Source organism: Dama dama, chromosome 11 (genome assembly GCF_033118175.1).
Source record: "Dama dama isolate Ldn47 chromosome 11, ASM3311817v1, whole genome shotgun sequence".
Classification (NCBI taxonomy): Eukaryota; Metazoa; Chordata; class Mammalia; order Artiodactyla; family Cervidae; genus Dama; species Dama dama.
This window is the reverse complement of record NC_083691.1, coordinates 59087435-59158991: the sequence shown is the minus strand read 5'-3', so window position 1 is coordinate 59158991 and position 71557 is coordinate 59087435. Positions and strand designations below refer to the sequence as shown.

The following is a 71557-nucleotide window of genomic DNA, read 5'->3' as shown; positions in this document are numbered from 1 at the left end:
ATCCCACATGCAGCAGAGCAACTAAGATGGTGCACCACAACTGAGTCTGCACTCCAGAGCCCACATACTGCAACTACTGAAGCCAGCAAACCCTAGAGCCCATGCTCCCCAACAAAAGAAGTCATCGCAATGAGAAGCCCAAGCACTGCAACTAGAGAGTAGCGCCTGCTCACCGCAACTACAGAAAAGCCTGATGGAGCCCATCATACAGAGTGAAGTAAGCCAGAAAGAAAAACACCAATACGGTATACTAACACATATATATGGAATTTAAAAAGACGGTAACGATAACCCAATATGCAAAACAGAAAAAGAGACACAGATGTATAGAACAGACTTTGGGACTCTGTGGGAGAAGGCGAGGGTGGGATGTTCTGAGAGAACAGCATTGTAACAAGTATACTATCAAGGGTGAAACAGATCACCAGCCCAGGCTGGATGCATGAGACAAGAGCTCAGGGCTGGTGCACGGGGAAGACCCAGAGGGATGGGATGGGGAGGGAGGTGGGAGGGGGGATCAGGATGGGGAACACATGTAAATCCATGGCTGATTCATGTCAATGTATGGCAAAAATCACTACAATATTGTAAAGTAATTAGCCTCCAACTAATAAAAATAAATGAAAAATATATATATATAAAGAAAGGTGTTAACCCTCCTCTGAAAAAAAAAAGCCTGAGCAGAAACAAAGACACATGCAACCAAAAGTAAATAAATTAATTAATTAAATAAGAAGAATTTGTTAAAAAATAAAAAAGAACACCAGGTCCAGGTGTGAATTTACTCATCCGCATGGCTCCTTCTTCAAGTCAAATCTTCTCCCTTGGTAAGTTAGGAGACCAGTTCAAGAACAGTCATAGCAGGAGACTCCTCTGTGATGACTAGAGACCCCGACCCTGCCCGGCAGTGGCTCCAGTGCCTGGCATCACCCTCAGACACTGGCTCCATCGCCTCTCAACCTGGAGTGCTAACACCCCATCGTGGCTTTGTCTCAAGGTGCCTTGGAGAGAGGAGACCTGGGTCACTCGAGAGCATGGGGGCCTGTCCTTGAAGAAGATGGGAACAAGGTGCATTCTCACCAAGGGCAGTGGAGGGGCTGAAAGGAGACCCAAGGGAGATAAGAACCCTCCTGAACCTTGTTCCTGCAACAAATACAGGATCACGGAGGGAGGGCTCCAGCTAAAAGGGGCAGTTTTCTCATTGGGTATTTCAGATTGTGCCTAAATGTGCCCGGGCGCTTTTCTGTGCCTGCTGGGCTGGTGGTGCTGATGCTATCATGATGGTGCTCTGCCCATCCCCCATCAGGCCTGGCCAAGCAGCGGGCCAGGCTGACCTCCAGCTGCTGCCACTCCATCCCTGTGCCTGGGGGCTTCCTCTGGCAGCTGGAGTCCCTCTGGGCAGAATCAAGGATCTAACACTGCCCCACACCCACACCCACCCCCCAGTGCAGTCCTTGAAGAGAGAGTGGCACATCTAACACCCCAGCTCCATCACGCTCTGACCTCAATGTGCTCTGCTGTTGCCAGGGACCCCCGCAAGATGGAGCGTGGGGACCCACTCTGGTTATCTGCTTCACGATGCTTTTTATCGGCTGTCTCTGCGTACGGGCCTTCGTTCCCCAGGCTCCCTCTGCACTGATGTTTCCTAGGGTCGCCTCTAAAAACACTTGCCCTTGTCTCAAAGTCTGCTTCTGGGGAAACCAAACTACAATAGCTGGTAGAGTTCTCTGCAAGCAGAACCTCTCCTCTGTCTAATGGCTGCTGGCTCTGCATCCACAAAGCCTGTCTCTGTTCATAGCACTATCTTATTCTATCTTATTCTTGCAGGAAAGAATCAGCCAGAATAGTTGTTTGGTCTAAATACATCATTCCCACCCACCCACCCACAACTTGTGAGTTTATTGCGGACAGAGAAATACTTTTAGATCTATTATTTTTAATACACTAAGAAAGAACAGTATATCAGGTGCCAAGGTGGTACCAGTGGACTGCCAGATAGTTACCTAAATCTCCACTTCTACCTAGAAATCCAAGGAGTCCCACAATGCCCCCAAGGAGGTCACGTGGAGACTCTAGACTCTAGACCACCACCTGACAGTCACAAGGTGACATCCCCTTTCTTCCACTGGAGTGGGGTCAGAGGAGCCCTACCAAGACATTTAAATAAGACCCTGAATTATATACTACCCCAAATATCCAGGTTTTAATTTTAAAAATCACTTGTCATACAAAACATCAGGACTATCTCCAATTAAATGAGAAAAGATAGCCAGTATACATCAACCAATACCAAGAGGACTTTCAGATGTTAGAATTCTCTGACACAAGTTTGAAGCATCATAGACATGCTTCATTGACCAAATATGGAAAATAAATTTTAAAAATAGAAAATCTCAGAGAAGATGGAGAGGATACAAAGAAGAACCAAGCAAAAAGTTTAAAAGTGAAAAGTAGACTAGCCAAAACAAAATGTTCATCAGTGATGAGACCAACAAGAGAACGGAAAGGAAATAAGAAAGAGTCAGTGAATGTGAAGACAGAAGAACAAAAATGACCAAATCTAAATGATACAGAAAATAGATGGAAAAATAATTGAATAGAGTCCTAGGGACAAGTGGGGTTATACCAAAATGTTTAACTTTCATGTCGTCAGAATCTCAGGAGGTCAAAAAAGAGGATGGAACTTAAAGATACTTAAAAAAAGACCGGGGACTTCCCTGCTGGCCCAGTGTTTAAGACCTGGTGCTCCTGACTCAAGGGGCATGGGTTCCATCCCTGGTCAGGGAAGCGTGTCCCAAAGCATGACCAAAAATAAACAAATAATATTTAAAAATTAGGACTGAACACTTCTTAAACTTGCCAAAAACTGTAAACCTACAGAGCAAGCAATGAACAATCTTCAAACAGAATAAAAAACAAAGAAACACATGCTAAGACATATTACGGGCAAACTACAAACACATGTGTGAGACACTGTTTCCTTCAGGCATGTCCCGATGCACTCGGTTGTGATTCAGTGTTACTTGGTCGACAGTATGTATTAAACCAGATGTCTTTAAAGAGAAACACATTTAAAAGGTTATCAATCGATCAGCTCATGAAAAAGCTATAATCAAGAGCCTATAGGAACCAATCCTGTACTTCACCTGGAGCTGTGGTTCAGCATTGCTAATCCACGGTTCCTGAGAATACTCCAAGATTTTACGACTGCAAATAATAAGAACTGACTGTAGCTATAAAACAATACTTATGAATCGGAGAGAAAAACTCTTTTACTTTGTTCCTGGATGTCCATAAAGCTATGACAAAACTAGACAGTGTATTAAAAAACAGAGATGTCACTTTGCTGATAAAGGTCCATATAGTCAAAGGTATGGTTTTGCCTGTAGTCATGTGTGGATGTGAATGCTGGACCAAAGAGAAGGCTGACCCCTGAAAAATTGATGCTTTCAAATTGTGGTGCTGGAGAAGACTCTTGAGAGTTCCTTGGATAGCAAGGAGAACAAACCTTCAAACCTAAAAGGAAATCAGTCCTTAATATTCATTGGAAGGACTGATGCTGAAGCTCCAATATTTTGGACACCTGATTCCAAGAGCTGACTCATTACAAAAGACCCAGATGCTGAGAAATATTGAGGGCAGGAGGAGAGGGGAGTGGCAGAGGATGAGATGGTTGTATGACATCACTGACTCAATGGACATGAATTTGAGCAAACTCTGGGAAGAGAAAGAAGCCTGGTGTGCTGCAGTCCATGGGGTGGCAAAGAGTCAGACACCACTTAGTGAGAGTACAACAACAACATAATTGGACTATAGTTAGTGGACTTACAAAGTTGTGTTAATTTCTGCTGTAAAGCAAAGTGATTCAGTCCTAACCTATACATTCTTTTTCATATTCTTTTCCACACCCCCAAAGACATTCTATGAAGCCAACATCATTCTGATACTAAAACCAAAGACACCACCGAAAAAGAAAATTACAGACCAATATCAGTGACGAATATAAATGTTAAGTATTGATCTTAAACTGTGTTAAAGGAGACCTAGAAATATGTTGGAAAGAATAGCTTGAATTGAACAAGAGAAGTATCAGACAACTTAGTACTTCTTTAAAAAAACTAATAAGGTTGGATTGAAAAAAAAAAAGGTCCAAAGTTTCTACTTTATGTTCATGCTTCTGCTATCTCCTGAAAACCTGAAAGTAAGTTGCTCAGTCATGTCTGGCTCTTTGTGACCCCATGGACTGTAGCCCACCAGGCTCCTCTGTCCATGGGATTCTCCACGAAAGAATAGTAGAGTGGGTTGCCATGCCCTCCTCCAGGGGATCTTCCCCACCCAGGGATCAAACCCAGGTCTCCAGCATTGCAGGCAGATTCTTAACCGTCTGAGCCACATTTTTCAGCATCTGCTGTCTCCTAAATTCGTGCAATTATTGCCCATTAGTTTCTATAACTAAAGCTATTTTGTACCATTTCTATCACTGACTGAAAAAATGTTAAATTGATGTAGGATTTTGACTTCTGAAATAGAACGCTGTTTTTAACTCCATGGTAATTGTGTTCAGTGCAGCCTGCTTCAACCTAAAATGATGAGTGTTTTGTGAAAGACAGATAACAAATTGCAGAGCTAATCAATGGGAAAATTAGCCAGCAGCAGAGGTAGGTTTTAATTAATGATATTGCTCGCTTGTTAGGAAAGGTCTCTGAAAAGGTAATCAAAGAAACATCACATATGGGCCGTTTGTTCTCTGAGGACTATTTTTAAAAAGGAAATTTCTTGGCTAGTTTTCAGTCCTTTCTCAAATCCTCTAAGTATCGGGAATGGAATTGCATGTCCTTGGCAACTTTCTGATGGGTCTCCTCTCTCCCTGTGTAGAAACAGATGAAGACCGCCCAAATGAGGACCAGCTAAGGCTATTTATTCAGAGCTGGTGATAGCAAGGGAGTCAGCCACTATCAGGCTGCCCTGATGGCTCAGCAGTAAAGAAACTGCCTGCCAACCCAGGAGACACAAGAGACATGGGATGGATCCATGGGTTGGGACAATTCCCCAGAGAAGGAAATGGCAAACCCCTCCAATATTCTTGCCTAGGAAATCTCATGGACAGAGGAGCCTGGCAGGCTACAGTCCATAGGGTCGCAAAGAGTTGGACACTACTGATCGACTGAGCCCATTTATCTCGCAGCCCTGGGCTAACTAATAATCAGGTATCCTACGTGGCTGATCAGGGCTTCCTGATCAGTATTTGGCTTCCTAAGGACAGCGTGTGTCAGAAGTGGGGCAAACACTTGAGAAGCTGGCGGTTATGAACCTTGACTGTGGGGCCTGAGTGTCCACAGGCTGTGGTTTGGCTTCGTGGCCCAGCTGCTGCGAATGATGGGGCGGAGTGTTACTGTCTGATGTGGTCTGATGTCGTGGATCTGTACATTCAGTCTCCATGGAAATACAGAAGCACCTGTTCTGTCATTGGCGTCTGTGTCTGCAGGACCCTGGGAGAGTGCTGGCACTCACCAGTGGCTGAAGGAGAGGGCGCGTGGTCAGAAGGCTCCCTGTAACATGCATCCTCCTTACTCCCTGTACCTGTGCTTTCATATCTACAAGCCAGCACACTTCCACCCTCTAAGAGCAGCCGTTTATTGAACAATTGCTGGATGTGCAGTCAGGGTAGGCACTTGGAAGTCACACAGAGCAGCCCTCTGACTTGGCTGACTGGTCTCATTTCACAGATGAGGAAATGGTTTCCAAGTTATCGTCTTGCCCAAGTTGCTGCTGATCACTGGCCGTGTGACCCAGGACAGTCTGCTCTCTCTGTCTGTGACCTTTCAGTTTCCTCTTTTGAAACAGGGAGACAAAAACACTGGCATAGGAAGCTTGTTATGAAATCAAGAAATGGAGGGAAAGAGACAAAGCTCTCCCGTGTGGCAAAATGCCAACCACACCGTATAAAGGACGGATGGGATTAGGAAAGCGTCATCTTTGCAGCGGAGAATGGAGATCAGAGGCCTAAACCAGCGAGGAAAAGTTTGAAGAGAAACAGAATATTTACATATCCTCAAGGCATCTCGACACAAATTACTTTTAATGATAAAGGAAGGAATAGCAACTTCACTGTGGAGAAAACTGGCACACTCCACCATAAGCAAGTAACAACAGTTAAGCTCATTGTTACTGAAACAAATGAGCACAGTATGTAGTTTCCAAACAGATGCTCTGTCACACTGGGGTGTTTCTGGCCGAAAAGAAAAAAAGCATAATCTGAAGCTAATCTGAATTTGATTGTGAGGAAGCATCAGACAAGCTCACCTGGAGGGCACTTAACACAAGAAATGATCTAAACTCTGCAAAAAATGGGAAGGTTAAGGAAACTCTGTTTCATATTAAAGAAACCAAAGAGAGGAAACAATGAAATACAGCGGATGCTTTGTGATGGGCTCCTGGGCCCTGTTGTTTATTATTATTATAAAAGACATTATTATTATTTTGTTTATTATGATAAAATATATATTATATAATAATATATTATTATATTACTTATTATTATTATAAAGGACTTCCCCAGGACAATTAGTGAAATGTGAATAGAGTCCGAGATGAGATCATAGTATAATAATATCATTTCCCTAATTATGTAAGACAATGTCTCTGTTGTTAGGAAAATAAAATATAGATTTGCCCCAACTATGTGAAAGTAGCTCATCCCTGGAGATGCTTTCACAAGTGGAAACAACATAAAACGTGGAAGTCACTTACAATGGGTCTTGCTAGCGGTCTCAAAATAAATGGAGAAGAAGCACACAGATGTTCCCAAACAGGATTCACAGCCCTGGGGGCCAGATGCTGAGATGCTCAGCATGGTTCCAGGAAGGAGCCTTGGGAGGCCGCTCGTGCAAAACACGTGCCAGACACAACTTTCACTTTTTGCCCTTTTTCATAAAAGTGAAAAATCCTCCTAGGATTTCTTTCCGTTTGCAAAGACAGGTACTTGTGTTTTTTTCTAAGAGCAAAGTGGCTTAAAGCCACTTTAGAGTACCTGCATTTCCGAGGGTGGGAAGAACACGGTGGATGCAACTTGCTCTCGGGATAAAACATTTCAGGACAAAACAGATAGAAGTAACGGGGGAAGTGACAACCCCAGTCAAGCGCCAGAGTCTGGGGAATCTGGGGGAAGGTATTAGTTCTCTAATTTTTCTTTAAGTTTGAAATTATTCCAAAATCCTTGTTATTAATATTAAATGAGTCAATATTTATAAAGGGCTTAGTATGTAGGCCTTAAAACATCAGTGTTAGCAATGATTACGGTCCCCCAGTTTAGAAGTAACAGGGCCATCTCTAGATGGCCTTATTAATCCCCCACTTCTTCACCTCCTACTTCAGAGTTGAGGGGAGAGAAGCCTTTACATAAACTTTGAAGTGCAGTGCACTTGTGGATGTCTGTGAGCTTGTGCAGTGAGCTCCCCCTCCTGCAGGTATTTGTGAAGTGGATTTAGTTTGCATCACTGACCAGGTTATGGAGGCTCAGAAGGTTCAAACAGCTTCACGAAGGTGACAGGGTTGGTAGAAAACCCAGATCTCCCTGATGAGTCTTGTCCTTTTTTTAAAAAAAATTTTTTTTAATTTATTTTTAATTGAAGAATAATTGCTTTACAATGTTGTGTTGGTTTCTGCCATACATCAGCATGAATAAACCATAGGTACACATATGTCCCCTCCCTCCTGAACCTCCCTCCCACCTCCCTCCCCATCCCACTCTAAGTTGTCACATCTGAGTTAGTTCTAATAAGGTGAATGAACCTACAGCCTGTTACACACAGTGAAGTAAGGCAGAAAGAGAAAAGCAAATATCATATATTAACACAAATATATGGAATCTAGAAAGATAGTACTGACGAACCCATCTGCAAGGAGAGGCAGACATAGAGAACAGACTTGTGGACACGGGGTTGTGGGTGAAGGGAAGGAGAGGGTGGGATGAATAGAAAGAATAGCCTAGAAACACATACATTACCATGTGTAAAATAGATGGCCAGTGGGAATTTGCTGTACAATGCAGGGGGCTCAAACCCTGGGCTCTGAGTCCTGTCCTTTTAAACTTATGTCGTGGATTATAAGGAAAAGTTTCCAAAAGGGAAACTTCTTTCACCGCCTGACTTGTTTTCACCTAGGTCAGCTCTGCAGGTGTAGTTGTGACCCCCTGATCCTCCCCGAGGCTGCTCCATTTCCTGTTGGAGCTCCAGGATACTGAGATGCAAGCTGAATTGTGGCAAGAGACAGTTATGTCTCAGGGTCTTCCGGTACAGGCTTCTTATCTACTGAAGTGAAGTGTTAGTCACTCAGTTGTGTCCAGCTCTTTATGACCCCATAGGCTGTAGTCTGTCAGGCTCCTCTGCCCATGGGATTTTCTAGGCGAGAATACTGGAATGGGTTGCCATTCCCTTCTCCAAGGGATCTTTCCAAGCCAGGGATTGAACCCAGGTCTCCTGCATTGCAGGTGGATTCTTTACCATACGAGCCACTAGGGAAGCCCACATCTGATGAAAATAAAGATCTTGTTCTCCCCTTCTGAAAATATGGAAGGGTCACTGATGTTAGCTTCTGCATGTCCGGGATTCTAACCACTATATCCATCCAAAATCCTGAGCCTGCTCCTTCTTAATAGTGGTCATCTTCCTATTAATATTTCTAAGACTAAATGACAATTAGAAGAAAAAAAAAAATAGGTTGGCTAGGAAAAGAATGTTTGTTCCTGATCCTCGCATGGTTTGCATGCTTGCTAAGTGTTTGTGTAGTCGCTAAGTGTTTGTGTAGTCACTAATTCGTTGACTCTGTGACCCCATAGACTATAGCCTGTCAGGCTCCTCTGTCCAAGGGATTCTCCAGGCAAGAATACTGGAGTGGGAAGCCATTTTCTTCTCCAGGGGATCTTCCCAATCCAGGGATCGAACCCACGTCTTCTGCATTGTCAGGAGAGTTCTTTATCATTGAGCCATCTGGGAAGACCTAGCACTACTTAATGGACTCCAAACAAGTGAGTATCCAAAGCTCATTTTTGCATGGCCCACATACACATTTGTCTCACTGATTAAGTATGAAGAACACGTCTGTAAGTTATTTTCCTCCCTGAGGTACTAATTTCATTTACAGAGTGACAATCTCAGAACTGAAGACATAATGCTTAAAGAAAATGATCCTAGGAAAAAAAATCTGTCAGCCTCAGTTTCCACATCTGTCAAATAATCTGTGGGTTTATTGTGAGAATGAATGGCATAATAATAGGAGAGCAATTTTTTCTACGAACAGTAGTTAAGTGGAAACAAGTCCCCCAGATTCAACAATGATACAGTTAGAAAATATTTACCCATTTCCTACCCAAACCCAGATACTCCTCAGATGGGAGTTCATGGAACTTCTGGATTTGCCTGCTAATCAAGGACAAATTTCAAAAGAGGGAAGGACTGTTTCCTGTGAACACATCCGTCATCTGACAACACTGGATAAGAAAAAGAATAGTGAGTTTAAAAACAGAAAAGGGCATTCATCTTATTAGGAGGAAATGCGTAATGCCAAATGGGTTTCTGATGCTTAAGAATAAATTTATTCTGGTTTATTTTTTTAAGGAATAGAATATTAGAATGCCAGAAGAGCCAGTGAATTTTTCACAAATCTGTAGACTAATAAAAAACTAAATAATCTGTTTCTACTTGAGATGCCTCTTAGCAATTAAAGGATGTCAAAATATTTTATTTACCATACACTTGGACAGAAATGATCATCAGTTGATAGCTTTATGTCTATCAACTAGCTTTCTGATTTCCTTAGGAAGCAATAATTAAGTCAATTTAGCCCCACTTCATTGATTAACCCAACCATAAATAATAAATTCACTTAAAATTTTACAATGATTTGCATATTTGCCTGCAGGTGGTAATTTTTCTACAAGCATAAAGTTAATTGTTATTTGGCTACTCTTATTTAACTTCTCATTAAAATTTCCTTAAGGTAATCAAGGCACTAACTTCTGCAGCATTTAAATATGTATACACTATAGGAAAAGTATATAAATTATTTTCTATTTCATGGTTAAGGGATTTTAATAATAGCTACTATTATATATTAATTACTACAATTATTAGATATACCATTTCAAGCACTAGGGAGACATTTCAATACCTGATCTCTACTCTTTTATTTATTTATTTTGGCTGCACTGTGTCTTGGTGGCTGCATGTGGGCTTTCTCTAGTTGGGGGAGCTGGGGCTACTCTCTAGTTGGGGTGTGCAGGCTTCTCACTGCAGTGGCTTTTCTTGTTGCAGAGCACAGGCTCGAGGGCAGGTGGACTTCAGTAACTGAAACTTCCTGGCTCTAGGACTCACAGGCTTCAGTAGTTTTAGTTTCACACATGGGCTGGTAGTTTCTGCTCACTTAGTTGCCCTGTGGCAAGTGGGGTCTTCCCCGACCAGGGATCAGACCCGTGTCCCCTGCACTGGCAGGCAGACTGTTATCCACTGCGCCACCAGGGAAGTCCCTGACTCTGCTCTTCACGATAAACCTGGAAGGTAGGTACCCTTCAGTGCATTATGCAGAAGAGAAAATCAAGGCCCACAGAGTCTGTGACCTGCCAGGGTCTCTCAGGGCAGTGGTCCCCCATTTTTCTGGCACTAGGAACTAGTTTCCTGGTTTCCTGAAAGGCAATTTTCCCACGGATTGGAGAGGGGGATGGCTCATGATGATTCAAGCATGTTTCATTTATTGTGCACTTTATTTCTACTGCTTTACACCAACTCCACCTCAGATACTCCGGCATGAGACCCCAGAGGTTGGGGACCCCTCTGTCAGGGAACAAGGGTGGATTTTTCTGCATTACTCCAATCCCCACCAGGCCCAGGACCCTATCACGTCACTTTCTTGTAGCCATACTGTAGGTGTTTCACATTTATCAAACACTCTTCTCTAAACCCATGTAACACACGATCCCTTCATTGCAAGTCCTCCCAACTCCAGGTGTCAGAAACCATCACCACAACTGGGGAAACACAGGGAGAGCGTTTTTGGCCCCCACTGTTGATGGAGGGCAGCACGTCTTGCCCAGTCAGTTTTAGTTGACACCTGGTGATGGTTTAAATTTCCGCAAACTCCCTGAAGGCAGGAAAGAAGTGCTACTCAGCGTCTCTTGTCTACTGCCCCTTCTCCAGCCCGGAATTCCGGAACACAGCAGTCACTCAGTAAATACTGAATGGATTGGATATCCAGTTCATTGTTTTCTTCTAAAAACCCTGAATTAGGTCAATGAATGTACATACGAATTTTAAAGTAGTGTATTTAGTGAAGGATTTGTGTCTCCAAACTGTCAGCTCCTGCTGGGACCCGGGATGGAGGGCGGCGGGGGTGGGGGGCAGGTAACCTGTCCCTCTGAGACGGCCACTACCTGGTGGATCCCCCAACTCCACCCCAACAGCCCTCTGGGGCCGCCGGAGGACTACAGGGTGGGGAGCTGCCTACCGCCTCCGTCGCGCACGCGGGGAGCGCGTTGAAGTTCAAAGGCGCCTGTTTACCAGCAAACAAAGCGCGTAGTGGTCTTGGTCGCAGGGACCAGCTGCGGTCCCCTCAGAAGGGACGAGGGCCGCGGCGACAAATGGACATTCCGCAGGCTGGCAGAGGGACATCCGATCTGCCGCCCCACCCCAGGCTCCGGCGCCGGTTTTCCGCGCACCGGGCCAGCAGCCTGGGGGCCGCGGTCCGGAGAACTTTGCCGGCCCGGCGAGGATGGCCGGGCAGACTGTGCATTAGGGAATTCCCAGGGGCAGGTGGCTACTCCCGCTGCAATTCCGACCCCTGCCGCCTCCGAGGAGCTCCCGGGAGCGAGGGCCGAGCGGCGGTGCGGAGCCGCCGAGGGGGCGGAACAAAGGGAGCCGCTGGCCGGGAGGATGCTGCGCTTGTTCCCCTGCGCCCCACCTGGCCCGCTCCGGGGCGCTGCCTCGCGTGCAGGTAGCCCGGCCTTCAGCGCCGCGGGAGGGTGTGTCGGAGCGGGGCGCACAAAGACTCACTTCCGCGGAGCCAGGCGCCCAGACCTTCGCCCCGCAGCTCACAGCAGGTACTAGTCCGTGCATCCCCGCCGTCGGCCAGGCCCGAGTGCCCGCGGCTGCGGCGCGCGGTGCCGGGCGGAGCCCGTGCAGGTGACCCTCGGAGGACCGGGGCTGGCTGGCAGCGGCGGCGGGGACAGGCGTGCCTTTACAGGCCGCCGAGACGCCCCAGTCTACGATCACTCTGTGCCACCAGCGGGGCACGGCTCGCAGCCGGGGAGCGCCCACCTTGTACCCCTTGCGCCACCGCCTCTAGGCAGCGGGGCCAGGCAGTGGGGAGTGGTCGCGGAACTTGCCGAGGCCAGTTGCCGCCCGCTAGGTGAGCCCGGCAGCAAGGGGAGGCCGGAGGAAGCCGCCGAGGCGGAGGGGAGGGGGGCAAGGGGTGGGCGCTGGGGAGCGCGGGGCGGGGCGCGGCGCAGGCTCTGCGCGGGGGCTGGGAGCAGGGAGCCGCCGCCTGGAACAATGAGGCGCGCGGCGCGGGCTGAGCGCAACACCGCGCCGGCCGGGAGGCCGAGCCCCCCGCGCTCGCTTTCGCCGCCCAGCACCGAGCGATCAGGACCGGAGGAGACCCAGCTGGTCGCCCGGGAGGCGAGCGCAGGCCGCCGGGTCTCTGGGGCTGAGCCGGGAGACTGCTCGGCGGAGGCGGGCGGCCGCTGCGGGAGCCGCTGAGCCGCGCGCGCGTCTGGCGCCTGGGCCCCGGCTCTCGGCTCCAGTCGGTGCGATTGTTGGAGCGCGTGGCGCGCGCCCGAGCGGCCGCGGGAGAAGATGTGACACGCTCGTCCCCGACTCCACGCCGCGGGGTCGGGCGCCGGGAGGCGCAGAGTACAGAGAAGGTGGGCGACCGAGGGCTCGGGGTCGGGCGGTGTCAGGCGGCTGCCGCTGAGTCGCCGGAGCCCGGGTGCACGTCGGCACTGAGTTAGACTCGGCGACCCGCTCCCAGACCTGTGGTGGGGTGTGGGGGAACGCTAAAGACAGTTTTGGGGGGAGAAGCAGGAAATTCCTCGAGAGGTGAGCCCGCCGGAAGGCTTGCGCTCTGGAGATGGGAGGACACAGTGTGCCCCGGTGACTCTGACCCTGATCTTTAATTTTGACTCTGGAAGGGGCTCGAGGTCTTTAATTGTCTTCTCGACCCCACCCGCAGGCACAACTGCGTTTCTTAAAGCCTGATCTCTAGTTTGCTGTAGCTGAAACGTTTGGGGCAGAAGGATCTTGTGAATCCTGAGCAGTGGGCTGTTCGTTCTTGCGCACTGGCGCGAGGAGGGCGGCTTCGAAGTTGTCCCACTTTCCACCGTGTACCGAAAGGAGATCTGTTGCACTCGTGGGTACGGAATGCATCGTCCATCTCATTCGGATTTCGCGATGCAGGGGGGTGGAGCGGAGTGAAACTCCTGGCTGGAGCGAAGCGGCTGCTGCCTCCTTCCAGAGCGATCCGAATAGCTGTTTGAGAAGCCGTGCTTTCCAGGAATTTAAATGAGACTTTTTTCGAACGCCTTCCAGGTCTCTCCCCCTGGTACCGTGTTTGTTTTGTCAGGCTGAACTTTCAAAGCTGTTTTATAATCCGAGAAGCACTTTGGGAGAAGAGTAATGCTTGGCTGGATTGGTTGTGAACGTATTTTTAGTGATCAGGCTGAAAAATTGAGGAGAGGCAAACCATATTTGGTCGGAATCTTTGCTTTGTGTGCGGTTGGCGTTCTGATCGGGAAGGGGCCAGCTGATGCCCAGCTCGGTCGGCTGTCTGCTTGGTGAGGACATTGCTGGGGGACTCGAAAAGCATTTTAAGTACTTTCTGCACATTTTAAAGCCTAGGGCGGGTTACTCGATAGTTACTTTTTTTCTTTTTTGAAATTTTGGTCGACATACTTTGCCATATTGAAATAAAATTCATGACCCGTGGGTTTCATAAATGAAATGCTGATGTTGCAAACTTGGGGTTGACGTTTTCTTTTAAAAGGAGAAATGATGTGTGGCCTTGAGCTTATTTTTACCCGCTATTTTTCTGAAACTGGCAACCAAAATTTTTCCAACCCTTGAAGGCTCGCATTTCCCACTAATGCATCAGGAAAACTGTTGGCAGTAGGGAGTGGGGAGTGCTGGAAACTAGGGGAAGAATTGCCTTGAATTTTACAGCTGAGTTTAAGAAAAGTCACTCAAACATGTTGGAATTCTTGATAAAATTTTTGTTGTGAGTGAGGTAAACTGGGGTATTCCTTTCTGCTTGGTGCAGGTGAAGCTTCTGGAGCTTTTTACTAAATCTCTGTAGAAACTGTGTGATAAGCCTCAGCTCTTAGTGGGGTTCTGAGCCCCACAGTTCAGACAAGAAGGGCAGAAGGTGGGAGAGAGCTCAAAGCAGAAAGCAGCATTTGGTGAGTGTAGTAAGTGGTACCTGCGATCTGGGAAGTAAAGATAAAGAATTGAGGGCATTTAGACTGGAGGATTCAAAGCTGAGATAACTTCACATCTGAAAATATGTGAATGGATTTATTATGTAGAGAAGAGCAGGCAGCGGTGCTCAGTCTCTGATGAGGATAATTAAGAGGGAAAGGTTTACTCATGGGTGAACACGTCAGTTGGGTCTGGGGAAGGATTTGTGGCCAGCCTGTGAGATCAAACAGTGAAGTGGTTGCTGAGAAATTCCTGTAGATGTTGTTTCCGGAGCTCTTTTTTTCTGAGATTCTCCTTTTCCTGAGATGATGCAGTGTGTGAATGCTTATACTAACTGGAGTTTTATCCTCTGTGTCTACAGTTTATCCAAGTGTTTCTCAGTGCTTAAGTTTTTCTACAAAAATACCAACTTATTTCTATACTTTTGTACCTATTGCTTAGGTAAGCCAATGACAAGTTCCTTTCCAGAAACTTGGAGATATTTGCCGTTTGAGAAACTTCTAATTAATGTCTGGATTTGGTGTCTCATTCTTGATGCTTTTGCATAAAAAATGTCTTATGCATTAATAATTGGAACAGCCTTTGTTTTAATATTCACCTAAGTATACAGTGTTTTGTCTCCCTCCTGGATCTTCTATTGTATCATCTTAATTTTTAATTGCTTAAATTAAGTGAACTACTTTACTCTTCTTGCTTGAATGTCTTAGCAAAGATAGTGCCTTCAAGGTAGGTGTATGTCAAGCTTTGCAATTTTAATCATTGAACACTCCTTTAAAAAGAACTAGGGGAAAATAAAAAAAAGAACTAGGGGATTAAACTGACAACTGACAGTAAGAGAAATAATTACATAGAATCAGATACTAGTTTTGGAATCAGGACTGTGCAGCTGTAATTTACACAGCAGTTTTCAATGTTCTTAACAGGTTGGTGTCAAAGTCCAAACCCTGACTGTGCTGGAAGAGGTGACCAGCTACTCTTATGTATAAACATCAGTCTGTGGATTACTACATCTGCCATTTTTCTACTTTTGAGTGATTTATGTGTAAACATGGGGCTTGGGCAGAAGCATGGGTTTTTTTATGACTCTTACAAAATTCCATCCTGATCTTAAATTCTAAGCCGCATCCCGTCCCCCTAAATTGATGGGGAAGAAATGCAATTCAAAATGCATGGAACACACCTGGCCTGTGGGTGAAGTGGTGGCCCTAATGTAAAGGGTGTGGGACTGGCCTGAGCAGTCCTGAGCCAGTAGTTTGGTCCAGCTTTCACGTCCATCCTAGACCTGCCACTTGTTAAAAGCTGGGTTTCCCGCAGTGGTCTGCCTACTGTCTTCCCTTGGCCTTAGGCAGGTTCCGGTCTGCCTCTCAGCACCAAGTCCCTCCTGCTTTGGCATGGCATTGCCCTGTGGATGGAATGACATCAGAGCACCACCACACACTCTCGGGGACTTGTCTGAACATACCTGTCCATACCCCTCCTGCTTTCCGCTGCCCACTGTGGTCTTCTCCAGGAAAGAATCCCCAGTTCCAGGCTGATGTTTTTTCTAACAAGTGTGAGGGTTGGGGTAGCAGTTTTGCCCTGGACTTTCTCAAAGAATGAAGCAGCAAGGAGACCTCTCGGTCCCGAGTCCTGTAGGGACCTGCGTGGTTTTCAGGGCTGCCAGATGAAGACTCAGGTTAAACTCTCTCCAAGGTGTCCTCTGGCATGGGGATTGCGTGGAATGGATAATTGTGTTTTCTGGCGTATCAAAAAGCTGATTCCCCTGCTCAGAAGAGAAGGAAACTTTAGTTATCCATACTGGACATCCCTTCCAACAGCCCATAGTCCTGGGGAGAGCAGTGATGCCAAGAATAATCAGAGCCTCTGCTTTGAGATATTTCATGCCCCACCCTGCTGTTATGCCTGCACAGGGCATCAGGGACACCTTGGCCACAACCTGGGCCATGCTATGAGACTGAGCTCAGAAGGAGGAGGTGGCTGCCTCAAGAGTGAGAACAGAGCTGGGATCTGAACTTGGCCTTGGGTGTCTCCAAATGCAGATGACACCACCTTGAGGAAAGAAAGGAACTGAGGAACCTCTTGATGAAAGTGAAAGAGGAAAGTGAAAAAGTTGGCTTAAAACTCAACATTCAAAAAACTAAGATCATGGCATCCGGTCCCATCACTTCATGGCAAATAGAAGGGGAAACAGTGGAAACAGTGACACACTTTATTCTCTTGGGCTCCGAAATCACTGCAGATGGTGATTGCAGCCATGAAATTAAAAGACACTTGCTCCTTGGGAAAAAAGCTATGATCAACCTTGACAGCATATTACAAAGCAGAGACATTACTTTGCCAACAAAGGTTCATCTAGTCAAAGCTGTGGTTTTTCCAGTAGTCATGTATGGATGTGAGAGTTGGACCATAAAGAAAGCTGAGCACCAAAGAAGTAATGCTTTAGAACTGTGGTGAAGAAGACTCTTGAGAAGGGACTGCAAGGAGATCAAACCAGTCAATCATAAAAGAAATCGGTCCTGAAGATTCACTGGAAGGACTGATGCTGAAGCTGAAGCACCAATACTTTGGCCACCTGATGCGAGGAACTGACTCATTGGAAAACACCCTGATGCTGGGCAAGATTGAAGGCAGGAGGAAAAGGGGGTGACAGGATGAGATGGCTGGATGGCATCACTGACTTGATGGACATGGATTTGAGCAGGTTTTGGGAGTTGGTCAAGGACAGGGAAGCCTGGTGTGCTGCAGTCCATGGGGTAGCAAAGAGTCAGATATGACTGAGTGACGACTGAACTGAACTTGAGTGTCTATAAAGGCCATGCAGCAACATGAGATACCACTCTGAAGAGGAAGGGCACTGACTGGGAGCTCCCAGCCCCCCTGGGTGTGCTGGCTCCAGAAGGTAGTCCAGGCTGCAAGTGCAGAGCCTGGAGCCCTTGTCTTTTGGAACCTGGAGGCAGACGGAAGCTTGAGTTGCAGCTGAAAGGTGGCCCAGGCCATTTGGGATATCCAGTCATGAAGTAGTAGGATGAAATTCAGGCTCACGGGGTATGACAGCAGTGACATTTCCAAAGAAAAATATAAGCTAAGATTTAAGAGAATTACCCCTGTGCTTTGAGGCTTCCCCAGTGGCTCAGACAGTAAAGAATTTGTCTGCAATGCAGGAGACCTGGGTTCAATCCCTGAGTTGGAAAGATCCCCTTGAGAAGGGAATGGCAATACCAGCTCCAGTATTCTTGCTTGGAAAATCCCATGGGCAGAGGAACCTGCCAGGCTACAGTCTATGGGGTCGCAAAGAGTCAGAAACGCTTGAGTAACTAACACACTTTTGAGTTATTGGGTCGTTGAAGAGTACAAGCCTAGAAAGTAGCCTCTTGGGATGTTTAGAACTATATTGGCTAAGGCATTAGAGAATACATCGTAAAGAAAAATCCTGCAGTGTCTTGATGAGACGCTTCTGTTTTCAGAAATTTAAAATTCACATACTTAGTGCTATGCTAGGCTGCTTCTAGGATTTGAGCCTGAGAGGAGAATGCTATGTTAACTTCAGAACCATTGGTTTTCTGCGTTCAAATTATACAAATTTTTCAAGTACAAGTTCTTGCATGTTGCTAATTATTGTGGCTTCTAGAATGACTTTCTGGAGTAGAAAATAGCAAACGGTATTCTTGCCTGGGAAATCCTATGGACAGAGGAGCCTGAAAGTCTACAGTCCATGGCATCACAAAAGAGTTGGCCATGACTGAGTGACTAAGCATAGAATGACTTGGCTTTAAATTACATTTGGGAAAAGGTAAATCTTGTAGATACCCCAATAGTTTTCATGAATCAGAAATTAATGTGAAAAGTAACTTCCTTGAAAGTCTATTGATGGCTTTCTTGCAGTGTGTTAAAACCTGTATTTGTACCTCTGGCCACAGATGGGTAAGAAAAAGTGCAATTAATATGGAATTTGTTTTCTAAATGATACAGTTAATCCAATGACAATGTCAGACTCTAGGTGCATGATTAAATGAATGAATTTGCTTTTCCTATTAGAAGAAGGGTCTTACTGTATAAATTATATTTTACAATTGGGAAAATTATACCCCTGAGAAGACCCAGTACCAAAAAAAAAAAAAAAGGAGGACTACCTTTTAAAAGACGACACAAGCACACACACATCCTAACACACACTCACACTTAAATATGGGAGGAACACATCCTGGGACTGATGTGACTTTATGTCAGATATGAGGAGAGAAAATGTGAATCATGACAAGTAAACATTCCTGGCTGGGATTCACAGCTGCTGAGAAACAAACTTAGGATCAGAACCCTGGCTTTCTGACCTGGAGAACACTCTTCTTCCTGTATCAGTGATCTCTGGAGAATTCCACAGTATCAGTGGGGTAGGAAGATCTCAAAAACATTTAACGTTTAAACTGCACTCTTAGTTTATTATAAGTAGACCATGTGTTAGAGAAAGAAATGGCAATCCACTCCAGTATTCTTGCCTGGAGAATTCCATGGACAGAGGAGCCTGGCGGGCTACAGTCCGGGGGGTCACAAAAGAGTCGGACATGACCGAGCGACTGCACAACAGCAAAGACTGCATGTGGGAACCCGCACTTTTTTCTCTGTGTGTGCAGTGTGAGGGTTCTTATAGCATCAGCGTCTTCAGGTACCCAGGTAGGTGCAGGATGTGTTTCATCCTTGGGCCCAGATCCTGCAGTGGCAGCTCCAGCAGGGTGTCTAGGGTGCATCTAGGGTGTTGGGCTGGGCCAGGTGACTGGACTCCTGGCATCAAAGCTCAAGTTCCCTGTGGGGGGAGGTAGTTTCAGAACAGGATTAGAGGAGGAAAGTCAGGTGTGTGCGTGTGTGTGCTTGCTTTATACTGTGTTTTTACATGGTGGATGAAAGCAGGACTGAGGGTTGCAGTAAGATATTTCAACATTCCCCTTGTTTATCCTGTGTGCTTGCCAAGGACATTTTTGCTTAAAGTCAAGTACCTTGGGATGTCCAGTCACCTGTGTACCTCAAAACCAAGTGTCCTTCCTTTGGTGTCTGGCAGTTTGTAGGGTGAACAGAACGCACCCTTGCTTGTGTGGGGAGAACAGGGGACAGATGGCAAAGTTCACACCAAGATACACAAAAGTGAAAGTGTCAGTCGCTTATTTGTGTCTGACTCTTTGCGACCCCATGGACTGCAGCCTGCCAGGCTCCTCTGTCCACGGGATTCTCCAGGCCAGAATACTGGAGTGGGTTGCCATTCCCTTCTCCAGGGGATCTTACCCACCCAGGGATTGAATCTGGGTCTCCCGTATTACAGACAATTCTTTACCAACTGAGAAAAACCTCAAGCATCTGATGATATCCAGGTGCCAGGACAGTGACATCATGGAACACATCAGGTCTGGAGCAGGCCTTCCTTTTCTCACATTTTGCTAGCTACTTTAGGAAATCAGACTTAAACCATTCAACCCTATTATTTGTATGCCTCCCTGAATCTCACAGAGAACGCCTGAAAAGCGCCTCTCTTTTCATAATGATCCCAGATGTGGTTGGGCATCTTTGTTCCTTTCTTTAACAGAGCGTTCGGAAGTGAGGGACATGTGTAGTTGGCTGGTAATTAGTAAATAAATTGGGTAGGACCTTCCCAGGGAGAGTTTACAAAAGCACTCATCTCGGCTTCATAAACGTATCAAATCCTAACAATCAGAGCCACACACATTAGCAGCCCCTGGTGGGATAATAAGGCTGGTCCCCAGGGACGGGCTGGTGGTGGTTGTGGTTGGGCTGCGTTTTTTTTTTTCTGCTTGCCCATGAACAGATATTAAAATTTGGGGAAGGTCCCTAGGCGAGAAAGTATAAAATCTCAGCTGGCCACAAAGAATTGTAAGTGCAGTGCTTTGACTCTGAGTTCTGGCCCACCCGGTGCAGGTGAAGGTAACAGACACCTTTGGTGAGAAGCCAGAGATGTTCTGTGCTGTGTCCCCACCAGGGTGTCACACCTGGCCTGAGTGTCACACATGGCCATTACGCGTTCTGACAGCACTCCCTGCAGGAGACAACCACCCAGACTGAGGACAACTTCCCGGGACAGAGGGTCAGCTGCATTTGGATTCATGAGAGCTTATATGGCACTTCCTGTATTTTCCAAGCATCTTCCCAGACTACATCCTCTATGTGCTAAGCGCTCTGCACTGCTTTCCCAAAAGATCAAGTGAGGGCTCAGGGCAGCCCTGGGTGAGTCAGTTAATTAAAGGAACTCTTTCCATTACTCTGAACCCATACTAGAATGAAAATAAAGACTGTCACCAGTGGTTGAAGTTAGGGACTTCAAGTGATTCTTCGTGGTAAATAGAACATTGCAGGAGTTTAATGAAAGCATATGGAGTTTAAAAAAAAAAAAGTACATGGAGCGCTTGAATAAACTGTTCTTGCTCCATTTAAGTATGCTTAAGATACAAGGGATGACTTGCAAATGAACAGAGAGGAACCTAAGCGTGGCTTTCCTCTCACCCAAGGAAGTCATTTTAAATCGCTTTCATAATCCAGTTAAGTGGATTTTAATGATAGCATGTGTGTTGGTCGTTAGCAGCCACGTTGCAGTGCAGCAGTTCCATCCGGTGACAACCCCCAGCACCACCACCGCTCGGGATCTCCACAAAGTCTCACAGACCCAGGTCTGTCCTGGACATACCCACCTGGCAAAGGAAGCTCTTTGGAGGAAACTCCATCTGCTGTTGGGCTTCCCAGGTGGCGCTAGTGGTAAAGAACCCACCTGCCAGTGCAGGAGATGTAAGAGACGTGTGTTCAATCCCTGGGTTGGGAAGATCCCCTGGAGGAGGGCAGAGCAAGTCACTCCAGCATTCTTGCCTGGAGATTCCCATAGACAGGCTCCCATAGAGGAGCCTGGCGGACTGTAGTCCATGGGGTCACAAAGCGTCTGACCTGACTTAGCACTGCACCGTCCACTGTCACAGGCCTGGGTTGACTCCCACAGCATTCAGTGCTACTGCTATTTGTGGTAATAAATTAAAATTGAAAATCTGTGAAAACGGTTCCATTTTGTGAAGGACCTTAGCGCTCTGCACACCCTCGAGCCCTTTTAATTTTCCTCATGAGTCACGCTGTGCCAACTTAATGAGGTCTGCATTACCAGTTGGTTTCTCTGCACTTTTTAATTATGTTGTTGTCCTGGACAAGGTCTTTGATAACTGGAAGTGGGTAGAAAGTTCTCTTACTGGGTTCTGAAATTCTGATGCCAGTCAGGAAGGCCTAAGCCTGTGATCAAACTAGCTCACCAACTTGTGCTGTGTTCTTCTGGGAATTCAGAACCATGGGTTATTGAAGCTGGTTTCCAGTGGATCCCAACATTTCAGGAGAGGGTGTGAACTCAGCCTTGACCTTTGCAGTGGGCTGAGTGTTTTGCATGTTGGTTCGGTTTTCTTTTTTTTCCAACTGCTTTGGACTGCTTGAGAAGATTTACTCTCAGGCAGAGAACCTCAAAGTCAAGAGTTTTGTGGCTTCCTTGAAGCTGATGATGAATAATTCAGATCTTAAAAGAGGTCCTGCCTTTCCCTTGTTTGTGCTGTGTGTGTGCTCAGTCATGTCAGGCTCTTTGCAACCCCATGAACTATAGCCCTCCTGGCTCCTCTGTCCATGGGATTCTCCAGGCAAGAATACTGGAGTGGGTTGCCGTTCCCTTCTCCAGGGGATCTTGCTGACCCAGGGATTGAACAGTTCTCCTGCATTGTAGGCAGATTCCTTACCACCTGAAACACAAGCAAACCTGACAAACAGGTAAATAAAGATGCTCTGTCTCCCAGGAGTAGAGGCCAGGCGTCTGCTCTATCCAGCTGAGCTGCATATCAGGACGGGTGAGGGGCGACAGCTGTCAGGGGAGGGGATCCCCTCGGAGTTCGGGGGTCTGCAGCTTCAGCCTCATAGAGAGGGTCATAGAAAAAGCAAGAGTGTTCCAGAAAAACATCTACTTCTGCTTTATTGACTACACCAAATCCTTTGACTATGTGGATCACAGCAAACTGTGGAAAATTCTTCAAGAGATGGGAATACCAGACCACCTTACCTGCCTCCTGAGAAACCTGTATGCAGGTCAAGAAGCAACAATTAGAACCGGACATGGGAACAATGGACTGGTTCCAAATTGGGAAAGGAGTACATCAAGGCTGTATATTGTCACCTTGTTTATTTAACTTCTATGCAGAGTACATCATGCGAAATGCCAGGCTGGATGAAGCACAAGCTGGAATCAAGATTGCTGGGAGAAATATCAATTACCTCAGATATCCAGGTAACACTACCTTTATGGCAGGAAGCAAAGAGGAACTGAAGAACTTTTTGATGAAAGTGAAAGAGGAGAGTGAAAAAGCTGGCTTAAAACTCAACATACAAAAACTAAGATCATGGTGTACAGTCCCATCACTTCATGACATATAGATGGGGAAACAGTCACAGACTTTATTTTCTTGGGCTCCAAAATCACTGCAGATGGTGACTGCAGCCATGAAATTAAAAGACATTTGTTCCTTGGAAGAAAAGCTATGACCAACCTAGATAGCATATTAAAAAGCGGAGACATTACTTTGCCAACAAAGATCTGCCTAGTCAAAGCTATGGTTTTTCCAGTAGTCATGTATGGATGTGAGAGTTGGACTATAAAGAAAGCTGAGCACCAAAGAATTGCTGCCTTTGAACTGCAGTGTTGGAGAAGACTCTTGAGAGTCCCTTGGACTGCAAGAAAATCAAACCAGTCGATCATAAAGGAAATCAGTCCTGAATATTCATTGAAAGAACTGATGCTGAAGCTGAAACTTCAATACCTTGGCCACTGATGCAAAGAACTGACTCATTGGGAAAGACCCTGATGCTGTGAAAGATTGAAGGTGGGAGGAAAAGGGGACAACAGAGGATGAGATAATTGGATGGCATCACCGACTTGATGGACATGTGTTTGAGCAGGCTCCGGGAGTTGGTGATGGTCAGGGAAGCCTGGCGTGCTCTACTCCATGGGGTTGCAAAGAGTTGGACATGACTGAGTGACTGAACTGAACTGAACAACGATCCTACATGTAGGGCAGCAAAGGAAACACAGACGTAAAGAATAGACTTTTGGACTCTGTGGGAGAAGCCGAGGGTGGGATAATTTGAGAGAATAGCATTGAAATATGTATATTACCATATGTAAAACAGATGACCAGTGCAAGTTCAATGCGTGAAGCAGGGCACCCAAAGCCGGTGCTCTGGGACAACCCAGAGGGATGAGGTGCGGAGGGAGGTGGGAGGGGTTTTCAGGATGGTGGGACACATGTGCACATGTGATTCATGTCGATGTATAGCAAGATTATCACAATATTGTAAGGTAATTATCCTCCATCAAAATTAATTAATTAATTAAAAAAAAAAAAAGACTCCGAGATGTGGGAGCTTATCTAGTCTGCCTTTGTGTTGCCAGCTCGAACAGTCCTCCTGTAGATCCTGTAGATATTTGTTGAGTAAAAGTCGCTCCTTTCATGGCAAACTTGGGCTTGTTGCCATCAAGCAGTGGAGTTCCACCCACCGACTCTTTATCCTCAGGGCTGGGGAGTCAAGGAGAGGGACTGAGGACACTCCTTCCATGAATCCTGCATCTCACAGGGTTGTTACTGTACTTGCTCCCTGGTTCACGCTCTTTGGCCACAGTTAACAAGTGTGGGAACAGGAACGTGCTGAGGTCAGACATTTCCTTCTTAGGAAAAGAACTAAGTTGGCTTCTTGTCATGGTCTCCACAGCCCCCAGACTGTCCCCTGGGAGAGGAGGGAGGCGGATGAGGTTTCTTGTCCTGGATTCCATGCTCCCTGCCATCAGCCTTTGTCTCCATCTCTTTCTCCAACACACATCTCATTGCATTCATACCTACAAGAGCGCTCTGGGGGCGCAGCGGGGGATTCCAGTTCCTGACCTCTGCTCGGAGACTTGAATACCGATGCTTACTTTATTATAGCAGGTTCTAACGATTTATGAGCTGTGAAAAGTTTCTTTTCAGTGCACCGGAGGTCAGAACTGGACATTTAATTTGAAACCCATATGGCACTGACTTGACAGTATGGGGAGACCCTTTGTAAACTGTAGAGGGCAGTCGCTGTGAGAGACATGAACTCTGGAACTAACAGACTAAGTCTCAGATTCCAGGCCTCCACTTTGGAGGAATTTGTGGTCGTTATTCTCTTTTCTTTTCTTCTTTCTGTTCTACTTTTTTTTTTTTTAATTCAGACTTTTAGAGCAGCTTAAGGTTCCCAGCAAAATTGAGCAGAACATATGGAGACTTCCTGTATACACGCTGCCTCACACATGCACAGCATCCCCTATTATCAGCATCCCCCCAAATGGTCTATTTGTTGCAACCCGATGAACCTACATTGATGCATCATAATGTCCCAAAGTCCATAGTTAACCTTTGGGTTCACTCTTGGGTTTATACATTCTATGTTGTTGATGTTGTTGTTGTAGTTGCTAAATTGTGTCTGACTCTTTTCTGACCCCATGGGCTGTAGTCCACCAGGCTCCCCTGTCCATGGGATCCTCCAGGCAAGAATCCTGGAGTGGATTGCCATTTCCTTCTCCAGGGGATCTTCCCAACCTGGATCAAACATGAGTCTTCTGCACTGCAGGCAGACTTCTTAGCATCTGAGCCACCAGGGAAGTTGAAAACTTATGTCCACACAAAAACTCAGCTGCCGCACGTGGACGAGCAGCAAGGACTCATGGTCACACTTGGGGCCCACATATTCTCCACCTCTGTTCTGCTGGAGCACACGCTCCATGGTCCTGGTCTCCCTTCCAGCTTCACTTAGAATACACAGAACCAAAGACACAACTCTAAGACCTCCAAGACAGCGACAGGGGAGCAGGAAGCCAAGGCTGGCCCTTTGCATGCGGGTTCCTGTAGGGCTCCCGATTGTGTGCCTGTGAAGCCAGCCCGACTGATGTCCCATGGACCCTTAACCTCAGTTTCTCATCATGAAACTGAGGCATTCAGAGCGCCCAGCTCACAGGTCATTCTTAGGTTTTTCACTGACACAGCAGCACACTTGGAGTCTGTGAGCTCTACCCCTTCTACCACCAGGCAAGGCTTAAACATAGGCAGCTGGTCAGATTCAGCCAGGCCACTCGGTGTCACCTCCAGAACTGAACAGGCTGCACAGAGGTTTCCATAAGTCACGGAGGATGAATCTTATTAGCCCTCTGGAAATGAGTCAGTGCCTGTACAGATGAGCAAGCAAATAAAATCGAGTACCTTCAGCACTTTGAACAGCAAGTGGTTTTATAAAAAGATAAGACCTGGCTACCAGCCCCCGTCATTTTCCCCTGGGAGCTTGCACCCTCCCCTGAACCTTAGCACCCTCACCTGTGAAGTGAAAGCCTCTGAGCCTGATGGATCCTGGAGCTTGGACATCATGGTGTAGAGTCTTAAAAAGTGGGGTACCTAAGATAAAAGTCAAGACATGTGAATGTGTGTAGCAGGACAGCAAACCAGGTTTATCATCACCATCCTGTCATCTGGGCATTGAAAGGCAGCAGCGCTGGAGACCCTGTCCCCGAAGCTGAGCCTTCACCAGCAGGACTGACACCCACGTGCGCCTGTCACTGCCATACAGACACCTGCTGTCTGGTAGCCACATGGAACCCTCCTCAAAAGTCTGAACTTGTCTTTCTGCATCTGTCTAAAGGACCCTGAAGCCCTCCAGGTGTCTGAACAACCAGGAACCCTGGCATGAATACCCTTGCAGAATAGACTTCTTCTGGGAGGGGTGAGGTACCCCAGTTCCTGCAGCTGCCTTGCCAATGTTCAGGAACTCTGTGCATGGGAGCTCAGTCGCTTAGACATGCCTGACTCTTTTGTGACCCCATGAACTGTACCTGCCCAGTTCCTCTGTCTATGGGATTTTCCAGGCAAGAATACTGGAATGGATTGCCATTTCCTCCCCCAGGGGATCTTCCTGACCCATGGATTGAATCCACATGTCCTGTGTCTCCTACACTGGTAGGCGGGTTCTTTAGCACTGAGCCACCGGAGAAGCCCCTAGGAATTTTGTGAGCCAATTATTAAATGATATTAAAAACAAAGATGGTCAGCTCTCAAAACTCATCGATTCCTAACAGTTTCATCACACCTTCTGCCTTTTCTCCTCCAGGAGTCCTTTGCATCTATTGCATCTGTGTAGTAAAAATACTGAGATGAGCTTCTGTGTCTGTTCCCACCTCTGAGTTCAATAAGGACACATAAGTAGATTGAAATTGGCTGTGGTGGAAATATTTACACCATAGAAATAGGCAAATGCTAAAAATCAGGTCTCCTCCCCACTCCCCTTGCCTGAGAGCCAGTTTTAAAATTTCTATCTGTACATTGCTGGGCGGGGATGACATTTAGAGAAGTTCCTTTTGAAAGGTTTGTTATAAGCTGTGTTTACCATAGACCATTCCAGAAACCAGTAGAAAGTGTGGAAAAGGAAAAAAGGAAGAAGGGGTGATCATTCTGGGAGCACCCGTGCCTGGAAGTACATGGACTGTGTAGAATATAATTAAAATCCTCTGGAAGACCAGCTGACCTGCGTAATGGCACTCAGCCTTTCAGAGAAGAGAGAACTGGTGTTTGTGACTCAGCTCCTTAACATCTTCCTTCTGTAGAATGGGAATCTGGGTATGATTTACAAAGGCAGTATTATTCAATGCTATGGGAAAGTTTTTGTAAGCGTGATTACACTCTGCTGTTTCTTTCATTCATGTATCTGTGCCTCAGGTGATAAAAGTCCCTTGCCAGTGGGAGAAGCAGGCATGGACGCAGGGCTGGGTAGCACAGGAAACAGCCAGGGAGGGTGCCCCAGCTGGTTCCTGAGGTGACAGCCCCCATTTTCCTGCAGAGGACTCAGCTGGGAGCCCAGTGTCACTTGTGGGGTCCAGGGCTGCACAGGGCTGCACGGGTCAGGGTGGGTGTGGCTGGTTTAGGGAGAGGTGATGGGGACTAGGAAGCTGTGGTCAGACAAGCATCTGTGGGTGGTTCTGCGGGTGGTTTGGGGATTCCTGCCAAACCACCTCCTGACCGCATGGGAGGGCGGTGTCTGTTCTCTCTCCTGCCCTGAGCTTTTACTCACTCACGCAGCCATCCAAGGGCCAACATGCAATGCATGCGTGGGCCCTGGGATTTTGCTTCAAGTCTGGAGCAGATGCCAGGAGGTTGCATTTTTTTAATTAATTTTTGTTGGAGTATGGCTGCTTCACACTGTTGGGTCAATTTCTGCTGTATAGCAAAGCGAATATATATAAGTATATTTCCTCTTTTTCAGATTTCCTTCCCATTTAGGCCACCACAGAACATTGAGTGTGTGATGCAGTAGGTTCTCATTAGCTTTCTATTTTATGGGCTACCTTGGTGGCTCAGACGGTAAAGAATCTGCCTGCAACGCAGGAGGCTAGAGTTTGATCTCTGGGTTGGGAAGATCCCTTGGAGGAGGGAATGGCAACCCACGCCAGTATTCTTGCCTGGGGAAGCCCATGGACAGAGCAGCCAGTCGGGCTACAGTCCATGGGGTTGCAAAGAGGAGGACACAACTGAGCGACTACAGCAAAGTGAGTCAGCTATGTGTATACATAGATCTCCTCTCTTTTGGATTTCCTTCCCGTTGAGGTCACCAGAGAGCACTGGGCAGAGTTCCCTGTGCTCTACTGTCGGTTCTCATCAGTTATCTATTTTATATTCAGTATCAATAGTGTATATTTGTCAACCTCAGTCTGCCAGTTAATCCTCCCCCTGGCCCTTTCCCCCTTGATGTCCATCCATTGTTCTCTATGTCTTCATTATCTCCAGTGTGTCATCCATTGTCTCTATTTCTCATTTTTCATGTATGTGTAGCACCACACACAGAAGTGTTGTTCTGGAACCTCTGTGTCTTCACCACCAAGAGAAGAGGATGCACAATAATAATAAAGCTCTTTCCAGCTCCACGTCCCTCTGACTCCCAGTCTCCATCTATCCCCACGATCACCTTGTGAGACATTCAGAGCAGCTGTTCCTAATTTTTCAGCTGAGAGAAGAGAGACAGTGGAGGTTGGCTGAGGAGTTCAGGTCCCACTGTAGCATGTGGGGCACCCATGCGTTTCTCCACTTGGTGGGTGTTTCTCTCAGGAACACGGACCCTGGGGGTCCTACTTGTGAGCCCTGGAAGCCACCTTGTGGTCATCTGCTCCGGGACCAACCTCAGACCCATCCTGTGATAAATGGGGCAGCACCTGAGTTCCCCAAGATACCTTGAATTCTGCTAGGATGACACTATAGACTTTACAGCATAGTCATTCTATTCTTAATTTTCCTCCTGTTCAATTCCGGCAGCACTCTATTCAGCTGCGGGACTTTATAAGATTGTGGATGTAAAATGTGGTCCAATCTATTTAGTATCATTAGATGACAAGGAATGTGTTGTGAGTAGAAGAGATTTTTGTGGGTTTTTAGCTATTTCCATCTCTTTCCATCACTTAATGACAAAAGACAGAAAGAAGGCGTGCACTTTAGCCCTGGGACCTGTGTTCTCATTGTGACCACGTCCAGTTTTGTATCCACAGGTAGCGTGCTGCATTTCCCTAAACCATGGGTTCCTCTTACTGGGGAGAAGAGGGGCTGAGTAGATGAGTGTGTGATGGGGTGGGGGGGGTGCAGTGGAGAGATCATAGAAGCAGTGCCACCGTCACAAACCCTCACTGATGCAGCATCTTCAACCCACACCCCCAGGGTTCAAGATATGCAGCTTTATCTAAACTCCCCAGAAGCTGTATTTTGAGTGTCTCACTCTCCTGTTTCAATTCCCCTTCTCCTTTCCATCAGACTGTGTGTGTTACTCACTCAGTCGTGTCCAACTCTTTGCGACCCCATCCTTGAACTGTACCTTGCCAGGCTCCTCTGTCCATGGGATTTCCCAGGCAAGAATACTGGAGTGTTTTGCCATTCCCTTCTCCAGGGGATATTCCTGACCCAAGGATCAAAAAGGGTTTCCTGCATGCAGGCAGATTCTTTACCATCTGAGCCACCAGGGATAGTTTTTGCCTCCCTTTGGACAAAGGAAAACCGGCTCAGAAAGTATTCTTCCAAATTTTTGTCCTCCCCTCCACAGTCCTTGAAATACAGCTTTTGAACTTAAAAGCTGAGAATTAACATAAAGGGCTGCTGGTTCTTCTGTGACACTCATCCCGGGTCAGAGAAGGTCTGCTCTTTGTCCTTGTGAATTCAGGAAGGTACAGCAAAAGGCGGGGAGGGGGAAGTCAGTCAGGATGCCTAGCATCCTGCCAGACTTGTGAACTTGGTTCTGTCTTTCCCACATTACTTTAGGCCTGGAGCAGGGGCGGGAGGGTATGTTTGATGTGTTTCAGCATCGCATACCTGGAATCCAGCATGTGTCAGGTATGCAAGTATCTGTGGAGTTTATGAATGAATGAAGCAATGGAAAATCAGCATTGTGCTTGTATGCATGCACACCAGACATAAGAACAATTGTGCAGCTCCCAATCAGGGCACAGTGACCCAGTGACTGGCAGTGACTAGAGGTGGGTAGGAACTAGAGTACGTTATCACGGGTGGCCGATCCTCAGAGAAACTTCAGAAACTATGTCATAACCTGGAAACATTTTACTGGGTCTGAAACTGAAAACTGGAGAAGCAGGCTAGACCGAAAACATCCAGACCACACTGGATTTTCCTGAGGTCCACTGAATCCACGCCAGCCCCTCGTACCTTTGCTGAGGTGAGGTCTGCAGATGGAAAACTTGGCTTTGAAGCTCAGGACAGAGTTGAAAGCTCCACACAGAGAAGTGTCTTTAAAGTCTCATGTTTTATATTAAATCTTCAAGTTGACTTCCTATTTGACTCCATGATAAGTGTGTATATGTGTTTTAAAACAAAAATTAATGTCTTTCTCACAGCCTGCTGTGAGCTCAGAGCTCTTTTACACTTCCATAAATCATTTTAGCTTTGAGCTTTTCTCTTCCAGACTGATAACGCTGTCACATGAAAGTCCTCACCAAAGCTGGAACTCACTGTTAGATTTATATTTTGTGCTGATGTACTGGCAGGAATTATGACCCAAAGAGATCGGGAAACAGAGACATAAATATAAACACAATTAACGAGTTCTTATTCTTGTTTTTACAACTTTCAGGACAAGTTTTATGTTGACAAATTCTGTTATGTTTGAAATCGTAAGTACTTGAAATCTGTGTAAAACAAAAATAGTGAGTGTCCAAACTCAGACTGCATGGTTGTGAATATTTTGCCATTTTACTCCAGACATGCTTGAGTGGTGACTCAAGACCCCTCTTCCTCTCACCCAGGCCCTTCCCTCCCTCCTCAAAGGAGCTTCTATCTGCCATTTGTTTTGGAGTTGTCAGATTTTACATAAACAGTAGGATGTGCTGGGTTTGTTTTGCAGCTTCATTTTTGCCTCAGTGCTTTCCTGACATTTATCCACAGTCCTCTGTGCAGACAGAGCTAGAGCAGTAAGCTTGGAGTTTGAGGAAATGGCTTTTGCCCACTTCTGCTTTGATGGAGTACACAAGCCTCGTGGGGTGTTTGAAGACTCCTGAGAGGGGGTCTCCGAAGCGCCCTCTTCTCTGGGCTCTTGGGCGAGTATGTGCGTGCTCAGTCGTGTCTGACTCTTTGCAACCCCATGGACCACAGCCCACCAGGTTCCTCTGTCCATGGGATTACCCAGGCAAGAATACTGGGGTGGGTGGCCATTCCCTTCTTCAGGGGAATCTTCCCGACCCAGGATCAAACTCAGGTCTCCCCCATTGCAGGTGGATTCTTTATCATCTGAACCACCAGTACACATATAACCCCTCCCTCCTAAACCTCTCTCTCAACCCCCACCCACCTTTCTAGGTTATCAGAGCACTGAGCTGAGCTCCCTTATACAACAGCGCCCCACTAGCTATCTACACATAATAGTGTATATATGTCTATGCTACTCTCTCAGCTTTTCCCAACTCCTTCCTCCCACTGTGTGCACAAGTCTATTCTCTGTGTCTGCGTGGTGTTACTTCTTTACTTTTATGCAATACCAAACCTGAACTGAAAACTACTGTGTCTTGAACTCTCACTGTGGGCCAGGTACTGTGGTAGGTCTTATAGACCAGTGAGGGTTAGGACACACATGGTGCATGTTGAATAAAGAAGCTGAGGCTTCACGAATTTATCTAACATGACAAGAAGGCTCAGAACAGGCTGTCAGACCTCAGGGCCTTCTGGTCAGCTACACACTGTAGAGTCTTGGTCTCACTGTCCAACCCGCAGTCTGGACTCGGGGGCAGTGTCCCTGAGCTGCCCCTGGGTGGTGCCAGCATCCCCCACCACTGCCTCTCATCTCCTGCTGGTGATGCCCCGGACCCTCTCAGATGAGGAAGGGAGGCCTGCACTTCTTGAGGAAGCAGGGTTCCTGCTGGCTGGAGGCCTCCTCGTAAGGGCCACCTGCTGGCCACTGATGCTTTCACCTCGAATCTGGGAGAAACTTTACATCCCCATGGCAGTATGCCACTTCCCATCCTTCCCATCACCGTGAGTGTCAGAGCTACTTCAGCCGTGAGCCTTGGCACATTACTGGTATAAAGTGTAAATATCTGAATGCTGATTATCGTAAAACAAACAGACCACTGTGTCCGGAGCAGATGGGTGTGATTCAGGCAGCCAGAGACCCCAGCTGGCAGGCAGCTTGTGCATCTCTGAACAGCCAGAAACAAGCTTCCCAACCTCCCTGCCCTGCCACCACCTGCTGCCCCCTTTGCAGAAAGTTCCGAGAGCTAAAAGCTGCCCGGGGCCACTTGCCTGTGTGAGCCTTTGCCTCTTACTTATTTTTTATACTTTTTATTTTCTATTGGGTATAACTGATTAACAATGTTGTGATCATTTCAGGTGAATAGCGAAGGGACTCAGCCAGCTATACATATGTATCCATTCTCCCCTAAACTCCGCTCCTATCCAGGCTGCCACATAACATTAAGTAGAGTTCCCTCTGCTGTACAGTAGGTCCTTGTTGCTTATCCATTTTAAATCCAGCAAGTCTCTGCCTTTTCAACCATTTTCCATCTGCCCTGCCACCCAAGGACAGACCTCGAACTGCTGAGGAAGATGGTCCCATTGAGAGGGCATGTCCCTGTCCAGCTGGGCATCCCACCACTCCTGGTCACCCATGTGTGTACCAGACAGCCAGGCTCACCATCCTGGCCAGAAGGGACTGAGCCCCCTGCACAGCTCCACTCTGTCTCTTAGGGTCCACCTCTGGTCCCCTCCTCTTTGAAGCAACCAGGATGACCTCAATCCTGGTCGCTCCTCTGTCCATTCACCCATCTTGGGACAGCGAAGGCAGTCAGAATCATCACTTTGTCAGAATCATCACTTTGTCTTCCTACCGAGAGAGCAAACCCCCTGGGATCAGGGACCTCCACACCTGGAGTTCCTCTAAAAGTGTTGGGAGCTGGCCTCCCCTTCTGATGGGCAGAATTCATGTGGTTGGCCAGCCGGGCAAGGCTCTCCAGTGGCTGCCAGCTCAGAGCCCTGTGGATTCTGTGAACATAAAAAAGAATGTTAAGGGAAACAGAATTTTAGGGGACCACGTGATTCCACCAATGCAGGGACCTAGGCTAGAATTCAGCATGGTATTTGTGGCAGAGAGGGACAAAAATTTCATTAAAATTTTAAGCAAGGTGCACCTTCCCCAGCTTTGAGATATAATAGGAAAACATGGGACTCTGGAACGGTGTAGAGGAAGGGAACCATTCAGAGCCAAATGAGATTAATAATGTTTGTAAGGAGTTTGTTATAAATATTGTGTGTGTTCAGTCACTCAGTCGTGTCCAACTCTTTGCAGCCCCATGGACTGTAGCCCGCCAGGCTCCTCTGATGGGATTTCCCAGGTAAGAATACTGGAGTGGGTAAAACTGAGAATGAAGAATTAAAATGAGCCGGTATAGATGCAGTGACTGGTTTGTGGGGTCACCTGCTGACAGCAGCAAGTGATGCTGGTCTGGTCCATGCCCCTGACATCGGCTGTTCATAATCCACCCTGCCCCCGCCTGACCTAACGTGACCCCACGACACGGGTATCCTTTGCTGGGAGCCACTCATAGGACATCAAGTGGCTCACCTCTTCCGCTCTGACATTGCCCCAGCCACCACGTTTTGCACTTGACAGGAAGCCTGGTGCTAAGGTTTGTAACTTATACTTTTGCCCAGCGTGCTCCCTCTAGTGGTCCAGCCCCAGTAGCATCCTTCCTCCCATCCTGAACTGCCACATCCTTTTGAGGGCCTGGGGTCACGAGGACACTGACCAGAAGCTGCCAGCAGTGGGCTACCCCTCCTTCTGTGGATGAATTGCCATCCTGCTGATAAGAAGGAGACAGAGAAGGGGCTATCCTCCCACCAGGAGTTCTGCTCGACCTGTCTGACCTTTTCCTTTCTATTCTGACATTAGCCTATGAATGGGCTGAGATGGAGAGAGGATGCCCTAAGGAGTGGACTGTTATTGGCCTTAAGGATTCTTCACTTTTACAAACAATGAAAAAAAGAAAGTGGGTCCTCTGTGAAGAGAAGGCCTGAGGTGCTGGAGAGACTGCAGCACTCTCTCCAGGGCAGTCCCCTCCTGTGCTTGGCAGGCTGAGTGTTTTCTTGAAGATGTGATGATAGCTAATTTTAGAAAAATGATTCTTGAAAGAAAATGACTCCTGAAGGCTGTTAAGATGCACGAGTGCCTCACTGTAGCTCATACACCACATCTTCTTTATTATTATCTCAGTGTTAAAACAAATACTTAGGTTTTAGACAACAACACACACACACACAAATAGGGCACGAGAGTTTCTCAAACAAGAGAAAACCTGGCCGAATGGCAGTTGTGGCAAACGCATCCATCAACGTGTGTGTTTAAAAAAAAACTCTCCATTCAAGAAAACCAGCGATCAAGCTTGTCAACCTCAGGGGGTAGGAAGGACAGTATTGAAGAAGCAAAGCCCAGGAGTAACTTGTCTTTCATTGGTGTCATTGTTTAATCACTGAGTTGTGTCCTACTCTTGCGACCCCGTGGACTGTAGCCTGCCAGGATTCTCTGTCCATGGGATTCTCCAGGCAAGAATACTGGAGTGGTTGCCATTTCCTTCTCCAGGAGATCTTCCTGATCCAGGGATCAAACCCACATCTCCTGCATTTGTAGTTGGATTCTTTACCACTGAGCCACCAGGGAAGCCCTAAGTTCTCTTTAGCGTTGAACAAAATATGATGGTATTAACCCTCAACTCCCTCAGCTGCTGGAGAATCCCATGGACAGAGGAGCTTGGTGGGCCACAGTCCATAGAGATATAAAGAGTCAGACACAACTGAAGTGAATGAGCACAAACACACGCAGTCCTCAGCTGCATCGTGGTGTTGGTCTGTGCCGGTGCTTACATTGCATAATTTCAATGGACAACTTATCACAAATTGTGCCTTCTTGAGAATATGATTTCTTTCTGAATGACTTGAAGGAGCATTTGAATACTCTATGCTCTTGTGGAACATCCATGTGGAAATGGGACTCATTTCCCTGAGAATTAGTATATAAGATTTGGGCATCAGAATTCCAGAGCAGGTAGACCCACTGATTTCTCACAGTGGGTCACTTTTTTGTTTTGTCTCTAATCCTTGTCTGCACGTTAGGTTTCCTAGAAGCTTGGCTACAAAGGCGACAGAGAGTGGGTAAAAGGTGAGAACAAAGAAAATTGGTTGAAATAGGCAGAGAGCACCCAATTGGAACTTATGCCCTAGCACGGCCAGATGCTGATGTTGGAATCCTAAAAGGAAAAGAGAGAAATCCACACAGCACAGGCCATGCTTCTCACCTGGCCAGCAGGACCTCAACAGCCTCAGTCAAAGACACCATCCCAGAAAACGCTGCATGTGCTCCATTAAGGAGCCCCCTTTCATCATTGCCTGGGGACCAATGATTTGTCTGATGAGCTTCTTTTTGTATGTCCCTGGTGTCATTCACGTCCCCCTGCTGATGATGAGATAGATCAGCGAGAGTTACAGACACTATCCATTTGAGCTGTATCATCACAGCATTTCAGGTGTACTATACTAATGGGGGGAAAATATATTTTCTCTCATTTATCCAACATTTCTCCTATTAGACCATGTGCTCAGTTGCTCAGTCATGTCCAGCTCTTTGCACCCCCATGGACTATTGCCCACCAGGCTTCTCTGTCCATGGGTTTCTCCAGGCAAGAATACTGGGGTGGGTTGCCATTTTCTATTCCATTTTCTATTTGACCCCTGACCCAGGGGTCGAACCCACATCTCCTGCATTGGTAGGCGGATTCTTTACCACTGAGCCACCCGGGAAACCCTATTAGTTTCCACCCAGAAACTCTATGGTTATTTTAAGGCAAAGACTGATCCAGGCTCTGACTCTGACAGCATCCTCCACCTCTGTGTCCTGGATCTTTGCAAAAGTACCAATGACCGAGGCCATGACTCATGTAATGATTTCTGCAGCCTGTTGCTAGCAGAGGATCTGCACCGCCTTGAGATTTCGTCATTTTGGAGGATGTTTCCTTAATTGGCGGCAGAGGTTTGCAGTGACAGAGGCTGCAGGCACAGCTGCAGTTTATTAACAGTTGAAGCCTCACCCAGAGCAGAGGCAGCGAACCCATGCCTTCAGGTTATTACCAAGCATCAGGTGCGGAAGTCTCACCTGATGAGAAGTCATCCTGTACCTTGGGATGATGTTCGTTTCTCCATGTCCAAGGCCTCACAGACCCACCCTTCCACCTCCCAGAGACCTGTGGAGGGAACCTCACATCCCCCAGGGTCCTGGCCCCTCGCAGCCCTGTCCATCCTGCAGGGCTTCTCCTTTCCTCCTTTCGAGTCCCCAGACATCCTCTCATCACATCCCTCCATTTCACATCTCTCACTTCCCCATGAGGGAAAGGGTTTCTCAAGTCTTCTGCTGGGAGTCAGGCATATCCATGTAAAGCAGGCTGTGTGTGTGATGCCCTGAGTGTGCTGTGGGATGTGGTAGGTCCCCTCCCAGCTCAGTTCCCATGGCCTCCTGACCCTGCTGAATGGAGGCAACTGGGTGTTGTTCTGGCCCCCAGCTCCTCCTCAGGAGGTCAAGGCTTCACCAACCCCAGCCCTGTGCACACCCCTAACTTTGACTCTGAAGCGAATGCTGAAATAAAAAACCTATGTTTCCTTTCTTTAGTGACCTGCCAGGACTAGCTCAAAACTAATCCCAGTGCAGCCAGCAGTAATGAGGATTTCCAGCCAGGAGCAGAAAGACTGCCTTTTAAATAAGCAACTACTGCCTTACTGTAATACAAAGAATTGGTTTTTGTCCCAGGTCTAGAAATGGAGCTTCTAAAACCCTTGGAATCGCCTGAGTTATAAGAGGGTCTTTGTTGTGCTAAAGAGATGAGTCTCGGTGAACCTCCCAGGATGGGGACAATCACCAGAAAGACCAATCCAGTGATGAGACGGTGGGGGCTTTGGGCCAGCCTGACCTCTGGAGATGGGAAGGCAACTGAAGTTTGAATTCAGTCACACGGCCAGGTATTCAGTCAGTGATGTCCACCTAATGAAACCGCAACTAAACTCGGGTCCAGGGCTCAGTGGAGCTTTGTGATTGGTCAACACATGCATGTCCCTCATGTGACATCCCTAAACCCCAGGTATAGAGAGCCTGGAACCTCTGCCCTTGGGACAACCCCCACCCAGCCCTCAAACTCTGTGTATCCCTTTCCCAGAGACTGTGATCACTGGTTTATATTAATATTAGTGCTTTCCTGAGTTCTGCCAGTCTGTAGCAAATCTTCAAACCTAAGGGTCTCATGGGGAGCCCCCAGATCGGTAGCCAAACTGCCAGAAGTGCAGGTGGCCTGCGGAGCCCACTCCAGGCTGGTGTCTGAAGTGGGACCATCGTGTGGGACTGAGTCTTTTCCCCGTAGGGCCCCGCTAGCTGCGGTGGTTGGTGTCAGAGCAATGCGGCATGGTGCTCAGCTGGATGAAACAGAGAATAACTGTTATTAAGGGTAATTTTGTGATTGCTAATAGAAATGTTGAGATCCTGGAAACAGCTTTTTGATCATCAGGCTGGGGCATCACAGTTTGAAGCGCAGGCTCCTGAGTGGACAGGTTTTGGGAGATCATTTAGCAGTTGCTGCTCAGTGTGGTCTCTAGGCAGTGTCTGTCTGGGGACACTGCTCGTTGGCTGTCCCTCAAGAGTTATGGACAGAACTTGGTGGTGAGCCCTGAGAAGCTTTTCCAGCACCAGGACATTGCCGAGACAGTCAGGAATGGAAATATGTATTCAGACTCCCACAATTTGGCGTATTTAGAATAGACAGCCTCATCTGGTACCATTAGATGGAGTCAGAACTTAGCATTAAAAGTGTGAGCAGGTGGCTTTTTTGGTGCTGTCTACTGCATGCTACCTCTGTGACTTTGGGCAAGTTACTTAACCCCTCCAGGCTTCAGCCCCCTCCTCTATAAAATGGACATAGCAGTGTTTCCTACTTACTAGGTGCTGAGCTAAGTCACTTCAGTTGTGTCCAACTCTGTGCAACCCACGGACTGTAGCCCACCAGCCTCTTCTGTCCATGGAATTTTCCAGGCAAGAATACTGGAGTGGGTTGCTATTTCCTCCTCCAGGGGCTCTTCCCAACCCAGGGATTGAACCTGCATCTCTTATGTCTCCTTCATTGGCAGGTGGATTCTTTACCACTAGCACCACCTGGGAAGCCCGACTGGGTGCTGGGAAGACCAAATAAGATAATGAAGGAAACATGTTAAGTGAGCACAGGGTCTGACAGAGAGCAAGTTAACTGCTGGCACTATTTCTTGTACATTCGTTCGCTGGCATGAGTGTGTCTGGCTTGGTGAGACCATGCTCTGTGTGTGGGTTTGATGTGTGGCTGCAAAGGAAATCTACAGCCTTGCTTTCGTGTGTCAAGCAGACAGCTTTTCAGAAGTCACAACTTAAAAAACACTTCAGTGAATGTTGCTCTTCACATAATCCCTCTGAGAGGCTAGACTCGTCTCAAGGGTGCATGACTGTTGAGGCATTTGGGGAACTTCTCATCTGAGTTTTTTAGCAGAGCCTATTCCAATGATCATTTCTGATATAACGAATCAGCTCCAGACCTGTGGCTCAGAAGAGCAACCTCTATCACTTTAAACCAGTGTCTTTATCACACCTGGTTCTGAGGGTTAACTGGCTCCACTGGGTTCCCACTTGGGGTCTTATATGCAGCTGCCACCAGAGGCTGGACAGAGCTGGAATCATCTGATCATTCCACTGGGCTGGAGTCCAGGATGGTAGTGGGCTGGGACAACTGGACACCCAGGGTTCAGCTGGGCATCTCTCAGTCTGCGGAGAGATGTCTGCTTTTGCTGGTGACCACTTCCTCTCTTGTGAGCATTTTAAAGGCAGGACATGGGAGCTACTGGATCTGAGCCTGGTAACTGGTCAGAGCACTCCCCCTGCTCAAATGGGAGAGACCCAGACCCACCTCTACATGGGAAGAGAGTGAAGGACCCATGTCTATCTGTAATCAGCTACAGGGCCATAAGGCGTGTGGGTTTCTCACCCTGGCACATCTTTTTTTTCCACGAGAGACCGTGTGTAGTTTCCTCAGGTGACCACACTGATCTAGGGATCGCCCAACTGGTTTCAGTTCTTATCTAAGTAAAACCCCTGCCCTTGCATGAAAACCTCTCCTCATCTGCTCCCTTATTTAAAATTTCGACATTTGTCCATCTTACTCTATCAGAAGCTGGTGGTGAGGGTGAACATCTGGGGGTGTTTTGAGGTCCACAGACACCTTAACATAACCTTCCCCTGCAGCCTCAGTGGCTGGGTCATTGCTTAGGGACTATAGGGGCACTGCACTTACTGGGGACCATTGGGGAACTGTGGGGAAGTTTCACTTAGAAGCACTTGGCCCTTTGTTGTACAGGCTCTGAGCTCTGAGCCACTGTTCTGATGAGCAGGTGAGAGAGGGTAACCCGGACTGAGCCCTGCTGCCAGCTTCACCAAACTGAAATCTGGAACCAGCTGCAGGGAGGAGTCCGGGAGGCAGGGCAGGGGGGCGAATTAGGCAGTCATGGTGGTGGGCAGGCAGACACAACACCAAGGTGCCTTGGGTAGTTCTCCGAGGTACACCGGGCTCACCTCCCCTCTCCTAAGACCCAGGGCTGAGGGGATGTGACTTCTTGTTCTGCAGGCGTCCAGAGTGGGGGTATATGAGCGCTGAATTTAGCCGGAGGTCCAGGCCATCCTGGTTTCTGATGCTCCTTCCAACCGTCCCCAGAGACCCTCTAGGATGGACTGTCCCCAGCACTGTCCTGCGTGGCTCACTGTGACACCCTCTGTTTTCAGGTCCAGCCCGCCACCTCGGGACACAAGCACTGAGCCCGTGGACCTGCCATGAAACCGCACCTGAAGCAATGGAGACAAGGAATGCTCTGCGGGGTGTTTGCGTGGGGGCTCCTCTTTGTGGTGATCTTCCTCTACTTCACCGACAGCAGCCCGGCCAAGCCCGCGCCCAGCTCCTTCTCCTTCCTGGAGACCCGGAGGCTGCTGCCCGCACAAGGAAGGCAGCGGGCCATCATGGGGGCCTCGGAGGGCCTGCCCGAGGGCGCGGACTCGCGGCGGGGGTCTCCCCGGGGACTCCCATCCGGCCCCCTGCGGACATGGGCCGGAGATGGCTTTGAACATGAACAAGAGTTTCTTTCGGCCCAAACAGGGAGAACGTCCCTAAGCGCTTTTCTCCCGGAGGACCCCGCTCCGGGCACGTCGGGGCGCCTCTCCCCTGGGGACCCAGGCCCGGAGAGGGCTCAGCCGCCACGCGCAGTCCTGGGACGTCGGGCGAAGCGAGGGCCCCGGAGGCAGGGCCGGAGCGCGGGGGGCGAGGACGGGGAGCGGCTGTACTCGTCCATGTCCCGGGCCCTGCTGCGACGGCTCTGGAAGGGCGACGCGTCGGCGCGCATGCTGCACCCGCGCCTGCAGAAGGCCATGGGTGCCTACCTGCGCGCCAACAAGCACGGCGTGCGCTTCCGGGGGCGCCGCGCGGCCGGGCGGAGCCGCACCGAGCTGCTGTGCGCCTTGCGGGGCCGGGTACAGGTGCGCACCCTGGACGGCACTGAGCCGCCCTTCTCGGCACTGGGCTGGCGCGCGCTGGTCCCTCCGGTGCCACTCAGCCGGCTGCTCCCACGCAGGCTCCGGACCTGCGCCGTGGTCACGTCGGCAGGCGCCATCCTCAACTCGTCGCTGGGCGAGGAGATAGGTGGGTCCCCGGGGCCACCCGACCCCCACCCCCAGCCTGACACTGTGTTTCTGGAGAGTCTTGGGTCTTCTTCTTTCCCTGGGACCGAATGAACCCAGGTGGATCCAGCAGAGGTCTCCTTTTATTGTTGTTTAGTCGCTAAGTCATATCCAGCTCTTTCTGACCCCATGGACTACAGGCCACCAGGCTCCTCTGTCCATGGGATTCGCCAAGCAAGAATACTGAAACAGGTATTCTTACTGGAATACTAGAATGGGTAGTCATTCCCACCTCCAGGGATCGAACCTGCATCTCCTGTGTCTCCTGCATTGCTGTAGAGAGAAAGGTTAATTTTAAGGCCTCCTCCCTGCTCTTGTGGGGGCTGGGAAGCCTGAAGGCTGCTGGACAGGCAGGTAGGCTGGCTGGAAATGCATGTAAGGCTTGTTGTTGCAGCCTGGAACCCCAAAGTTATGGGGCAGCCTGGTGGTGGGCAGCTCAGGAGGGTTCCCACATCTAGATGCAGAGTCCCTCCTTCTCAGGAAACTGCGATCTAGTTTCAGGCCCTTGACACCCCCAGTGCCCAGCCCAGCCAGCTGCAGCACCAGTGACCCGGTGGCTCCTCCACTCCTTTGGCAGACACGCGGCCCCTCCTCCAGGCAGGTTTCTGTACCAGGTGCCAAGAAATTAAGTGCCTACTGGACGCAGCCTCGGGCCTCGAGGCCAGATGTAAAACCACACCCCGTAACTCCTCAAGGTGGACAGTGTCTGCTCAGTCCCCCTGGACGTGATCTGCAGAGGTCACTACCCGCTGTACAGAAAGGAGTCATCGCCATCTCTGGGGCCGGGGCATTTTCCATGTCTTCTAGGAGTGGCTGATGCCCCGTCACCAGGCCGCACAGCCCAGACCTACAGCCACAGGATCTCAGCAATGAGGCTGAATCTGAAATTTTTAAGAAGTTGAAAAAAAAAAACAAAGCTCAAGCCTGGGCTTGCGGCCTGTAGTCCCAGTGTCCCCGTGCTGACATTAAGCAGGCTCATAATCACGTTGTCCGAGTGTCACAGAAACTTGCAGCCAGAGCTGAGCAGAGCGGCTGCTTCCAATTAGGAGGGAGCTCTGGCTCAGAGGCCCCTGGGGTGAAGTAAAGCCACATTTCCCTTTGGTTCCCAGGACATGATTAATCACAGAAGGAGGAATTTAAGCAGCACGCTTTAAAGCAGGCGCCGACTTGCTCTTGGTTTTGTTTTTTTGCTTTGTTTTAAGCCCCACTGCCTCCTACCTGTGCGTTTGCATTGCTTTCATCCATCAGGCAGAACTCCCTCACTCTTTATTCGGGCGTAAATATCCCCAACCAGAGTCTTGTAAATTCTCTTCTATTCGACCAGAGTCTTATAAATTCTTTTCTGTTCAGAATTCAGAAGAGAGTATGAATGGCACTGGCAATTCCATGTTTCTGGGGAACACGATGTGTCAGTTATATCTTTCTTAGTTTCTGGCAAGCAGATTTAATTGACAGCATCTGCACTCACACAAAGGTTCATGATTAGAATTGTAGAAAGGTACGTGAAGAACAAACACTTGGAAAATTTTTAAAATTCTCTGTTGTTTTGCTTCACTTCCTTTGCATCCAGTTTTGTATCTGCCTTTTTAAGAATATATAATATAGCACAATTCCATATGTAAAGACAAGAAGCCTTTCGTTTTCACAAGCTGGCATCTCTCAGTATCAGTCCTCGTGATGCCAGGTGCTGACATGAACTGAATGTACACACAGTTATCAGTACACAGTTGTTAACACCTCTCTTGATGAGAACAAAGTCACAGAGCCAATTTCTTCAGGAAGGTTGGAATTGGGTATGCTGTGTGTTGGTGGCTCAGTTGTGTCTGACTCTCTGCAACCCTATGGACTGTAGCCCACCAGCCTTCTTTGTCCATGGAATTTGCCAGGCAGGAATATAAGAGTGGATAGCCATTCCCTTCTCCAGGGGAGCTTCCTGATCCAGGGATTGAACCCACATCTCCCTCATTGCAGGCAGATTCTCTACCATCTGAGCCACCAATAGGGCATGCTGTACTGTTTAACTAAAGTCATCTTAACCCTTAAGCATCTACTGCACTTATGAAGTGACTAAGTGAAGATCAGAAGACTTGCAGAAAGTTGTGGTCTTATGAGGGCAGAGCTAGAAAATCTCCCCTGGCCCCCTCCCCAAGGGAACCAGGGATGCCCCAGGGTTGCATGCAGCTGCCCCCTCAGAAGCTCCCTCCCCTGGCTGCTGCGGTGCCACGGTGCTTCCCCAGTTCTGTTGCACTGAGTCATACCTTGTCATTGTTTTTGAGAACAGTGCAGCAGCTGTAAACACCTCCACTTTGAATATGTTACTGAAAAGCAAACTGAACTGTTTTGGAAACATGGGACACTCATTGCTGGAGTCATGAGATGATCTTTTTTCACCTGTTCTGTAAATAATAATTATTCGTGAGCTCACTAGCAGCCATCCTGGGGAAGCACGCTCTAGACAAGAAATGTCTGCCCTGAGCTAACAGGCATCGCCTAGAATGCAAGATCAAGTCTGTTCCTTGAGACTCAGATTCCGGCCAGCGTGTGGGAAATGGGAGGATGGGGAGAAGCCTTCCTCTTCAGGGAGGGGACGTCTTCCTGGCTGAACTTGGAATTTGGCATCCTGTTACCATTGCTTAAAAAAGCAAGAGAGCAGGTCGTATAGTCATTCAACAATCATGGTCCCCAACTCTTCACCAGCTACTGTGCTCACCACTAGTGATGGAAAGATGGATGAGGCCCAGCCCTAACCCTCAAATCTTCTGCTGTCTGGTGGGAGAGACAGACTATAAAGAGACACTTCTGGTATCACAGTTAGAAGGACAGAGAGACGCATAGACAGACAGGGAAGAAATGACCTTGGAATCCGGCCACCCCTCGAGGGCTGATGTCTGAGGAGGTAAATCCAGGCCGAAGGCCAGCAGAGCAGGTGGATGAGAAAAACAGTTCAGTGTGTGGGTGATGAAGGAGAGCACAAGGGGCTGGGGGTGGACAGCCAATAGATAAGCTGGACCAGTGGCAGGTCAGCCCCATGCTCTCACATGTCATTCTCCAGAAGTTAGACTTCACATAATGATTATAATAGTAGATACCACGTATAGTTGGATGGCATCATCGACTCAATGGATATGAGTTGGAGCAAACTCCAAGAGATAGTGAAGGACAGGGAAGCCTGGAGAGTTGCAGTCCATGGGGCCACAAAGAGTTGGACACGACTTAGCGACTGAACAGCAGCAATGTGTAGGGTCTTTACTGCAGGGAAGTTCCCATCCTCCATGCTTTTATGTGTTAACCAGCTTTGTGATGCCAAGAGACAGACAAGATTATTCCCATTTTGTAGATAAAGGAAACCGATGCACCTCGAGACACAGAGGGTGGAGCCGGGTTTGAACTCCAGTCTGGGTCTCAGAAACTCCGACTCCATCCCTGGCTTCCTGGTGCAGAACTCAGAAATCTTAGAGCAGAGGAGTGATGGATCAGGGTCTCATTAGGGAAAGATTGCTCCAGAGCCAAGATTGGAGCAAGCACACTGTGAAAGTCCCAATTAGGTGAGAAAGACCTGGGTGGCAGGTTTGGGAGGAAGAAGAACTGTCTCTTTGGCAGGCTGTTCCCCGGAGACTGGGGCATGGGCTGCCTCTGCAGATTTCTGCCCTCAGGAAGGGATGGGGGCTCTGGGAATGCAGCAACCTGGGCTGGGTCTGGATTTCATGCTGCTGCACCTTCTGGCCAGCCGCTCCCTGCAGGGTTTTCATCTTCCTCAGTGATGCGCTGAGCCTGGCTCTGTTCTCAAGGTCAATGTGAAGTGGCTCTTGTCTGGAAACATGTCCTCCAGAAATGACTGACTCTATGTTCTCTTCTCTTGTCTCCTGTCTGAACCATTCCTCTCCCCCTAAATGTGAATGGACAGTTCAGTTTTTAAGGCGATTATCTGGGAGAGGCACAGCCAGGCAAGATCCACATGATGGACTCTCACAGCTCATCCTCTGCAGACTCCCCCTCCCATCCTGGTCCCTTCTGCTCCCTGACAGCTGGTCTCTGTCCCTGCCTCTCTGTGTCCTCCACAAATTTGACCTCTTAACTCTTCAAACTCATGCCACTCCCAGAAGAGTGAAGCTAGATTACCTTTCTGTGCCCTGTGCCTTTTCAGGTCCTTCTGAGGCTTAAAACACACCTCACTGTAGAACAGGATTTCCCCGGTAGCTTAGATGGTAAAGAATCCACTTGCAATACAAGAGACCAGAGTTTGATCTCTGGGTCAGGAAAATCCCCTGGAGAAGGAAATGGCTACCCACTCCAGTATTCTTGCCTGGAGAATCCCATGGACAGAGGAGCCTGGTGGGTTACAGTCCATAGGGTTGCAAAGAGTCAGATATGATTGAGCAACTAACACTTTCAGTATAGAACACCCACTTTTAAAAACTGGGGCATTTGCTGCAGTGATCAATTAATTTGAAGTTTCTACATAATCAGTTAGAAATGCACTCACTGCCTGGCCTCCTCAGTTTGTTCACCTTACCTCTAGATGGAGGCTGTGTTGAGGGGGCATAGTTTAGAGAGAGAACTGGTCCAGGAGTGCTAGTATCCCACCTTTGGCCCTGGTGCCCACCCTGATTACCTCTCAGTGCCTGGAGACCACCCCAGTTTCGCCCCAGGTCAGCAGTTCATAGAGTGTGTGACCTTGCACTTGGAGTCCCCAAGACTCTTTCAGGGGTTCACGAGGTGAGAACTATTTTCATTATAGTACTCACAGATCTTTTTAGCTGCTGACAATTGAACAGGATGATACAGGAGCAGCAGTGAATAAAACAGATCAAAGCAGTGGTACCCAATGGTACTAGCCTTCATAGAATGCTTTGCTGCCAAGTTTAACAGTAACAGGAAAGGGTGCCAGTTCCAAGTATGGATGTCCTTGATGAGGCAGTAAATGATTGGTTTTATTAGATTTCAGTCTTTGAAGTACATGTGTTTTTAAGACCAAACGGGAAATAACATGAAAGCATTTCTGCAAACCAGCCCCCAGTGGAAAAGCACTCTTGTGATTGAGCTGTGAGTGGAACTAGCCCCTTTTGTCATGAAACACAGTTATACTTGGGACAGATGACTAATAGACAGACATACTTAATTTAGACTTGGACATTTGGCAGGTATTTTCTCAAAAGGGAAGTAAGTAAGCCTGTCACTTTTAGGAACATAACCAATAGTATTTATTGCCAGTGACAAAGCTTTCAACCATGAGCTCAGAAGCTCCCCAAACTTAAAAAGTGACGATATCCATGGTGATATATATGATATTTGATACTTTATAATGAAATGCATAGATATTTGAAAGATCTGCATGACTTAATGAGCTGATAGTTTCCAAACGATGCTTATACAGTGTTATAAACTATATATGGGTGAATCATTTTTTTAAAAGTTGAAATATAGTTGATGTACAATTTTGTGTTAGTTTCTGGTGTACATCAAAGTGATTCAGTTATACATACATATACTCTTTTTCAGGGTTGTTTCCATTATATGTTATTACAAGGTATTGAATATGGTTCCCTGTACTATGCAGTAGGTCCTTATTAGTTATCTATTTTATATGCAGTACTATCTATCTGTTAATCTCAAACTCCTAATTTGTCCCTTCCCTACCCATTTTCCCTTTGGTAACCATAAGCTTGCTTTCCATGTTTGTGAGTCTGTTTGTGTTTTACAAATAAGTTCATTTGTCATCATTTTTTAAGACTCCACATATAAATATCATAGATTTGTCTTTTTCTGTCTGACTTTCTTCACTTAGTATGATAATCTCTAGGTCCATCCGTGTTGCTGCAAAATGGCATTTTTCATTCTTTTTTATGGCTGAGTAGTATTCCATTGTATAGATGTACCACATCTTTTTCTGTTTTTCTGTTGATGGACACTCAGGTTGCTTCCATGTCTTGGCTATTGTAAACAGTGCTGCTGTGAACATTGGGGTACATGCATCTTTTCAAATTGGAGTTTTTTCTGACATATGCCCAGGATTGAGATTGCTGGGTCACAAAAACTAAAGCTCTGGTTTTAGTTTTCTAAGGAACCTCCATACTGTTTTGAAACTGGAGAAAACCCATGGAAATTCCCTATTGCTGATTAACTGTGGTCTCAGCCTGTTTCTAGGAAATACATGAGACTCCACAGTGCAGTCTAGATACACACACGCTTCTTGACATTTCCTGCATGCATAAAGCATGTCCTTAAAGACTATGAACACATACCAAGCATTTAAATGTAACTTAGATGTTGTAGGACCACTTGTAATGGATTGATATGGTTTCATGTTTATTTGCCCCCAGCCAGGATCTCATTCTAAATAAACAGGATACCGAACAATGTGTGTGGCGAGGGGGGAGGAGTGTCTGAACTTTACTGGGGTCCAGTTAGTTTCAGGTATTGAAAATTTTGCTTTAAGATATTTTCCTAGATACTGCGGATTTTTATGCAAAGGCAAAAAAATGTCATTTTGTCATATATGTGCCCTCAGATTCCCACGATGCGGTTTTGAGGTTTAACTCTGCTCCTACACGTGGCTATGAGAAGGATGTCGGAAATAAAACCACTCTCCGCATCATTAATTCCCAGGTAAGCTGGGTAGACTTTTCATGGATGTACATTTTACAGGTAAATAGCTTGACTGGGTGAATGAAGAGAAATCACCCAGCTCTCCAGGACCATGATCTCGGGGTTTTGTAATAATAAAGAATTACTGAGAAAAAATGCAGTGACATGGGAATTCATGTGTGCTATGAAGAGGGAAAAAAAAAAGTAAATAAGATCAAAAGGAAAAATCAGAGTAGAGGTAGAAATATATATATGTAGCACACTGAATTCTGTGAACTGTGAAAAAGGAAGTTAAACGGAATAAATCAGGGGTGGAGGGCAGAAAGGCAAAGATACAGAATTTAAGGGGCAGCAGAACACCTCAGAAATTTCACTGTAATTTGAAAATTTTAAAAAGGAAGTTTCTTTTTTGTGTGTTCTTAAGAAGAATGTTTTCCAAAATTCATAACAAAGTTATTCTCAGAACAAACCACAACAATTTCTAGCATTTCAAACTATATGTAAAAAATGGAGTGATGAGAAATTTATAGTGAGTTTCTTACAGAACAAAAGGTATGGTTTCTGCATTGGGCCCTGGGCTCACAGCCTGAGAGAGAGGTGAGAGTCAGGCCCTGCTTCCTGAATTCAGAGACGCCACTGATTGAAGATTCCTCTTCTGTCTGATGACAGCTTTTCAAAAAGGAGAAGATAAGCTCCAGCAAATTAAGACACCTGTCACTGTGAGATACACCCTAACTTCAGAAATACTCAGATGTGAAGAAGAGTGTCTTAAAACTGAGACAAATTAATGCATCATCCCCCCCCCCCACCCCCGCCAACCCAAACTATAGTTTTAAAAAGATGATGGACAGATGAGATTGAAGGGCTCACCCAGGGCCAGAGAGGGCCCCAGTCTCCAGATCTCTGGGCTCCGTTTGTCCTGAGGCTGTTTGTCTCAGGGAGGTACCTGAAGATTCCAGTTCTTCTAGGTCTGCAGGTCGCCCTCAATGACCTGTGAAAGCCACGGAGGAAGAGGCTTTTAGGGTAGCCGAGGAGCCAGAGGCTTCAATCCAGAGCTGATATCTTTAGATGGGTCCATTGCGGGCTCTTTTCTTTAAAAAGGAACACACACACACACACACCCCTTCTCCAGATATTTTCTAAATTTCTACTATGTAAAGCCTGCCTCTCTCCCTCCCCCAGAAAGTCTGAGGAACATTTTGTTCCAATTACTCTTTTAAATTTTCACTTCTTGGGCTTCTGTGGTGACTCAGTGGTAAAAAAAAATCCACCTGCCAATGCAGGAGACACAGGTTTGATCCCTGGTCCAGGAAGATCCCACATGCTGCAGAGCAGCTAAGCCCATGTGCCACAACTACTGAGCCTGCGCTCTAGCACCTGGGAACTGCAACTACTGAGCCCAAATGCCACAACTACTGAAGCCTGCGTGCCCTAGAGCCTGTGCTCTGCAACAAGAGAAGCCACCGCACTGAGAAGCCCGCATATCACAACTAGAGAAAAGCCTGCCCAACAACCAAGACCCAGCACAGCCAAAAATAAATAAGATTATAAAAAACAAGTTTTCACCTTTTAAAAAATACGATTCTGAAGACCTAAGCCCTTGCTTTGCAGTGATTTTTGTATATATTTGCAGATTCTAACCAACCCCAGCTATCACTTCATGGATAGTGCATTGTATAAAGACGTCATCTTGGTGGCCTGGGACCCAGCTCCTTATTCTGCAAATCTTAACCTGGTGAGTATTTCCTTGGGGCCCTGACCCTTGCAGGTCAGGCGGCACCTTTGACTGATACATAACAGGAGGAAGTCAGGGACTGAACTTGGACAGGTGGAATGAAACCGATCATAGGCGCTAATTAAATTCACGTATGCTCATACTGTTTTGACTCCCAGTTGCAGTAGCTCCATGGTGAGCATTAACCCTCTGACGATAGTGTTTTTGTTCTGGAGGACTTAAAAAAACAAAAGGTACGACATCTAGATGCTAGGAATGCCCTAGTCATACCAGAAATTGGACTGCTTACATGCTGAATTTTTCCATTGTAGGATGATTACATCACCTTCCCAGTAGTTAAAAGATATTTTGAAATAAATGGGAAATCCTTGGCAGAACAGGCTAAGCATTGTGACTCCACAGCTCATTATTATTGAAATGGAGCCTGTCACAGGTTTTTCCTGAGTGTGCAGCTCTTTGGCTTCTGCCTCCAAACCTTCTTAATCTTATACAATAGAGGATAAACAAGATTATTCAGTTCAGTTCAGTCGCTGAGTCTTGCCTTTGTGACCCCTAAGGCAGGCATGCTTCCCTGTCCATCACCAACTCCCGGAGCCTACACAAACTCATGTCCATTGCGTCCGTGATGCCATCCAACCATCTCATCCTCTGTCATCCCCTTCTTCTCCCTCCTTCTATCTTTCCCAGCATCAGGGTCTTTTCCAATGAGTTGGTTCTTGGAACCAGGTGGCCAAAGTCATGGAGTTTCAGCTTCAGCATCAGTCCTTCCAATGAATATCCGGGGAAGGCATGGGTTGGCAGCAGCCTGCTGCAGGGTCAGAGGCAATGAGTTCAGCAGTTCATGCATGGAACCTTTTGAAGGAGTTGGCCATTGTCTTCATTACCTCCACAATAGTTTGGCCTCAGGTCCAGCAACAGGGAGGGAACACAGCCCCACCCAGCAACAGAAAATTGGATTAAAGATTTAATGAACATGGTCCCGCCCATCAAACAAGACCCAGTTTCCCCCTCAGACAGGAAGCTTCCATAAGCCTCTTATCCTTCTCTATCAGAGGGCAGACAGAATGAAAACCACAATCACAGTCAGCTAATCAAACTGATCACATTGAGCTAGCTCAATGAAACTATGAGCCATGCCGTGTAGGACCACCCAAGATGGATGGGTCATGGCGGAGAGTTCTGACAAAACATGGTCCACTGGGGAAGGGAATGGCAAACCACTTCAGTATTCTTGCCTTGAGAACCCCATGAGCAGTATGAAAAGGCAAAAAAAACAAGATTATTGCCAGTCAGCAAAATATAAGGGAGTGGGCTTCCCAGGTGGCTCAGGGGTAAAGAATCCACCTGCCAATGCAGAAGATGTGGGTTTGATCCCTAATCCCGGAAGATCCCACGTGCCATGGAGCAACTAAGTCCATGTGCCACAACTACTGAACCTGTGCTCTAGAGCCTGGGAGCCACAACTACTGAGCCCATGTGCTGCAGCTACTGAAGCCCAAGTGACCTAGAGCCTGTGCTCCACCAGAGAAGCCACCTGAATGAGAAGCCCGAGCACCACAACTAGAGAGTAGCCCCTGCTCCCGGCAACTAGAGAAAGCCTGTGCATAACAACAAAGACCCAGCACAGCCAAAAGCAAGTTGTTGTTGCTCAGTCGCTGAGTCATGTCCAACTCTTTGCTACCCCATGAACTGCAGCATGCCAGGCTTCTCTGTCCTTCACCATTTCCCAGAGTTTGCTCAGACTCATTTCTATTGAGTCAGTGGTACCATCCAACCATCTCATTCTCTGCCACCCCATTCTCCTCCTGCCCTCAGTCTTCCCCAGCATCAGGGTCTTTTCCAATGAGTTGGGTCTTTTCCAATGAGTCAGCTCTTTATTTGAAAAAATACATATGTAAGAGAATTACATTCACAGCCTCTGTACTTTGGGGAAGCCTGGCGTGAAAAGCCAGTCTACTTGTTCTGAAAGGGGGCTGGGAAGATGGGTTGCACTTTATCCCCATGAGCAATGCTGTAAGCTGTGCCACTGGCTGTGGACTTGTTCTTTGTGACCCCAGAGGATGCCAGCTTCCTCCGATGAAGATGGGAACAGATTTCAGCCCTACCAGGGGGTAACTTTCCAGGAGAGCTACCCATGGTGGACTGTCCCTCTGGAAGAAGCATTCTGTCACCGTGCATTCTGAGACAGAGGCTGGACACACACCTGGCATGACTATAACTGTTCTCACCCAGGAGTGCACATTAGCATCTCCTGAAGTCTTATCCCGCACATCTCCCAAGCTCTGTTCCCAGGAATCTGGCCGTATCCAGCCTCCACCTGTGATTTTGAGAGAGCTCTCTAGTCGATTCTCACACACACCATCTACCAAGAACCAGTATCAAATGGGTGTTTGCATTTGTCGGCTTCCTTCCAGCCTGAGGTTCTGTGGTTTTAAGTTCTGACAGTTTTCTTGCTGTTTTGGACCCATGAGAGTCTCTGGCTGTGGGCCTTGTTTCCTCCTGCTTTAGAAGCATCCAAGCTCAGGGCATGAGCTGTCTGATTGATGGACGTGGGCAGTGACTGTGCCACTCTCGGGAGGCCAGGCTCTGCTTCTGTTTCATGAGGGTCTGGAGGAGGTGGCAAAGATCCTGAGCTTCTCTCTCACTGTCCCCAGGGTTTGGGGGCCACAGTTCAAATTATTCTTCTCAAAATGTTTAAAACCACAGACCCACATTCAACCAGGGACTGTTATGTAGGATTATAATACAAGCCCAGGCTTCCTTGATGGCTCAGATGGTAAAAAATCTGCATGCAGTGCAGGAGACCCAAGTTTGATCCCTGGGTTGGGATGATCTCCTGGAGGAGGGGATGGCTCCCCACTCCAGTATTCTTGCCTGGAGAATCCCATGGACAGAGGAACCTGGTGGGCTACAGTCCACGGGGTCATGAAGTGTCAGACACCACTGAGTGGAAACAATAGTACCTTTGCCCGAGGCATCTGTTTGAAGGGACGGTCAGCCGGATGAGCCCCTCCCCACACACCTTCCCCAAACCCCACTTCTTGGTGGCACCTGAGATGCTTCTGAAGACTTTTTAAAAATCAACCTTAGTGTGTATGTTTTCATATAATTGTTGTTCAGTCGCTAAGTTGTGTGCAACTCATTGCCACCCAATGGAGTGCATGGGCAAGTTCATCTTCTGATGTCTTATCTTTTTGACTTTTCATGCCCTTCTTGGGGTTCTTGAGGCAAGAATACTGGAGCAGATTGCCATTCCCTCCTCTAGTGGCCCACGTTTTGTCAGAAGTCTCTACTATGACCTATCGGTCTTGGGTGACCTTGCACAGCATGGCTCATAGCTTCATTGAGTTACATAAACCCCTCCACCAAACCCCTCCATGAAGAGGTTTCATGCAATCATTTATGTGTAATCTTTGTACATGTATGTGTTGCTGGGCAGTAGCGAATGCATACAGTCCTGTATTCAGCACCACAACGAAGGAACAGAATCTCCCCGTCATTGCAGAGAGTCCTGTGTGTCACTCATTCACCTCCCAGACCTGGCCCCAAACCCAGGCAACGGCTGACATGTTTCTGCACTAGAGACTAGATTGGGAAAGCATATTTCTGAAATACAGTGATTGAAACCATGGCCATAGGCCATCTGGCCCTGTTTTTTGTTTTTGTTTTTTTTCCCTTCTTTTTATTTTTGTTTTTCTTTGCTTCTTTTTTGTTTGTTTGTTTGCCTCTGTTTTTGTAAATAAAGTTTTTTTGAAGCACAACCACATATTGTACCATCTGTGGCTGCTTTCCATGTAAGTATACACTGGAGCCCAGGAGTTGCAGCAGAGACCCCATGGCCCCAAAGCCTCACCTCTTTTGCTGCCTGTTCCCTTCTAGAAAAGTCTGCTGACCCTGCTCTAGCCCTTCTCCCTCCTTTTACTAAATAAGCACCAGTCCCGCAGGCTGGACCTCAGCCCCTATACTCACTCACCGCTCATTCAGTGTAGAAGTGCCTGCAGAAGGGGCATCCTAACCCCCCCTCCCAACCTGGTCCTCAGCCTCTAAATTCCTGCAACCCCAGCATGGCCCAGTTTCCTTTTCACAGTGTGGACCTCTGCCTTGACTATATGTTTTTTTTTCTTAGTGGTATAAGAAGCCAGATTACAACCTGTTCACACCATATGTTCAGCATCGTCAGAGAAACCCGAACCAGCCATTTTACATTCTTCACCCCAAGTTTATCTGGCAGCTTTGGGACATCATCCAGGAGAACACGAAGGAGAAGATCCAGCCCAACCCACCGTCCTCTGGCTTTATCGGTATGTGGCTATCAGGTTGGGTGACTAGCGGCAGGTGAGGGTTCATGCTAAGTGAATATACATTCGTGCTATATGATAAGAGCATCTAGAGGGTGTCTTTAGAGGGAAGATAGATTCACTGAAAAGAGTGCAAAGACTCTGTTCCAGTTTCTATGGGCAAGTAACAAACTACCCCAACATTCCGAGATCTGAAATGAACTGCTTCATTTTCTCTCGTGATGGAGTGGGTCAGGAAGGGCCCAGTTGGGTGACCCCTTTGTTCCAGACTCTTGGAGTCACTCGCAGGCATTCAGCTGCCCCATGGGGTGACTTTGCTCCCCTGTTGGGCCCAGCTGCTGGGACTCCTGGGGCTGCAGTTCAGCTGGACTGGTGACCATGTGCCTGTGGGTGGTGGTCTCATGGTAATCGGACTCTTGATGGAAGCTCAGGGCTCCTGGCAGGTGTTCCAGTGATAGGAAGTGGGAGCGGGCTTTCTCAGGGCAGAAGCCTGAGGACTCTCTGTGAGTCACAGTCATCAGAGGCACCCCAGACTCAAGGGGTGGAGACCCCAGGGCCGCCCAGGACCACCACCACTCGCGTGCACATTGTTGATGTGGAGCCAGGTCGAGGATGGGAATTCATGGCCACTGGACCACCCCCCGGGGTTTGCAAGGTCACCAGTGGGTCTGGGCTTTGAGTAGCAGGATTCTCGGGCTGAGCTCCAATCTCTCCACCGGAGAGTGGACTTCGTGTAACAAGGGCATCACACTTGGCCTAGTGTATTGTTTGCAGTCAGGTGTTTATCCTCAAATGTGGTCTTAACCCATTTCTTTTCCCATGTTTCAGCCTCTTTCCCTGTTATTGTCTTAGTGGTACCTGAATAGGGTGATATTAAGGAAGATCTTAGCTCCTCTTGGCAGTATGAAAACTGCAGTGGAAACACAGAATAGGAATTTTGTCCATAAAACACTGATAGCAATCTCTACCCTAATATTGATGAATTTACAACCTGCACGCTGACTTGGGCTACACAGGTGGTAACCACAACTAAAGGAACGTTTATGGAAGTGATACAGGCCCAAGAAGCATGCAAAGTGAGGCTTGTGGGTTTAGAGCAGTTTTGAGGTATTATAATAATATGAAATATTTTATGCAGAATTCAAGACAAAATTCATGACCGCATGTTGTTTTCCTTAAGCAGAGCTCCCTCACCCATTTTATGTCATGCCTTTGATGCATTTTGTTTCCAAGGCACTTTCTCAGATTCTAACATTTTTTTAAATATTTATTTATTTATTTTTAGCTGAGCTGGGTCTTCATTGCTGTGTGCAAGTTTTCTCTAGTTGTGAAGAGAACGGATACGTTCTAGTTGCAGCACTCAAGCTGCTCATTCCAGTGGCTTCTCTTGTTGTGGCACATGGGCTTAGTTACCCTGCGGCATGTGGGATCTTCCTGGGCCAGGGATCGAACCTGTGTCTCCTGCATTGACAAGTGGATTCTTAGCCACTGTGCCACCAGGGAAGTCCATGTTGTGTTCTATTTTCCTGTGAGTGAAAGATTACTCTGGGTATTCTGCTAGGAGACACTGCAAAATTCCCAAAGCAAAGGGTGCAGATACGTAATTATATTATAACCACAAGTGGCAGGTTAGATACAGTAATCCCAGCTAACACATAAGGATTCTGGAGCTCCAGTATGAGTGGAACAAACTACAAAGTGTCAGTCTTAGGCACAGACATCTGGGATTAGAATAGGTCAGAAAAACCAGGGTGGACTATGATTTGTCTTTCATGTGGTGTCACGGAATCCTGCTGACCTAGGGAAGAACGTGGAACAGGATGGAATGATGCTGAGATAGCATAATGGGACATGGCCATCCGATCAAGTCTCCCTGGGAATTCCTGTGGCGGAAATCTGATCACAGCAAGAGCTTGGGAGCACAGTGGGGGCTTTCAGACACACTTAACCACCGATGCAAAGTTTGAAAGTTTTCTCTGACATAGTCGTAGCTGGGGAACATTTCCTGTGTGTTTTTGCTGTTGAAAGAAATCCTGCCACTTGTGGCCAGCTTCCTTTCACAACTATGTGCTGAGCGTTTAGAGTTTTCAGGGACATTGCTTGCCTGTGTGGCTTCTTTTCCAGGATGAGGGGACTGCAGTTGGGGGTAATTTCAGGAGTTGGGGCTGGGCTGAACGACAGTCCTCTGATGTCGCTGACTTTCCAGTCGCAGGCATGTCACTTGCTCCTGTGAATGTCCTCATGCTCCTGGGAGAAAGGAGTCATAGCAACACCTTTTTATGGGGCCAGTTCACACCTGTGGTCATTTTCTAGCTCTGTCCTGTCCAGGCTGGCAGCTCTTAGACCCTGGTGTCTGCTCAAGTGTAAGTTAATTAGGATTAAACAGGAGGAAAATCTCTCCCTCGGTGCTTGAGCCCCATTTCAGGCTCTTAAAGTCTCGTGCTCCCAGTGGCTATGGCCCTGGGCAGTGTGGATAGACTGTCTTCACCACAGGGAAAGTTACGAAGGACAGCAGGAGGAAAAGGAACTTTTGGAGGAGCAACTGTTCCTACTGGACATTGTGCTCTGTGGGCGGGGACCTCTCTGATGGAAGACATTTGATGTTATCCATCATATTGATGAACTGCTACTACATCCTGGGTCAATTCTAATACATACTATCATTTATTCTATACGTGAACATGCAGACTTTTCTTCCCTTTAAACTATTTCCTTAAGAATTTATCTTAAGGAATGTATATGAGTGTATATATGAGTATATGACGTATATATGAGTGTATATGAGTGTATATGGTGTATATGAGTGCTGAGGAGAGGGTGTGGTGTGTTGATCACTGTTGGAAGTGCCAACTAACTGCTTTTTCCCTGACTTCTGACTAAAGGCTGTATTTGTGCTTCCAGGTCAGAGAAGGACATCCTTATGTGCATCAGAGATGTACTCTGTGTACCATCCCCTTGTCCAGGGCAGCAGCAAAGAGATGCTTACCCCTTGTGCATGGCACATGTGTTTTTTTTTTAAAGAGTAGAATTTTGTTTTAGCTGTACATATACGTGTATCTGGGCTTCCCCGGTGGCTCAGTGGTAAAGAATCTGCCTGTCAATGCAGGAGACCTGGGTTTGATCCCTGGGTCAGGAAGATCCCCTAGAGAAGGAAATGGCAACCCACTCCAGTATTCTTGTCCATGGGAAATCCCATGGACAGAGGAGCCTGGTGGGCTACAGTCCATGGGGTAACAAAGAGTCAGACATGACTGAGGGACAAAAGAGCAACATACATGTATCCCCTCCCTCTTGGTTCTTCCTCCCACCTGCTCTCCATCCCACTGCTCTTGGTCATCACAGAGCACCAACCTGAGCTTTTTGTGCTCTATGTTTTTTTTTTTAATTAAAAGGAAGTAACGTAGGACTTCCCTGGTGGTCCAGTGATGAAGACTTTGCCTTCCAATGCAAGGGGCATGCTTTCAACCCCTGGTCAGGAGCTAAAATCCCACATGCCAGGTGTCCAAAAAAAAACATAAAACAGAAGCAATATTGTAACAAATTCAATAAAGACTTTAAAAATGGTCCACATTAAAAAAAATCTTTTTTTATAAAAAGAAGTAGCATACATCCAGGTAATTTGGATGCTCCACAGGACCCGTTTCTTTGGAACATTTGTTCCACAGTGTCAGGACCCTTCCCCTCAGTCCACTGGGAGGCACTTGTTTGCATGGCAAGAACATCTCTCTTTTTCATCCCTGTCTGGATGCTGGGGGCCTTCTCTCATTACCTGGTACTGGGAGGTGGTTCTGGCAGCACTGAGGCCTGGCTGAGGATGGAGAGTCATTTCCTAGGAATTCCATGGTTTCCACATTGCCTTCATACACACTGATAGTTTTGTGGGAGGTGTGTGAGTTCATCCAGAGTCCTGAAGCCTGGCTGGATGGTTCTGCCATTTGATGTAGGAGGTCCTCCAGCTTCAGCCCCGGGGGCTCCGGGCTGAGCATCGTCAGGCAGACTGGCCTGGTGCACCAGCCTGACCAGCACTGATAGGGCACTTGCTTTAGCCTATGGTCGACAACGCTTTCATTGTACAAACCACCAACACCCCCTCACACCTTTTGAAAAGGCAGCCTCAATTGTTTATAGCATAAGTACTATTTGTAGACTTCACAGATGCAAACGCTGTAATTTCAGGCTATTGAATATACAGGCAAGAATAATATGCTTAAAAACAAGTCATAACTTCATTTCTTTTCCACTTTATTTTGCATTCAGGACTCTAATTTTCCAATATATCATCCAAACTCAGATGGTAACACAAAATAATAACACGTTAACTCAAAATAATAAGCCGCTTAACATCTCTATACATGACTGTGTAAAACCAATCATTATTATGTTGATGAGGAACAACTTTTTACATTTCCCTGTAAACAGTGAATTCTGAATGTAGTTACCATCAAATAATACAATATAAATGGGCTAAAAAATTGATTTTCAAGTATTATTCATGCATTACATGATTTTACTCAATATAGTAGATGCTTGGTAAATTACTATTTTATTACATGAAATGCAAATTTCCAAACCACTTTTTTTTTTTACCATTTAAGTAACTCATTTTGTTGAGCTGCTATTGTGAATATTGTCTTTGACTTTTTTTTTAATTAATTTTTATTGGAGTACAGTTGCTTTACAGCCTTAGTTTCTACCAAACAACAAAGTGAATCAGCTATACATATACATACGTCCCCTCTTTTTTGGATTTCCTTCCCATTTTCTTCCCATTCACCACAGTTCCCTGTGTTACACAGTAGGTTCTCATTAGTTATCGATTTTATAAATAGTATCAATAGTACATGTATTCCAATTTCCCAATTCATCTCATCCCCATAGAAACCACATTTTAATTACAGATATCTTCTGGAAATGTCACTTAAAATGTCATTTTTCCTCCTTCAGTAATCTTAAGTACAATTTTCATAATTTTCCATCTTATGATGAATTTATGGAGAAACCACAGAATAACTACTACATTTCCATTAGACCAGTACATTCAATACCCTTAACTTTTTACCCTCACCTCTCATTCAGAAACATGTTTTGCAGGGTTTATTGGATAGTCTCAGAAATTTCTCTTTTACCTGACATGTGAATTATGTTCAAGTGTTACCTGAAATTGATGAGAGCCTGTATTTTTTCCATCACTTGCATTAGGTTCTATTGATGTCCATAGCTTATTTTGCCCTATGTTAAAAAGATACATTCATCAAGGAGAAAATTCTATTATTGTTAACAATTTGGAGTATCATTTTAATATTTTGCCAGGTGCAAAGTAAGATAATTTGGTGTGATCACAATTAAAGTCTAAATGATTAAGTTCTGTTAGACTCTAACATATCAAACACATCTATGTATCTGCAAAGTAAAGGTTTGGGTTTCTTTTTCTTTTTTGGTTGCACTGAGCTGGGTCTTTGTTGCAGAGTATGGGCTCTCTAGCTGTGGAGTGGGCTTAGTTGCTTATGCGGGCTCTTAGTTCCCCACGCAGGTGCTGAACCAGCGTCCCCTGCATTAGAAGGCAGATTATCAACCACTGGACACCAGAGAAGCCCCAAAAGTAGAGTTTTTATCGGAGACCTTGTTTATTCAGAATTTGTGGTCATCTGAACATAACATGCAAACATGCAGGTGGAAGTTTGCTTTTTATCCAGGTTTTGGAAAAATAAATAAGTGTACATACTGCTTGTTAAGCTGAGTCATAGACGATGACATTTTATTAAGACCAGTGGAAATGCTTTTTAATTGGTTAGATAATTATATTGAATTATACAATATTTTAAAACCTGTAATTTGGCAAATGAATGGCTCTTGAGTCATAATTGCCCAGAAAAATTTGCACTTTTTTTTTATTCAAGTGAATCCCTACTCATTTGTAAAACCTGGCCAAAAAACTTAACATGAATTATGTTAAAAGATTTTTAGGAACTGGCTGCATGCCCATTTGATTGGTTTGGAAAAATACATTAAAAAGTGTCTAAATATTGACCCACTTGTCAAAAAGTCTGGCTCCACACTGAAAGCAGTAAAGTTTTATTAGTGCTGAAAGCAGTTCCTTTTGAATAGTCCATAAACGAAATTATGTAACATAAAAGTTCCTTAAGTGATTTTTCTAAAAATTCTTTACTGAATAAGATAGCATGAGATGATTTGTATTCATTTTTGCTCTGGGGGTAATCCTGAGCAGTCCTAAGAAAGGAAATGAAAAAAAAATTTTTAGTGTAGCCAGATGTGAATTCCCCGTATGGGTCTGGCTTGGGGGAATGATGAGGAACAGTGTGATGCTGTGAGTTTATGCACACAGGGTGTCTGTGCAGACAGGCTGCAGCCCCGCTGGCCTGCCTGCTGGCCACCAGGGCCCTCTGCCTGCAGGGCTGACCCTTGGCTGGCTTCTGGGAGCCTGGGTTTGGGGAGACCCTCCCTGCTGACAGGGTGGGTCACTGTGCCCAGATGCTCCTGCAGCAGTGGGGCCTCTTCCCAGCACCTGCCTCCTTCTGGAGTCTGGACGGTCTAAGCCAGGTTTGTAGTAAATCACTGACTCTGCTGGATCCTGTAGGTCCCTCTGGCAAGTCATCAAACCCGGAGGCAGGCTGGGGAACTCAGACCCAGTCCCTCATCAGCATAACACAGAGAAAATGTCTGCGGACCACGTGTTGTTGGTGTTGACGTCACCATGGTGATAGAGTAGCATCACCGCAGGTCAGAAGAGATGCTGCTGGCAGTGCAGGCATTTGTCTCAGTCCATAGTGAAGACACTGTCTTCAAGTCATCCTCAGGATGGTAGGTCATGGGCCTGCCACCTGGTTGTTTTTTTTTTAATGTAAACATTCGTTCTTTGGTTTACTTTTTTTTTAAGGTTTATGTATTTATTTTTTGGCTGTGTTGGGTCTTCATTGCTGCACTCAGGCTTTTTCTAGTTGCAACGAGAAGGAGCTAGTCTCTAGTTGTGGCATTCGGGCTTCTCATTGCGGCGGCCTCTCTTGTTGCGGCTCATAGGCTTTAGTTGTGGCGCACAGGCTTAGTTGCCCCACGGTATGTGGGATCTTCCTGGACCAGGAATCGAACCTGTGTCCCCTACATTGGCAGGCAGATTCTTAACCACTGGACCACCAGGGTAACCCCTACTTTTTTTTTCTTAAATAAACTTTTTATAAGTCCCAGTCCTCAGCCTGTGCCCAGTTTAATACAGAGTGAGTTTAACTGAAGAGGTTTCCAACAGTGCCTATCGGCCTGGTCCCTCCCTGTGTGGTCCCAACCCCACCTCCTGCAGTCTTTCCCCCTCACACCCCATCTCCCAACTCGAGCCCCCAGCTGTGCCAGGGCACACACTCCAGACATCGTGGTCTACCCACTTCCTCTTTGCAACACATGCAGAAGTTTCATTTCAGGATTTTGTGTGTGGCTAAGTACTCTGAACTCCTGGGAAAAGTGATGTACAGATTTAACCACGTTTAATAATGATGTTCAGTATTTATTATATGGCAGAGTTTAAATTTAAACTCAAATTTATGTGTAATATCAGCTTGGTAAATTAAAAAGCAGAGTATACATATGCTAAATAAAATGACCAAGATGTCTGAAAAAATTTTAAATAATTAAAAATATTCTCCACTTTGTTTTCTAAATCTTGTCCACCCTTCACATGTACCCTACAAGTTGCAAACTGATTTTTCCCTCCCTTTGAAGGTGTTGCCCTAACAATTTGATGTCAGCACTACAACTGACTATAATTTAAACACTTGGGGCAGAATCAGCTCTAACTTAAATTTTAGAATGCTCTGGACCAAGGCTTATGGTTACAGGAACTCATAAGTTCATATGTGTGTGTGTGTTAATCATTCAGTCATGTCCAGCTCTTTTGTGACCCCATGGACTACAGCCTGCCAGGCTCCTCTGTCCATGGAATTCTCCAGGCAAGAATACTGCAGTGGGTTGCTATTCCTTTCTCCAGGGGATCTTCCAGACCCAGGGATTGAACCTGGGTCTCCTGCATTGCAGGAGGATTGTTTACCACCTGAGCTACCAGGGAAGCAAGTTCATACAAGAACACAAAATGAGATGCAAAAACCAGGAGGAAGAAAGCAGATAACTCAAGATAAGGACCCCACTTCCTAAACCTCTGTTGGCCTTCAGTTGGGATGGCCATGAAATGCCTAGCAAATTTCTGTATTTCTGAAGCTCTAAGAGTATAAAATATATTTATATATGAAGGCACTGGTCCTTGGTTCTTTCTGGCTCTACCTGGATCTGGGTCACATTGGGGGGGCTCGTGGAAGGGGAGGGGAAGAGGGAGCCAGCAGAGCTGGGAGGAAGGAGGGGGACTGAGCTGGACTTGATGTTTCCACATAGCTCTTGAGAACAGCTTGACTTCCTAGAACCCGACCTGAAGAATCTCTGCGTCTCCTGTGAGGAGCAGCGTTTACTCGCAGCCGCAAGCAGCTTCGTGGCTGTCAAGGCACGTCCTGATCTCCTCTGAACAGGACACCGGGTCCTCTCTGTCATCCGGTCTCCCCTCCCCTTACCCCCAAGTGGTGCCTACAGATTCAGCCCTCACCTCCCCCAGGAACCTTTCTCTGCATCCCCAAGCCCTTCCCGCTGCTCCCCCAGGCCCTCGTGCTGGACTTTCCCCAGTTGTGAGCATTTTCATGCTGCAATTACAGTTGATTACTTAGAAATATGCTTATCCTCTGCAGACCAGCCTTGTCTGTAACAGGAACTCACTGTGTGATTTCATGTCTTTTTCATAACAAGGATTATCCTTTCCTAAGAGGGAGAAGAAAATGGCAACCTACTCCAGTATTCTTGCCTAGAGAATCCCATGGACCGAGGAGCCTGGCAGGCTACAGTCCATAAGGTCGCAGAGTCAGACACGACTGAGCGACTTAGCACACACACATACATAATTTTAAGTTTAAAAGGTGTTAATACATCACTTTTCGGCCTTTCAGCTAAGATCAAGTGTAAAGAGTGTTAACAGAGGTGGTAGGGAAAATAGCAGAGCTCAGAAAATAATGCTCTTTAGCATAGATCCAGATGAGACTTCCTCTATGATGATGCAGTTTTATAGCTATTTGAAATATTAAAAATAAAAAAGAAATCAAAGAAACTTTAATATGGATAGTTCCAGTGAGAAAAACACTTTTAATAGGAATCTTGAACTCTGTATCTCCATCTCTTTCCTTTTAATGATTTTATAATAATTTTTTTTTAACGTTACACACATTTCTTTGTCACATCACAGTCCTCCTGTTGTAAATCAGGTAGACCTGGGTGTGGAATGAGATAGTATATCCAGACTTGGGGATATAGGTCTGGCCCCAATTGTCCTCTGCTTAAGTTTGATTGCTTGGTCTTTTCTTCTCTCATTCCTGGGTCCCCAGTGGTCAGCTGGATGGGTGACTGTGTAATAGCATTGTTTCTTAGCATGGCCCTGGTCCACAAACCTCACACGCCACTCACTGGAAGCTAGAGTCACAAGGTAAAGCCGACAAGGCAGGGGACACAGAGCAGGTATTTCCTGCCCCGATTGTGACCCTCCACCCCATCTAAAGATGTCCGCCCCCCCATTACTTCTCCTTAAGAAAGTAGGTCATATAGGACTCAGGGAACTCAAACTCTGTGACAACCTAGAGGGGTGGAATGGGAAGGAAGGTGGGAGAGAGGTTCAAGAGGGAGGGGACATATATATACTTATGGCTGACTCATGCTGATGTTGAGCAGAAACCAACACAATTCTGTGAAGCAAATTATCCTTCATTTAAAAAATAAATTTAAAATTTAAAAAAAGAAAGTAGGTCATATAGTCATTCAACAAATATGGATCCTTAACTCTCCACCAGTCCTGTGCATGCCACTAATGACAAGAAGATGGATAAGTGACCCAGCCCTCACCCTCAAATCCTCTGCTCTCTGGTGGGAAAGAGACTCTAAGCAGACATATGGTTAGGACAGAGAGACACGTAGACAAGGAAGAAGTGACGGTGGAATCTGCCACCCTTGAGGACTGATGCCTCCCTCTCCCCGAGTTGCTCACGGCTCTGCTTCCCCCTCCCCCACCAGGCATCCTGCTGATGATGAACCTGTGTGGCGAGGTGCACGTGTATGAATACGTCCCGTCAGTGCGGCAGACAGACCTGTGTCACTACCACGAGCCCTACCATGACGCCGCCTGCACACTGGGTGCCTACCACCCGCTGCTCTACGAGAAGCTGCTGGTACAGCGGCTCAACGTGGGCACCCAGGGCGACCTGCATCGCAAAGGCAAGGTCGTGCTGCCCGGGTTGCAGGCTGTGCGCTGCCCACCAGGTGCCTGAGGGCCTGGCCGGGCTCTGCATCCCGGAGATGCTGGAAGGCACCCTGGAGGCCGCGTGACCTCAGGTCTGTAGGTGTGACTTTGTGCTGACCAGGGGGATCCTTCCCTTTCTAAGCCATTGAGTGTGTCTGACTGTTCAGAACATAGAAATGGAATTCAAAGAAACAGACTCCAGAAAGATACAAAAGAAAAATTTTCAAGGATAGCTAGAAAAAAAAAATAATAATGTGTAAGAAATGGGTAAATAGCTCCAGAATGTTGGTCTTTCCTTTCAGCTGACACACCTGATGGATGACGTGGTTTGTACCTGGTAGCACCCTCGCTTCAGGGCAGTACCTGTCACATCTGCTGTGTCATTTGTATGTCATGTGTCGTTAAAGAGCCCAGACTTGATCACGAACGTCTGGATTATCACTCAGACCTATCTATAGGAACAGCAGACCCCACAGGCTATCCTGTGAGGTGTTTTCTCCACCTCTGCTCCCAGCTGCCACCGAAGGCTTTGCAGTTTGTGCATCAGGACACGTTTCTAAAACCGTGAAGCACCCTTCCTGGATAGTCCAAGAAGAAGCCAGCCCCAGATGGCACCCAGGGGAGGCACTCTGCGCTCCTGCAGTGCGTGTTTCCTTGCTTGACTAGAATCCCCAGGCGCGCAGGAACCTTGCCGGCAGGTGCACATAGAATGGGGCAGCAGGTAGCCGTGGGCAGGACGCCCCAGGCCCCGGCTTTTCTGGCCTCCACACCCGCCAGCCCTCCACACAGCCTGCGTGTCTACAGGCACTGACAATCAGGACGTCCTCATGGTGGTGGTGGGCGGGGTGTCCTTCCAGCCAAGAGCTTTCCCCCTGTGCTTCTAGAGCCGCACACCTGCCTTTTCCATGTGTTTTCCTCACAGGTTCATATCATCTGCTGGGATCCTGACGGTGATACACTGACTTCCGCTACTTCTTCCTACAGTCAGATGGTTAGGAATCCCACCATCACCTTCACAGATCTGTTGTACGTCAGTAACATAACAAAGCCATATAATTAAATACATTTGCGTGAAAGCACTGCTCTTTAACAACAACAACAAAAAAAGTATATGATTCAGAGGGAAAGACAGTGAGAGGGGAGAGTCAGCCCAGTGTGTTAGCTGTAGCAGCTCATTTTGTTGTAATCTCAATTTTTGTCACAAAAGCATCAAAAAAAATTTTTTTTCCATACATGTAGTAAAACAGAAACATTATGGAATACCTTAGTTCAACGTACAATTTGAATCTATACCCAACACCTATCTCAGCGGTCCAGTTACAACTTCTTGGCCAGAACAGTCACAGCTTCATTAAATGTGTTCTTCTCCACAAGTGTGTGAACATCAGGAAAGTTTAGTACAGAAGGTTTTTTTGTTTCAGGATTTTTTTTTTTTTTTCCTGAGCAAGAATGGTTGACAGAAACTGGCCTCTCTGGTCAGTCTACTCAGCAGAAATTGGGCCAGGTCCCGGACATCTCCTGTGGCTTATTGCCACAGTGAATTTGGGGTCATTGAAAAGTTTTGATTGTGACAATATCCACTATAAGCCTACTGTGAGAGCCTCGCTTCCAGATTTATGATAAGGGATGGATAATTCTGTCCAGCCTGCCAACTAATATCCAAGCAGACATGAGCAGGCCACTTTTCTCCCTCATTTCCTGAAGGGACACAGCGCTATGCAGTGTCCAGTGAGTCCCGACTCTGGGAAGTGGCTGGTGCAGGGTGACCAGTCCAGTCACCCAGGGCCCTGCCCAGACCTGCAGGCTCTGACCTCAGGTGCCCATGACACTGAAGTTTCTTCACTCACTTTCCTACTGGGTTCCCCTCTGGGCCCCCTTGTGTCCAGAACAGCCCCTTCTGCTGGCATGAGTTACTGGGCAGAAGGAAATTTGCTGGCGGGTCAGCATAGATATAAGTTCAGAAGGCCCAGAAAACACTTCAAAGGCCTCCAAATATACTTTGTTGTAACCGATGCACTTTTAAAATGTACTTTTAGCTCACAGAGATTATAAGAAAGACTGAAGAAGATAAAGAAAATGTAATTAAAGATTTTGGATTAATTATGGCCTTAAAGACTCTTGGGAACCAGGGTCTGTTAAAAACAACGTGGTACAAGTATTCATACATTGCAGGCTGGGCATTCTTCTGCTTAAGAGTTTAAGTTGTTTAGTTCCTTGAAACTATTAGGCAGTTATAGTTGATGTGTTGACTCTTCACGTCTGCAGACAGTGATTAAGCCCTCGAAATACACACATTGCAATAAGCAGCCAGCCTCTCCATGAAGGAATTAAAGGAAATGGTGCCCGCTGCATTGCTTTCAGACTTCACCTCTTCCAGACCTTCCACCCTTGCTACAAAGAGATACTCCATAAACTGAGGCCGTTAGGTGATCCTTTCTTCTCTCTCAGGACTGAAGAAGGTCACTCTGCGTCACTTCTTCAGGTAACTTCACTCCACCTTTTGTTGTTGCTGTTGTCACACTGAAATGTTGACTAGAAATGACAGCTCACTCACGTCCAGGTCCCAGGTCCTCCCCTTGAGGCTGTCCAGCCCTTCCCCAGGTATGAAGGGAGGGTCTAATATGTAGAGCATCCTCACTGTCCCCAGGGATGCCATTGCTGGCCCTTTGCATCACTTTAAGGGCAAAGGGCCCACAGGTGGACAGGAAGGAGGTACATAAGTACCCTCCTCTGATAGGGCTGGCGAGGGACTTTGGTTCAACTTTGGTCCCAGGGTCTGTCATTGTCCACAGTATGCAGGCCTCAGGGAACCCCAGCCCCACCCTCCCACATGTCCCACACCCTCCTTTAATCAACCCTGGGCTCCCCAGTAATCGTCATCACAGTAGCTGTAGCATCTAGACAAAGCCATGCTGAAGTAATGATCAGCCTTCTCAAAGCTGGGAAATGAAAGTAAGTGTTTAAAGCCACCTGGGGTCACTCTGTTACATGACCATGAGCCAGTTCCTTCTGGTGGAACAGATTAATTCCTGATGTTGTGGGCTGTCCCCTAGGGGCAGGAACACTCACAGCCACAGAATTAATTAGGTCCAGTCTGGCCGTGTGGAGTGGGGTCAGGACACGTGAGGGATGGTAGGTGATGGAGGATTTTATGTGCACAGATGATGTCATGATGAAAGCACTCTCTCCAGCCTTTCTCTTAGAGATCAAGGCACTGTGCGTGGTTGAGGCTGGTGGCCAAAGTGACCCAGTCCCACTGCTGCTTAACTATGGGGAGAGGCAGAGCCAGGAGGTAGGGTGATGACCAAGAAACACGTGGCTGAGTGCACAGGCCACATAGTGTGTGAATATATTCAACCAGATTCCCTGTGTCGACTTCTCACTTTCTGATTGTTTAGGACTCTTACCCAGAGGTTCCACAGCCAATGAGGGCATGTATGTAAAAATTCAGTGCTTAGGGAAAGTGTGCCTGAGTTCACATTTGTGTGTTATGCTCCGGATATTTCCATCATGAAATTATTCTGCATGTGTCTGTGTGTCTGTCTCTCAGGCATTATTTATACCACTGGTAAATGAAAGATATTAATCTATTGAGGGAATAAATTATAAGTTCTGATTCTTGCTTTATTAAGTAGCTGAAGCCTTTTAGTAAGAAGAAATCCAGAAAATTTCTCTATGAGCTCAGGCTAATAGAATTTAAGGAATGAAAGATACTGATATAGTTCTGATTCTTGTTATAACAAGTGTGCATGTAGATATAGTTATATAATTGTATATATACGTATCTACACACATGGTTGCTTTTAAACTGTTTTTTTTTCATCAAACTTTATTCCTAAAACTTTGACAATAAATTTTTTTAATTATGCAAACACCAGTTTTTTAAGAAAAGTAAGCAAATGTTATATGTCTTTCTGTGAAATAAAAAAATCCAGTTTTCCCATGCACTCATATTTCACACCTTCTGGCTACATTAAAAAATATGGCAGAAATATTTACAAGGTGCTCTGAGGGTAGAACTACAACCTAAAGGTTATGTCCTCATCAGAAACCTAATTGAAGTCTGATCTTTGATGGGAAGTTGATCTAGAATTCATGGTTTTTGCAAGATTAGGGGAAGAAATGCTTATTTGGTTCTATGGGAAATAGTCTCCTAGCTTAGGTTTCACACAAATTAACTGCATCAGAACTGTTAAAACCTAACATTTATGACACCACACATCGTGTTATATTCTAGATAAAAATCCTTGTGAAATTTTTCTTGGAAAAAAAATCCTTGAAAACCAGTCAACTTTTTTAACAGCTTTGGGAATTTTTTTGTATGATACTTTTTAAAATGAAATGTGTACTCTTCAAAATGAATTAAGGCTTGAGGTTTTCCAGGAGTCACCTTTTAAACGTGTTTGTACACAGTTTAACACTTTGATATTTTCTAGTTTGGTTTTGTATATTTTTATGTGTACACAATGTACAGACTTTTTTCCCTGTAAATAAAACATGTTTTCATTTGTCTAGATGCGTCTCTGTTTTAATTTGTAGAATAATAAATGAGGGGCAAAATCATGAGGTGTCTCAAGAAAAAAAAAATGGCACAGAGCCAAGATCTAATGGGAAGATTGTAAAAGGAGTAAGAACAGCAAGACTTCCCTCTCTGAACCTGGACACACCCGGCCTGAAACAGAGGTAGAGCCAGTGGTCCTCGCCAGAGGGTTACCTGCCAGACCAGGAGAATGGGCGTGGCCATTCAGGGGAGTGACAGCCCTAGGCACTCCATGCCATGCTCAGGAGACCCCAAGTGCACAGAATCTGGCAGAAGGGAAGCCCTCCAGCTCAAAAGGCAAAATTAGGCAGATGGGTCCTAATGTTACTTATAGGCCAGCACGTTGATTACTTTATTGTCACCAGTGTGACAGAGCTTTTAGTATTAAAGACTACAAATAAGGACTTCCCAGGTGACTCAGTGGTAAAGAACCTGTCTGCCAATGCAGGAAACATAGGAGATGCAGGTTCGATCCCTGGGTTGGGAAGATTCCCTGGAGGAGGGCATGGCAATCCACTCCAGTATTCTTGCCTGGAGAATCCCATGGACACAGGAGCCTGGCGGGCTATGGTCCATGGGGTTGCAAAGAGTTAGACACAGCTAAGCAACTTAGGATGTATGGACACATGACAAATGAATGATTAGAGGGAGGCCTAGAGACACTGCAGTCACCTTACCCACTACTATGTCACCTTATCCTTAGTGTCTTTGTCCTTTCTTCATGAAGGGAAATTGGTTAGGAAGGAAATTCCCAGAGATTTTCTGGTTAGAATGTGAAGGAATCCTGGAGGGGAATTGTCCAGGGCTGGCTGTGAGGACTGACATGAGCAGCCAGGGGGCCCTGAATTCCCTCTGAGTGATGTGCTGAGTCACAGGGGACCCACACTGTAGCTCACCATCAGTTTTCTTCCCCCACAAGATGCAAGATGCCAGCTTCCAGGTCATCGAAATGCAGGCCCAATTCGGGAAGATTAGAGCTGGGGCCCTGCAAGGATGCTGAGATGAGGCGGCCCGGGACAAAGATGAGGCCGAAGAGCAGAGAGCAGGAGGCCAACTCCACCTGCCTCAGGCTAGAGGTGCCGGCGGAGACAGCCCTGGGCGCTCCGTGCTGTGCTTACAAAACCCCAGGTGTACAGAATCTGGCAGAAGGGAAGCCCTCTGGCAGCAAACTTCCGCTGACCCCTCATCTGAGCAGGGGTTGGCAAACTGCAGCCTGCAGCCTCCTTTTGTCAGTAAAGTTTTATTGGGCTGCACCACACTCATGTGTTGACATCTTAGCCATGGCTGCTCCAAACAGAACCGAGTAGTTGCTCCAGAGACCTAATAGCCACCAATCCTAAAATATGTATTATCTGGTCCTTTACAGAAAGAATCTGTGGAGTCTCAATTTTAGATACAAAATACAAGAGCTCGTTAGGCAAGCATTGTGTTAATGGTGGGCAAGTGGTCCTCCCAAACCACCTTCTAAAGTAGTTATAATATTAGCTTCAGGAATATTGGGGTTACAGAGGTTAATTCACCAGCCTGCAACCCCACAGCCAGGAAGTGACAGAGTCGAGCTTGCAGTCCCCATCTGACTCAAAGCCTTTGCTTGGAACTCAGGTCAGGCTTTCTTTTTCTTTTCAATATTTATATATTTATTTGGTTGCCCTGGTTCCTAGTTGCGGCATGCTCACAGACTGTGAAGTCTCAGTTACTGGCATGTGGGATCTAGTTCCTTGACTAGGGATTGAAACTGGGCCCCCTGCACTGGGAGCGTGGAGTCTTAAGCCACCGGACCACCAAGGAAGTCCTGTGTCAGGCTTTTTTAGAGACTTCTCTCCCTGAGACACTACTCTGCTGCTCAAATACCCCCCAAACTTCCCACACACCCTGTGGGCTCAACTCTGGAGCCTCATTTTGCTTGAATATTTTGAGAAATTGTGCTTTGAAATTTATGGAGAGAACAGTTCCCTAAATCCCTGAACTGCGTATGTCAAGTGCAATTTCTACTTCCTGATTAGCAACCCGCCTCTGTGTTTATCACAGCCCAGTGGAAGGAGTAGGTCTCATATGCAAAGAGAAAGCCAACATCCCATAAACTCCCCCAAACACATACACAGCTCCCATCCTAACTCCTTGGTGTTGTGCTGGAGAAACCACCTTGAAGAATGAGACACTATGTGTGAAACGATCACAAAAGTCAGAGGAACAGAAAAATCAATGGATATAAGGGGAATTTGTAGAGACTGGAAGGCAAAATAACTTAACAAAAATGAGAAATCTGGGGGTGAGAGGGAAGCTGAAGAGGGAAGGGATATATGTATATGTATAGCTGATTCACTTTACTGTACAGCAGGAGCTAACACAACATTGTAAAGCAATTATACTGCAATAAAAAAAAAAAAAATAGAAAACTGGTATGCTGCAGGAGCAAGATCTAATCCAAGCTTCTAGTCCCTCAGCCTTTGTTCACTTTGTTGTGCTGCTTCAGTGTTACTGGCCTCCCCATCCACCTCTGAGCTACTAGGCCCACTAGACCGCTACACTTGATGGATGCTGTTGTTATTGTTTAGTGACTAAGTCGTGTCTGACTCTTTGTGACCCCTTGACTGTAACCCACCAGGCTCCTCAGTATACTTGCTTCTCCAGGCAAGAATACTGGAGTGGGTTGCCATTTCCTTCTTCAGGGGATCTTCCTGACCCAGGGATAGAAAGCACTTCTCCTGCATTGTCAAGCAGATTCTTTAGCATCTGAGTCACTAGGGAAGACCTTTATGTCATACATAAATACATATATGACTTAAAAATAATTTTAAGTGCCCAAATAATTAGAACTGGTGATTATCTCTGCATGATGAGAAAATGAGGAGTTTATCTTATCCTAATACTTTATATATTTTTGAAAGATCTATAAACATAACAACAAAAAACAAATTTTAACAATATTCAGGAGATCTTGTGGTCTAGTAGGAAGAGATGAGCTTCGACAGTGTGGCTGGTCAGAGAAGAGAACCCCTCTCCTGCTTTGCTTTTTTCATTTAATTGATCCAGATGTGGTGGGGAACAGAGCCCCCAGATGCTCACTGCTATACAGGCAAGTTCAGCACCCAGCACCCTGTAATGTCACCACCAACACCACGGGATCATGTTATTGATGAGTAAGGCCAGGTCAGTGCCTACCTCCCCACTAGCTAGGCAACCTTAAGTACAGCATTTATTTTCTCTGACATTTGTTTCTTCATGTGCGAAAAAAGAGGTCAT

The 71557-nt window shown here is 46.8% G+C and overlaps 1 protein-coding gene across 11 annotated transcripts; it reads left to right on the top strand.

The window, feature by feature from the left end:
* Positions 1–11973: 11973 nt before the first annotated feature.
* On the top strand, positions 11974–68288 carry ST6GAL2 (ST6 beta-galactoside alpha-2,6-sialyltransferase 2). 11 transcript variants are annotated; one of them, XM_061155342.1, is made up of 8 exons: positions 12069–12088; positions 30645–30684; positions 33348–33393; positions 39888–40794; positions 47341–47438; positions 49051–49152; positions 53279–53453; positions 63549–68288. In XM_061155342.1, exons 4-8 carry the CDS (start codon positions 39936–39938, stop codon positions 63800–63802), a joined length of 1488 nt encoding a protein of 495 aa, XP_061011325.1. In that variant the 5' UTR covers positions 12069–12088; positions 30645–30684; positions 33348–33393; positions 39888–39935; the 3' UTR covers positions 63803–68288. The 11 variants fall into 11 exon arrangements, 8 of the variants coding, with proteins under 8 accessions (XP_061011328.1, XP_061011325.1, XP_061011324.1 ...); XM_061155341.1 differs by lacking the exon at positions 12069–12088 and adding an exon at positions 12127–12396; XM_061155343.1 differs by lacking the exon at positions 12069–12088 and adding an exon at positions 12749–12910.
* Positions 68289–71557: the final 3269 nt, after the last annotated feature.

Coding starts and splice junctions, on each gene's coding strand:
- ST6GAL2 (XM_061155345.1), top strand. CDS start 39,936: ATGAAACCGCACCTGAAGCAATGGAGACAAGGAATGCTCTGCGGGGTG. Junction 40,795..47,340: donor GTCGCTGGGCGAGGAGATAG/GTGGGTCCCCGG, acceptor ATGTGCCCTCAG/ATTCCCACGATGCGGTTTTG. Junction 47,439..49,050: donor TCCGCATCATTAATTCCCAG/GTAAGCTGGGTA, acceptor ATATATTTGCAG/ATTCTAACCAACCCCAGCTA.